The 65,432-nt window shown below is 40.3% G+C and overlaps 1 protein-coding gene across 1 annotated transcript; it reads right to left on the bottom strand.

Moving 5' to 3' along the window:
* Positions 1–38,785: 38,785 nt before the first annotated feature.
* On the bottom strand, positions 38,786–63,999 carry LOC106649929 (homeobox protein B-H2-like). The gene is made up of 3 exons (XM_014367659.2): positions 62,876–63,999; positions 50,317–50,530; positions 38,786–41,563 (listed from the first exon to the last, which is right to left on the bottom strand). Exons 1-3 carry the CDS (start codon positions 63,426–63,428, stop codon positions 41,014–41,016), a joined length of 1,317 nt encoding a protein of 438 aa, XP_014223145.1. The 5' UTR covers positions 63,429–63,999; the 3' UTR covers positions 38,786–41,013.
* Positions 64,000–65,432: the final 1,433 nt, after the last annotated feature.

Genomic DNA, 65,432 nt, shown 5'->3' with positions numbered 1-65,432 from the left:
GGAAGCTAAATGGAGTAATTGTTGCCATTACTCGTTAGACTACTACGCTATTCTGCATGAGAATTCAGTCAATTATATTATGGCCTCTCTCTCTCCTCGCTCTCTAGCTCTGCGGCGCTCAGCTGCCGTTGCACTCGACGAGTTATATATACATAGTTCGCGTATGTTCCCTCACGCTGAATCTCGCGTGTGCAAATTAATTTCGATGTCTTAATTGCCATCGGTTAATTGTTCTGGAACGAGCGAAACAGCAATTGTGTATTGTTGTGCAAAAACCACACCGGCGCAGGTGGCTTAGGCTGTAACTCTCCGTACACGATCGCGAGGATCATGCGCTCGTATACTTAGCGGGCGAGCTTTCACCACGTGATCGAGCTGCATCAATTTTATATCTATCTTTCCTGCGCGCTTGATTGTATTTGCAATGATGCTGTGGTTTTTTGCTATTGCTGCAAGCGTAGTCAACTCAGAGTCTTTTAATATTCTAATTTTATTTATGAATAGAGTATGTGAATTCATAATTAGGGAAAAATTATGCGTTTTATTTCACATATTTTTACACAAACTTGAAAAGGAATTTGAATTGCATTGAATTTAGATGCTTATCTAATAGTATATTTTTCACTCCCTAGATGCAAAATATATACTATTAATGTATAGAGAAATTTGTTTACGAAATCAACAATATAATTCATCTCTTGTTGTTGAGTATTTACAATAGACCAAGCACGAATATTACTTCCTACTACGCTCGCGATGAATGCATATCACAGTAAACAAGATCTAAAATTGTACATGTAGCATAATATGTATCTAATAGTTGCGTTTTTCACGCTTCTTTCTCTAAGACTCTTACTTTTTGCAAAACTTTCTCTTTGTTGGACAAGCAAATTGTAAAAGAGATAAAAACGAAAGAGAGAGAGGCAATATCAATTGATTGATGAATACTTCAACGGGAGCAAATACTTAAATTAGAAGACTCTGAAACGATGAGAAAGAAAATCTCATGAGCACTTCGAATTGATTACTACGCATTAATCAGTTCCACTTGTAAAAAAAATGGAAAAATAATCGTTTTTAAACTTTTCAGTGTTTTTGTAAATGGCTTCTGTAATATAATTTTCATGTAACAAATATAAAGTTAAAAAAGCTTTCAGTTAAAAGAAAACTTTCATAATGATTACAATTAAATTCATTTTAACTATTTATCAATTACGTAACTATTGTAAGTTTCCATGGTAAGTTTCCACATTTAATTGATATTAATGTTTCTTTAATTAGAGTAAATATTTTTATACATTTGTTCATCCATTATTAAATAAGCCATGAGATTATTTGAAGGGGTAAATTTGAAATTTCGTTGCTCATATTACTTTCATCATTATTAACGTTTTCCAAATAAATTGTATCGAAGTATCAGTGATAGAAAACAAACGCATCGTTGATTGCATTTAAATGAGCATGCGCATGGCTTGGTAAAATTATTCCGATGCGATGATGATAAAACTCATCCCAACGTTTCTTACCCTACCATAACGCGCTCGTCAAAGAAGCCAATTTAAAAAAGTCCTCTTATCCAACATTACGAACTTTGTAGGCGCATAAAAAAAAGAAATGGAAAAAAGAGTAGCAGCTCGAATTGGTAAACTTCTCTCTCTCTCTCTCTCACTCGGTAATTTGTCCCCACGACTTTGAACTGCTACTCTTTTAACCACTCATCTCGCTCTCTCTCTCCGATACTTGCGTAAAGGAAGGCAAGCAGGAAGCAAAAAAAGAAAAAAAAATTAGACTCTTTTGCGTTCTCGCCCTCGATATGAATATATTCGCGCCCGTAAAGGGACTTTTATAAAAATGAACGGTATTTTAGTCACAGATGAGTCTCTGCTCTGATACGTTGCTGGAGAAAAAAAGAAGAAAAAATTATATGACCTGTTAAACCGTTAATTCTCGATTCTATGAATATAAGTAATAGGACATACATACAGACTATACATACAGACGAGATTGGAAAAGTTGCCTTGAGCATTATTAGACGTGCGCGTTGGAAATTATTGCGCCGGAATCAAATGTAAGTATTTTGTTGTATTCGGTCGTAAACAGGCCCGCGGTACGTTTGAAAAAAACCTCGATCTCGAGCAATCCTGTCTTTTCAGCTCCTTTTTTTATACAACCGCGCGCAATTTTCGACATCGAGTCTCCGGCCCGAGCCGTGGGCATTTTCGACGTCACGGTATACGTGCGCGCACATTCAAGGTGTAAAAAGGTACAATAAGACTGTTGGGCTGCCGTAAACGCATTTCCTCCCCGCGCACTGCGTATTGCAGGGCTTCCTATAGAGAGAGAGCAATTAAACAATTTTCGCGAGCTCGTGCGCAAGCGCGGCATCGTATATTCGAAAACAAACGCGCACATTATACTTTCTTCTGCTGTGCGCGCTAAGTACGGCTGTAAACGAATTGCACACATGCACCCGGTCAAGGAGAAAAGAGACTGCCGTCGTGCCGAGAGTTATTATCAAACATGTATGCGTTCGCGCGCGGCTTTTAAACATTCGGACATATAATAGAATCGAGAACCTTCGGTATACTGCGATTAAAATGACCTATTTGTCGCATAAAACAAACCGACTTATCTAAAAATATACTAGCAGCGTATGGGTATTAATTTAAGTGAGAAAAAAAAGTCGCGCACGCGTCTATATATTGATATTCATATGTAAAGCTTGGCTTTTGCAAGCAAGAGTTAACCCAATGTCAAGATGAATTAAATCAAAAACTGCAGGCCGCTTAAGCCACATTATATGTATCCGATAACTCTTCTCATCATCTGTATAAGCGATATATAATATGGTTTCTCTCGCGGCTTCTTTCTTTCTCTCTCTCTCTTGCTTGGCACACACATACACCTATGCGTATTAACATACATGCACGGGGAGCTCACGCGATGAAAAATAACAAAATTCCTGTATAATGCCACAAAGCTGCGCGAGACGTATCGTGGCTGGACTCTTGCTCGCTTGTGCGGACCCCCCGAGAAAGAAAAACCTCAAGACACTTTAGCGCAGCGTTTAATATCGGGCTGCTCTTGGGATACACGTACGTTTCTCCTTGACGATCGGCCGGTTGTTGCTGTGGTAGGCTAAAGCCTCACCTGGTGCAATGTTATATATAAATATTTTTCCCGCGAGACCTTACGCGAGTGTATGTAAGTGTGCAGTGCAATGCACCAACTGCGTAAGTCGATCTTACGAGAGACTATTTTCAGTCAATAATCGTGTGTAATTGCATATCTTTCTTATGGCAACTCGTTGAAATGGTTTCTGGCTCGATATAACATGCGAATGATATATTACAGTACGTGTGTGTCACGTCGTCGACTCGATCATCGACAAAATCGGATAGCTTTAGATTTTGCACGATTGAGTGATCCGCGTTTTGGATTATATCACGCGCCAACCTGTTATAATAATTGAACCTACTGTACTGAATATTATCGGTGCAGTCGAAGGTAGCGGATCGGGTATCGTCACACACTGATTAGCCCAACGTTTTTTCTCAGCGTTTTCTCATTCAATTTGCGGATTTTGTATATTAATTACATATTCCAAGTACAATAATCATTGAGCAATGGGAGCAAGTGAAAGGGTTCCAAACCTTGCTCCTATCGTAATACACGTTTATTTCGTTGTTTCGTAAAAAAAATTTACTGTACAATAAAAATGTAAAATTCCGGGCATAAAGAATTTCGTAAAAATCTCTCATTGGCTGCGGCTACGAAATCTTCTCTCTCACACTGCCGATTTCCTTGCTCTCAATTGATGATGATAAAACTCGTAACTCGTATAATGCATACCCCCGCGGAGTACACGGCTCTGCGGCGTAAATGTTATTCCGAAACAATACATCAATTTGAAGAAAAAGTTGGCTGATTAGGTAAGAAATGAATGTGTATACGCGCGCATCGCAACTTCCTCGTCGTTCGACATCTCGCACGAAAATCTTTGTGCGCGCGTGAAAGAAAAAGAAATTTTCCCTCTTGCTCCAATTTCTTGCCGTAATCCATACATTTTGTTTATTTTTTCCTAGTTTTTGCTACTCGTTGCTCGCGCGCGACACAATATTCCGGCATGATACGTCGGCTAACGTAAGAGAGGAGCAATCGACTGCGCACAGTCAATTATACATAGCGCGGGTATAGTCGCGCAATTTGCTGGCTGAAAACGCAGTGCGCGGCACGCCATTCCCTCGTTACACGTGGCGATGTGCCATACATGAAACGTGCACATCGAGAGTCCAGCTTTAATACGTGTGAACGCTCTTTTATTATTCGCGAGCGCGTGACCGATGAATACTCCGATGTCATTAATCAAATGTCTAACACGTATAGCCGTGTGCATGTGTGCGCGCATGTACGTCTGTGCGAGTATGCGTGTGTGTTTGCCAATTTAATGTAGCACCCTATACATGTATATAAACTCCAAGAGAGAGAATCAGAGAACGAGCGATTCCAGCGTGTGCAAGCGAGTCGCGCCACAACATAATGAGTGTGAAGTAGCGTAATTTAGAAAATGCTTGAGTCATTTTCGAATTTTCCTGCCTATCTGAAAACGATCGCTAAGTACTTCCTCTCTCTCGCTCTATAATATGTGGATAACAATCTTGTCACACTGTGCGCGATGAAAAATTATTCTCTCGGACTTGGCCTTTCAAAATATTCGGACAAGATCGCGACATCGTTTAGATGATTTTCTTAAAAACAAAGAAACGATACATTAACGATGCAATCATTGATGCAACTTTTTACGACTCGTCGATCAATCTGACGCAATTATTTGCATCCATACACTACCTCGTGGGTATGATAAAAAATTCCATTCAATACCTGGCTTGGCTTATAATTTTTTTGTTATTTTGTACATTCTCGAAAGCGATTGAAAAAATTACTCTCGAATAGACATCTTGACTATCGATTCGCCAAGTGCCCTCGGAAAATTACCATGCTGAGACCTCAATGATGTATCTCACGAAAAACTTGCAAAAACGCAGATGCCATGAGATTATTATATCGTAATAGCTCCATGGAAGTTGGCATTCTCATAAGTTACGCGAACGCATATACATACAAACAATGTGAGATCGAGATGCATTATAATATCGATGCGATTGCTACTGGATGATTTTTCAAGCGCGAGTATCGTACCGACAAAGCAGACACGTCGGTCGATCGAGGCAAACTTTTTGTTTGCTCTGAGCGCGCGCGTACATTTGTATACATGTACAATGTATGTATGTATAGAGAAGAAATTGCGGCTCGCGCGAAATTGGTAGAGCAAAGATTGCATTGCGGCTGCTGGAGCTATATCAGCATTTGTTTCTTTCTTTGTGCGTCGTCGTTGCGTTGGTGTGTATCGATCATGTACTTTCGCATTTATTTCTCTTATATTATGCAGAGTTATTCGTGCGATGACTGATCTTTTTAGTTTAGTGAGTGCATCGGGAAAATGCGTTTGTAAATATCAAAAGTATTTAAACGTGAGCACTGAACATATACAACTTATGAAACTATTGTATCAATTATTTATTACACTGAATTATTATTTAAATGGTATACCAATGTCAGTGTTAAAGGTATTAAGATTTTAAATTTAGGATTTTTAATTTTTTTTTTGCTTTGAAATCATTTTAAAAAATAAATTTTTAAAACGTAAATGAGAAATGAAATGGAGAATGCAGTTTACTTTGTAACAAAATTATTATTATAATTGTTCGCATACTTTCACCAGTTTCGGTTTCTTGGGTCACATTATTGAGTAGCGTTTTCAAATTTCCCTACGTGTTTATGATAGGGTAAATGTACCCATTACCGTGGATTTATTTTCAACCCGCGTTAGCGAAGCCATAAATTAAAAAAAAACGACTTTCTTATAGGTTTTTTACTTTTCACTTGAAGAATAAACATTTCTTTATGCAATGATGCATTCAAATTTCATTTATTAATGTACAATAATAACTAAAACTCAATTTATAAAAAAAAGGTAAATGTGGGCATTTCCGTGGGCCTGCACCTATTATCGTGCGTGTGTTATCGCGGATGTGCATATTACCGTGTGTGAATTATCGTGGGTATCGAAAAGGCGTTTACAGCCTCTTCGAGTGCTTCCAGGACATAGTTTTTTCGTAATACTTTATTCTCTTTATTCCCAGTTGCCTTTTTTGACATGTTATCGACTTGTTACATCTTTTAATCAGTCAATAAATAGGTAGGCTAGAATCACATCAGTCAAAGCTAACGCCGCGGTAATCTTTAAAAAAAGGTTATGTTTACACTGCATTTGACCCACGGTAATGGGCGCTTGCTCATAAAGTCATGTGTGCATTACCGTGACCGCATTTAAAATTATTTCCAGTAGGATATTTGATTTTTGACAAATGTAATGTAATATTTCAAGTATCTACTACCTGCTAGTACTATTATGCGATAGCTTTTCTGTCAAAAATAGTTAAAATAAGGTCTAAACGTAAAGTCATATTTTACAACTTTTTGCACTTTTTCGGCTGAAATCCGACCGAACATTTTTGAATTAATTAAAGATAGAAAAGTCTTTCGAAAAACCCAAATTTTTTTTGATCATTCAATAGATTTACATCAAAAGAGCAAACAGGAATATTTTGGGAATAATTTATCGTTAAAAATTGATTAAACGCGATAATTTAATATATCCGCGATAATAGGCACACCCACGGTAATGGGTACATTTACCCTATATTACTTGGTACATTGGTTATTATTTATTTTATCATCGTTATTATGAGGATGCAAAACTACATATGTCTCGTATATACCTCAATAATTTGGCTCTGATGAAATGCCGTAATAATGAATATACAAATCAAAATAGTTGTAAGTTTACCAATAGCAAAATCGAATATGATTTTTCAAATTCATTTATTTAAATGATAAATAACTTTAAATGACGAAGGCATTAAAAATATTGTAAATATGCTTATTAACATCACGATAAACTGACACTCTTACAAGATAGACAACCTCCTACCCCAGTTAGGTAAGGAACTACTCCTGCCGAGGTTAGCAGAAGGAAATAAATTGTACATGTGTGCATTGCGACTCATACAAACAGTTTCAGATATATCATTTTAATTTATTTCCTGATCTTGCGCAGCAAATATTGTTGGGAATGGATTTTTTTCTTGTCTTCCATTCTTCATTGTGTAGGCCTTCTGATACAAAGTTTCAAAACTCGAAAACAGTTGAGCACTGAACTCAAACTGAGAAAAGTTGAAGAAAAACTTGACTCAATTGAGTCAAATTTTTCCGATTGCTCGCAACCCCTATATTACACTAGTAATCGACTATGCTATGACACACATTTTTTCAGATTTTACACTGGAAAACTTATACGATCATTAATAATTATTGCCTGTGCGTCAACTATTGCGTTCCACAATTATTGCGTTAATTTTTTTTTAATCAACGCTGTGTATGCGAGAATTGATCGATTTCAAAGCCGATTTTTACGTAACAGTCCGTATTATCGACGATTGTCAGCTTTTGTGCGTCGCGATTTTGCGGATCGCATCGATGATTGTATAAACGCATGCATAATACACATAATAAACAGCGATTTGTGTGTCACGCAACGAGCAGCGGCCCATGGCACATGTTGTACTTTATTATAGGCAGGCAGTTAGCCAGACTCGGCTATACGGCACGTCGACTTTGATCATTGTCATTTATACTCTCGAGCTTATAATACACTCTCACGTAAGTACGGCGATAAGGTAAGCGTTCGTTAATGAGCTTAGAGATATAGCTGAACGAATTTTTAGGGTGTAGAATTTCGCAATTTCATTCTAAAACCATTCTCAGCGTAGCAAGTAAACTTTGCAAATGAAAGAAAAAAAAAACAAACGTAATTTTTTGACCTAACGTCGCAAATATAAACGTCCATGAAACATCGGAGCTAATGATGGATTTGTTTAATTATTACTTACGGTGAGTAATTGCAATAGCGATGAATATTTCGAGAATATACCATTACAACTGTCCATTGCGCGCATTCGTTTGAAAAATTCATTCATCACGATCATCTATTTTTCTTGCTTCATTCGCATAATCTGATCGTTAAGGATCGCTTTTAACCGATTGTCGAGAAAAAAAGTATAAGTAGCGTTGGTAATTATGTACGTCGATTAGGTCGCGGTGCAGCGACTATTACACCGATGGCAATGGGACGAAACGTTGAAATACATTGGACTATGATCATGCTCATTTCTTGCCAAGAACAATTCCAACGAATTTGGATTCAACATTTACATTAATATATTTACAAATCATGCTGTGAAATTTTGAAGTCAATCATGATCAATTTAAACGAAGCAAAACTAAGTTGTACTAATTGTATCATTGAAGAAATGACAGTGTATCTCGTGTCTATAATGAATAGAAAACATTTTTCTGTCAATGATTCATTACTACGAGAAAATGAGATTTTGAAAAATGATTTTACGTTACGCGAAGCGCATTGAGAAATATCGAGCTTCATAAAAATTATCTGTAGTAATTTTTTTTAAGATATTTCTATCAATTTATAGTGTTTATAGTCTTTCAAAAGATACGTGTAAAAAATTTTGAAAAGTTTTTGGGAACATTTTGGATCAATAAAACCGCTGCCAATTCATTGGCAACGAGCTTCCTCATAAAAAATTATCGTTCCTATTTTGTTTATAAATGCTAATAAAGCAATAACTCAAAATTACACCATGTGAAAAAAAAAGAACTAAAATTTCTTCACGATGTAATTTTTAAAATAATCGATGAATCCTAACGTTTTTGATCTTAAGTTATAGATTGGCTGCTCATCTTTCAAAATTAATGCTCAAAAATGCTATAAAGACACTTCTACCATTAAAATAACCGGGAAAAAAATTTTTCAAAAAAATTTAGTAAAAAAAAAATATGAAAATTCGTTACAACTTTTGAAATATTAAACAGATCGATGTACAAATTCAATAACAAATATGGTAGAATGTCAGAGCGAAGGAAGCGTGGAGAGAGCTCCAAAAAAATGTAAAATTAACATATGCTATTAGTAAGGTTCCATTTTATTTTGATGTTATTTAATGTTGGCACATTTTCTATGTAATTTAAATGAAATTTTTTTTGTTAAATAAAACTTGTTGATTCCTAAAATAATTGTTAAAATGATTACACAAACACAAAAAAAGGCCGGGAAACAAACATACATACAGACATTTGTTGGTAATTCAATGTAGTTTCCAAATATGTAACCCAAATTTTCCTACGACGTCTGGTTCCAAATCTCATTTTCAAGCCTATCACATAACTTCCTCTATGAGGAAGCAAAAATCGAGTGTATTTCTCAAGTTCCTAGGGATAATATTTTGTATTCGCTCGTACGTAACGTTCATTACATTTGTCAAGTGACAAAAGTTCCAATCGCAATTTCAGCCTTGAATAATTGTAATGATTTTTTTACAGAGTTTCTCATATATAGCTCGCTCGTGCATTACGCGCTCTTATATTCTCGCTGCGTCTACATTGTCTCTCATGGTAGAAACGGTGCGTGGGACACGATGCGATTTCAATCGATCCCTGTGACGATAATTCGCACACGCACCAGACGCACATATTATAAAATGAACTGCCTTGTGAACGCTCACAGCTCAGCAGTGCAGCATACGCGTAGCCTACAGCGTCTATTGAATTACGTCAATATCGATCAAGAATCGTCATTACATCGTTCTGCGGATCGATTGCATCCGCGCACTCGCTGCAAATACACATTACATGCACATTGTGTGTTTCACTTGCCGTGTAGGTGTATACAGTGTCGATTTTACATGGCTACTCGAGCGATATAGATACATACGGTGTCCATGTGTAAGAAGGACGCGAGAACTCGAGTTATGGTTAGTTTTTAAGTGTCGTGATTAGCGAGAACCGATATGTAGCTTAACCTGTTCACAATATTCCCTGTCACGATGCACAAAGTAACTTTGTTGATGCGATTTTGGTTTTCTTTAATAATCTTATTTAGAAGTTGGTCATGACAAAGAAGCTCCTGGTTTGATTCAGATGAGTCCGCACGTGCACCTCATGTACATAACATGGATATGTCTTGAGCAGCAAAAAGTTTTACCATCGAGACGGTCAATGTAAGAAAATTCGATATCCCGCGAGAAACGTTGGATCGATCGCGATCGTCGAGTCCTCGCCGGCCGTCAACTGGAGCGAACGATCCAGATCGATTCGATTAATGGCCATTGAATTTTCCTCATAAAATGTTTTTACGCGGACGCAGAGAGATTCGCAGTCACCCGCACGTACGCAACGAGCGCAGCGAGTCGCGCAGGACGCGCGCGGTCGCCGCGTAACATATGATACATATGAGAACGTTAGCCGTCTGTGGTCAGAAGCCCGTGTGTCCGTGTGTGCGCGCACGAGAGAAGCCGAATAGCCTCTCGCGCCTATGTGTGTGCGACTGCACCATGCGTATAAAATAAAGGATATGCATATCGAGAAGCGACCATTGTACAAAAATTTCACGCACTTAAAAAGAAGCTCGGCTCGATGCGATATTATTATTGCAGGCGATTCGCGAAGCATCGATTAAAATCAATTCTCACGCGCTTAACCGTCAGCCTGTAACCTCCGGCCTCTTCTCCGCGCACGGCTAACGATTCTTCGGAAAATTTTACTCAAATCGTCTAGCGATACACACGAGCATTCGTTTTATTTTCGCTTTCGAAATTAATAGCGTATTCGCACCTGCACAAGCTATAGCGATAGTCGCGTACGTACAAAGAGTAATCAATCAGTCACAGTGTCTGCGCGTGTATGGGTGCACACACACACACACACATACGCACACGGGCATCGGAGCTCGGTCTCGTTCGAGTCGCCAACAAAGACAAAAAAATCACGCATTATATATACGTACGGAGCTCGAACGCGACGCGTTTTCGCACCAAAAAGCCATGAAGCTTTGCCTATCGGCAAAATTAATGATTCGAGCTGGCTCGCTCGAACTTCACACACGCACACAAGTGCAGGCCAACACTTTTCCACTTGGCGCGCGGTAATTACGCGTGCGCGCGCAGAAGCGGCAGCAGCTACCTATTCGCTGTTTCAGGGGCGTCGGAGAAATCCTTCGAGTAGAAGACGAGAAAAAAAAGGTGAAAAAAAGGAAAAAGAAAAACGCGAGCACTCTACTTTGGTTCATCCTGTATAATTGCTTCTTCTCTTTCTCTCGCTCTCTCGGTCTCGCGTGTGCAGCATGAAAGAACAATATTCCGCATACGTATTCGCGACACACCCGCAACTGGACTCGTTGTTTTTTGTAGCAGCAGCGTACATCCTTCTCCTTGCGCGATTAATCATCCTCGTAAAAATCGCGCGCGCCTTATATATTCGGGGGTGCGCGCACTCACACATCCACTCGCAGCATATAAGCGTGTAAGGATGATGGATATTCGCGCGATCATCAAGAATTCAGAAGGTTTGCTTCCTCCGTAATATACTTGATACGTAGAGAGAGGCGTCGTATAGTAGCCCTCGTCGTCGTCGTCGTCGTCGTATCTGCGCGGCTGCAGCGAATCGTTCGGCGCAAAAAGCGGCTAATTTTTCATTTCCCCTTTTTGGCTACGTTCGAGTACAACAGCCGGACGATCGCTTCTTTGCTGTTCTATTTGTGTGTAACATCTCGCAGCGCACATATATGCCGCCTGACGCTTACTTATCGACACCGTGCACAAGTAAAGCATAAATCATTAATTTTCAGCGGTGGCGGCTGCAGCGGCGGTGGCAAAAGTGCTCAGAGAAAAACTCGATTATCTTCATTAAGCGACTGTAGCTGCCGAGCAGGCGCGTGCTGCAGTACATAGTAGTACATAGTAGTACATAGTAGTAGATACAATATTATATATCGGAGCTCGTTTCACGCTGAATGGAAAGTCTGAGCAGCGGAAAATAATCGAAGGAATGCCGTATATCGCTAAGCGGACTATTTAGCATTTTTATCCTAGGGGAATTATGCGTTGAGGCGCGCATCGCGATCATCGGCTGCCAGCAAGCCGCAGCTTGTCCATTGCACGCGTGAGCGAGAGCCCATTCGCACAGTATAGGAGGCAGCAATATCAATCACGCGAAACTGCGCGAGCGCACCGCACAGCCCATGTACAATATATGTAGATAAAACATGAAAGCCGCTCGATTGGCAAACAAATTACGCTCGTGAACATCTATACGCAACTGGGATGCATACGCATTGTAATAATCATCAACGACCAACAAAGCATGTACGTACGTAATGCGTTTTGTGTATATTATTCTTTCACGTATCGATCGGAAGGTGCATGCCTACAAACACATGGCAGAGATGCACAAAACTGCATTATATGCACCGTGGCTGCTGCCTCTAGATATGCCTATATATAATGGTACGTGCGCGAAAGAATCGAGGCAGCTGAAAAGGGCATCGAAATCATTTATATTAGCGATGCAAAGTGCGCTTTCGGTGCCGCGCAATCAGAGGCAATTATAAATTTCATCGTTGCACAATGAGCTGCTACATAGCAGCTGTGTACATTATAATAGCCGAGTCGCAGCGCGAGAAAGACCGAGAGAATTGCAGTTTTGTGTGCGCGAGAGCCCCGCCAAGAGTTTGATGCACCCGCGACGCCGAGGCGCGCAAAGATAACTCGTTAGAGGCGTAAGTACTCGAGCGATATTAAGCTTCCGACGATGACGATCGCAGCTCTCGTGCACTGCCCAAATCTGCCGAATCATTCGCCGCTACAGGCCGCCTCGCTCGTTTGTGCGCGCTTCGCTCTTATGTAGCTATTATGTGTGTATACAACGCCGGGTCAATGCACTTTGGCTGCGAGACACTACTGGGATCATAATAAGCAAAAAATCGGCAAGCTGAAATTTAGAACGAAAATCTGAGACGAATAGTGCGACGCGCGATGATAAATATTCAACGTATTTCTTTAAATGCTTCGCTCGTATTATTATATTATTATATTTTATACAAAAAAAGTCAAAAGAACATTTTGAAGCTTCTTCCTTTTCTCCTTTTTCTCTCACACATCTCGCAGATATTGCGAGAGATTTGAGAAGAAATTTTTCTCACAAACACCTGCAAGCAGTTGTAATCCCATAAGCTGTGCACGCTCGAAAAAATATAAGACGCGCGCGAATCAAAATGGTCAAATCAGCCATTAGCGTAAAAAGCACGAGGACGACGTCGCAGCTTGATCGCGTGCCCCGCACGAGAAAAGCGTTTTTTGAAGTCGACGTCGCGCAGCTTCGCATATAAATACATAACATCAAGTTGATGCATATATGCACTGTTGGCGCGATCGGTCCGCATCAAATGAGAAACTTCACGCCGCTTACGTTAATCTCTCTCTCTCTTTTGCACGCACGAGGATCCCGTCGACGGTGCCGGCCGTGTGCGCGGGCTACGAGAAAAAAGAAAGAAAAAAAATTAAATAGAGGGAAAATCTCGTGTCTCTTGGGTGCAAAAAGAAAGAAGGACGTGAAACTGTACGGACGTATATGTGCGTGGCTGTCGAGGACTGGCAGATCAGCTGCATGCAACAACGTATATGGGCGCGAGCGCGCGTGGCCTGGCATGCAGCGCGCGATTCATCGCGTCATCAGTCCGTGTCAAAATGTAAATGCTCTGCTGCGCGCGCGTGTCTGTGTCCGCAGCACACCAACACACACACATACGTATGCACAGTTTGTACGTGTATATAAGCCACCCGCCGAGCGCGGATCTCTTTGGCGGCTTTGGCAAACGCCCTCATTAGGCCTCGCTGGACGAGGCAATAATACCATTATTCTGCGCGTGTGTGTATGTGTGTGTGCAAGCCGTCGTGCACGCGCGTTCGAGCCGTACCAGCTTGATCGACACTTCTCGTCTCTCTCCATCTCTCTCGGGCACTCGACGAGCTCAATCTGCCGTGCGATGACAGACCTTCGATATTGCCGAGCTCCGCTGCGCCTTCAATAATCCAGTCAATTCGCGTATTTTGCACTCGACGCTGTGACAACGCAAATAGCTTCTATTGGCCATTTTCACCGTTTGTCTTCCTACTTTTCATAATTTATAAACTCTGAATTTCCGACATTTATTTCCATTATAATTTTAAATAAAATCAAAATATAAAAAAGTGATTTCACAACGAAGCTATTTTGAAAGTTCTCGTGGTTAAAAAATTGCTTGGATCGATGGACTACCGATATGTGTGTCATCTCGTCTCTCATGCCCTCGTCCCTATACGTGTTTAATAATATTTTGAATATTAAGGCTCGTGTTACGCCGGTTATAATATGCACACTCGCTACCTCCATCTTTTACACTATACAAGCTCGAGTGAGAAAGAAAGAGAGAGAGAAAGAGAGAGATTTTGCGCCTGGTTGCGTCTCAATTCAAGCGGAATATGTGATCGTCGTCAGCAATGCAGATTTCGGCGACACTTTCAACATCGAGCTCATTTTATAATATCTCCGCGGGTATACACGTACGACTTTAAGCTCGCATTATGGCGATACATTAAAGTATCCGTTGTCTTCTCCATCTCTTCTGGCGTAATCCCCTTTTTTTCTTATTTTGCTGCTAACTCGAATCAACGGCGAAAGCCCAAAAATAAGAAAAAAACAAGCATCCACGCATAATTTGCAAAATGCTCACTCAAAATTAACATCGAATCGTCGTGCTCGACGCTGAAGGATAGATAGCGCACAGATCGCAGTTTGGCCGTAACATTAAACGCGCCCAATGGCATCGGTAGCTTGACGCGCGGCGTAGAGAGCAGCTCAAGCCCTGCTTTTATTTAACCCGATTGATCCGCTATAGTCTTGGTTTCCTTCGATATAAACAACACGCAGAGGGCCGTTAACGTTTCATTTATTCCGGCTCGACGGCATAAATACGTGGCATGTACATCGCGGGCTCGCTCGGGAAACCCGACAAAATTTCTTTTCCTCTTCTCATTCACTTTCTGTCATTAATACCTATTCGCGGTAGGTGATGACAGTAGCAGCTGACGATAACAAGCGCACCCGATAGGCTCCGCTATCTATGCACTGCTTTAATCCATCGATTATAGCCACAAGCCCGATGTATAGGTGCACTGAGGTCTTTTGTCGACTTCTTCGCTCTAGGCAGCGATCCTATATTCTGTTCACGCGCGAACATGTCGCATGTGCAGAGATGCGGTCATTTGATTCGAGCATCGGCTATTGTCATCAACTAATTCCATTTGGTTTTCTCGCGCCAAATGACAAAAGTCGCGATCAGTATTGATCGACGAGCTACGTATAAAACGGAGTTGTTTCGCGTGCTGCTCGTATACTGCTCCGACTTTGCTATATAGTTTACGCGTATCAAACGCCGCATTATACTCGTTGAGAAAAAATAAGACGCGCTGCATCATCCCGCGCGAGGAGCGATAATGTAGGCACCGCAGAATGTATACATGTATGCATACATAACAACGGATGACCAGTAGCCCAGGTGTGGAGATATTATTTGAATATCTCATCACAGCTACGAGATACTCCGCAAAGCTTCTCTCGCTCACTGGTGGCAATCAGCAAGGAATTACTCGACTGATTGGATCGTTTATTCCATACGCACACATTCGCCTCGTGCGCGCAGCACTGAAATGTTTACTTTTTTTAAGATACACATTTCTCGCGCGCCTACCTATACAGCTATGGAATTTACGCATCATCAGCACCTCTCGGCGCGTAATGCGCTGCGTTTCCCTGCGGTCAGGGACAATCACATCTACTGCCTCTCCTACGAGCCCGAGAGCGAATTACCGATATGATTGCTACTGAATAATATTTCGCTCTTCTGCCGACAAAGGAGCTGCAGACTCGATTTTTCGCCGCGCACCCAAACCGAACTGCGTTTGCGTACGCTGCAAAAAGTACGCGTGTGAACATTTGCTCGAGCGGCGTGCACGCGCGTACTTTGACCAGTGCTGCAGTGCGAAAATTGAATTCCTTCGTGCTCGCGCGATCGATATATTATGCCTGGCAAGCAGCTCTATACTCTTTGTTCGCTCGCGAGGACTTTTCGAGCGATATATAATGCCTTGAATTCCGGAAGGAAGGATACTTTAGACATCGTGTCCTCCGCATATTATATAGAAGCTGTATCATCTCTCTTAGAGCACACGCTTAATTAGCCATTGTGATCGCAGAAATCTGCAGCCTCTTGGACCTCTTGACGTGGGAGGTCCGACGAATCGTTTCCACTAGATTGAACCCAAGGAACTCGGCCGTAAGAGGCTTCCATTAGTTCTCTCTTTATGACCGCGCCTTCACCTTCGCGCTTCGTCTGTTCAACACATTATAATACGTATCGTTGCTTATGAGGCAAAACCACTTAACTCTCAATTTTTAATAATCAAGTTTTCTGTTTCAGTAGATTTGGATTTTTCCAATTCGTAGCTTGTGACTATATTTTTCAATATTACAACTAAATCTTTCTAAATATTTTTACAAACAAAAAAATGTATGTAAATGAACAAATAAATTATCGGTTGCTAGATATTATTAAATTTATAACAGTAGTATTAATCCAATAGTCGACAATTTTTATGAACTTAAGAATTGCTTAACACTTTATTATAATGAAAAATAATATAATTATTAAAAAATAATTATTCACTAATCATTTAAAAAATGATCAAATTCAACAAGGTAAATTTTTTCGATTCTTAAATATTTTCAGTTCTAATATCAGTCAATAACGAAATAAATCAAAATTCGTAGAGCATTTTTTTGATAAATTATTTTCTTGATAATTCGAACTGAAAATGTTATTTTACAATTTTGTTAGAATTCATCAAGTCAATTTTCATAACGAGCATGCTAATTATTTGACTTCTTATTATCATATAACTAAAATAAACTGTAATAATCTGGATAATTTCATGAAAATTACGTTAAAATAATCAGGCTTCATAATATGAAATTTGCATTGGTTCCATTTCAGTCTAGTCACGAAATTGAACGTTCATGATAAACATTTCCAGCTAATAAATGTGACCGTTGAACTGCTCAAAATGTGGTACATTTTTGCGGATTCATGATAATAATATGTATTAAAATAAAATTCAATAAAAAACATTCGAATAATTACTTACAAGGAGACCACTCCAGCTCCCGGTCATGGATTTGCTCCAAAATTTTTTGCGGTCTCTTGGTACCCAATACTGAAGCTCCCTGTGCTTAGTTTGATCTCATGGGCCTTAGGGCCCATTTTTTAGAGGATTTTCCACATTATAAAGAAATCTTTGTTATTTTACGGCGCTGCCACCAGAAACTTCTCTCGGTGTAATAGCTGGGCCGAAAAGTGTCCCTAATGTACGAGTACCGTACAAAATTTTATAGCACTGTACTAAGTTCGTATTTATGCCCCCTTTTCCGATGCATAAGTCGCACTTACTGGTATCGCGAAGTGGGGTTAGCGCACGAGCGTATGCGAGTGTGTTGCGAACGCTGCGATGCCAGATCTGGCATCCTACTAGGCCACATTCATGTGGGACTTATGCCACCAAAAAGCGTGTCATAAATGTGAACTTATGCCACGCAGTGCTATAAATATGAATTTATGCCACGCAGTGCTATAAAAGTGCTAAAATGGACCTAGAAGAAAAATGTAACCTAACAATTTTTCAAGATTCCTCTTAAAATTCGTGCTTTTTTTTTTTTAAAGAGAAAGTTAAGTGAATCAAATAAAAAAAAACTATTTATTGTCGATAAAGTAGAAATCTCAGACAAAATCACCGTCTTTCCTCTTCCTTTCGCCTTGAATGTAATTCAGCCGTGTAGCTTCTTGAGTCGTTGTATATGTAGAAGTTTTTCACATGAATAAGTGAAGGGCCTGAAGTGGGTAAGTGGTTATGACGCTCGAGTTTCTATATGGTTCTGGCCAGACATATAGAGATTCGGGTTCAAATCCCACTCACGGGGCCCGGTGGCGTTCGTCGTTGGATCATCGTAGAAACGTAGTTGGATCTTCGCCAGAAAATCGAGGTAAGTGACTCGGGCCGTGAGAGATTTAATTAGTATACAAACCTTGACAAAATTAAAAAAAAAAATTGAAAAAAAACTGAAAGTTTTATAATAATAAGTAAAAATTTGAATAAATGTCGTAAATTGATGGTTTGAGATAATAAGCCTTAGGAGTTTTTGGATAATTTATCTTAAAAAGTAAAAATATTTTTATCTTCATTGCTACGGCTAGCCGAAGGTAGATCGAGATTTAATGAAACTTCAATTTTCAAATCCCTCAAAGAACAATTAGCACGAATTTTTCGCAACCCTCTATGTACTTTTCTTTTCTTTTTCGTTATTTGATTGATTGGTGAATTTTTACATTTTACAACATTTTCCAAGGTCTCATCTAAAAAAGTTGGCATTCGACAAAAGCGACAAATCGAGAAGCACGAAAACGCCCTCTTGAATCTTGATTGAAACGCAGGACAGTTAGCGCAGGCGCTGGTATCGAGCCAGCTTGCATCGGGCGTTGTCGTCAGTGTCAGCCAATCAGAGGTCATTTTACGCAGCTTCACTTTTCGGCCGTTCCCTTTTTTATAAGTATAAAGAGAAAGAGAATCGCTAAATTTATAACTCACTGAAAAAGTACCTGAACGCACTTAAAAAAATTAATGAATCCACCATTCCGATAGAAAATTGTCTCAGTTTTCCAATGGTATGGTCAAATTTTCATTTTTCCAGAGAAAGTCGCCGGGAAACCTTTAAAGTCGAATATCTCACAAAATAGGTCGACTCAAGTTCCAGCTTGCGAGCTGGACCAAAGCGACGCGGGAGTCTCCGTCTATCATCGCCGAACAGCCAGCGATTGAGCCAGGCAATCGTTCCGGCGATTGTTGTCCAAAAAAAAAAATTATAAAAATTGATAGATTTGTAGCTATTTTCGGGCGACTGACATATGCATCATACAAGTTTCTAGTGATAAAATTATTGTTCAAGTAAAAATCTGATTTTGTGTTATATCACAAAAAAATGGGTTTGGCGTGTGCTGTTGTGGGATGTACTAATGCTGCCCAAAACAAACCAGGTTTTTTTTTTCTTCAGATTTCCAAAGGTGAAAAATAGGGCCCATAAAAATTATGATAATTTAAGAAAACTATCTCTGAAGCGTCAAGAAACTTGGATTAGATACCTCAAACAAGGACCTTTATCAGAAAAGGAATTAAGTTATAAAAGAGTTTGCCAAGAGCACTTTATTTCAGGTATTTTATTGTGAAACATTTTAGTACTTTACGATACAAGTGCCATAAGTAACACTTTTTGGCACGGCGTAGTGTAGGGTCTTAATAGCTGGGCCGAAAAGTGTCCCCATGGCACGAGTATCGTACAACATTTTATAGCACTGTGCTAAGTTCACATTTATGCCCCCTTTTCCGAGTCATGAGTCGCACTTTCTGGTAGCGCAAGGTGAGTTAGTTACTTTTGGGTAAACCAGCTGCCCCCTTTGGACATAGAAGAGACGAGGAAATTGGCCAATGTAAGGATTCACTTAGAAAATAAATTTCAAAATTTTCGGATTTTTTATTTTTTTTTACATTTATTCAACTTATAATTATAAAGAAATGTATCTTACATTATTATTTCAATTGTATTGTGTCCACTTTACTGGCCTGTTGGGATCGTTTTCTCTCGTCAAATACTTTCCTATTATTTCTGGTACAATTACTTGATCGCGGTACTTAATAGATTAATTTAATAGATTTATTTCTAAAAACTCTCTATTAATTTCAATTTGAATGACAAAAAACTCTTTCTTTGACCAGATAACAAAATCACAATATTGCATATCCATACAATACATTTGAAATTGAATTTGATAGTAATACTTGTGCGATTTTTTCAAGTCATAATTGTCACCACATAATTCTAAGAAAGAGTCATTCATCTTCGCAAATTCCTTTATGCTTAGAGTCTTTAACTCGTACGGGCACTTGATCTCAACGCAACCACCTCCTCCACAACAATCACACGTTATCAAAAGGTCTGTGAAAGCTGCAAAGAAAGGGTGCCTTAAACAAATAACTAGGCCTGAATTATAAGTCTTGAAATTGTCATGATCTTCAGTATAGTACTGTATATACAAAGCTAGAGCTTTTTCTTTTCTTGAAAATTCGTAGCGCGCATTAGGTAGCTTCATGAAAGCTTTTGCAGGATAACTGATGGTCTTCACAAGAGTCAACGATGGCTTGTCTACAGAATCCTCATATGCCCACATGAAGGTAGAATTGGAGATTCTTCCAGCTACTTGCTCATATAAAATATTAAAATGAGACCTATCAATTGTAGCATCGTACACGTCATCAATCTGTTTTTTAGTCGTGTTAAAATTTATTTTAATTCGTCTCAAATCCTCGAGCGACATTTTCAACATATCTGGTTGACAAACCAAATTCCCCAAAGATTTCGGGAGTACAGCAGTTTTTTCCGCTTCAGCGAACTGTCTGGAAAATGGTTCGATGACGCGTAAAATAGCTGCTTTGGGAGTAACTTCTTGAACTTCATTTAAAAAAGCTTCCAAGCTGGGCCTCTTCAATCGAACTATATTCTTTCTGATACTGGCTGCACAGGAAAATGTTTCGATTAACATAAATTTTAATCAATAGTCAATATTTATAATAATAAATAAATTTTTAATAATTACCATCGTAGGAGACATAATTTTTGCTCCAATCCATGTCTCTGACACGTTTAAATTCCACTTTTTTAGAGGCCGTCTTTGGAGCTTTCCACGTGGATAATTTATCAGTGCACGAGACAGTATTATCCTTTTGGAAAATTAAATAAAATACTGTAGCCGCAATGTGACTACAAGCCCCTGACCCATCATCGAGTAAAATTACCCATGGGAGTAATTCTTTCTCATTAAATTTTTGAGAATGTTTTACCTGAAATAAAAAGTTTATTAATGAAAATATTCAATGAATAATTCCGATGAATTTAAATTGTGACATCTTACTTTAGCAAGAACAACAAAATGATTGTTGATTTTTACGTGCTTCACACTATGTACAAATCCGGCGGTATAATATTTATGCGATTCGAGAGATTTTAAAGCTTTTAATTGCTTTGTAGTATAAACACTGTGTGTAAATACAAAATAAGACATCATATCCAGAATTTGGACTTTTGGCAATGAGCTTTTCTCCTCACTAAACATATTTGGAGTAATCGTGTATGGATCAATGCCACCAATGCACTTCACTTTGTCACAATAACGTAATCTCATATCACTACTCAATTTTCGCGCGTACTCACTCATTTTCGCAAGATTTATATATCGCGGGTTTGGTTTGTGAGTTGCTCAGTTGCAAGAAAAAAGCTACAAATCTATCAATTTTTATAATTTTTTTTTTGGACAAAGCTTAAACAATTTCCGACAAAAAATTATATACGCGTAATCTTGAGGTTTTATACTACTCCCAGGTATTTTTTATTTTTTTTTTAACTGCAACGGTAAACTTTTTACAAGAACTTTTGTCAAGACGCTTTAACATGTAAAGTATAGGACCAATCAGTTTGTTTTGCCTCCAGCCAAATCAGCTGATCGATTATGACCGTTACTGACGACTTCGAAAAAGCCCTATATTACTAATCACATAAACTTTCAATTTCAGAAGGATTTCATGCCATAGATATGCTTCAAAATTTTGTAATAAATTTTGTTCCGTGTTATTTTGCTAAGTAACAGGCGGTTCTTGAGTTCACGTTTTGTCCGGTGGGGGCTCGACACGCATCGTTTAATCCCCAAAAAATGCAATTTGCATTAAAAATTCATCCGCCTAGTCTGCAAAATTTCTGAAATTTTCATAATAATCAGTCAACCCGTTTTTAAAAAATCGTTGACACAAAAAACGGTAAAAAACACTGAGCTGAAAGGAAGACCGCTTCGCTTCGCTTTCGACAAATCGTCGTAAGCGAGAGAGTAAGCGAAGTATGGAGTACGACAAAGTTAGAAAATAGCATCGATCTCTTTTTCTCTCTTTCGCATTTGCAATAAACCTCGAAAAAATTTATTAGGAGTTAACAAACGTGTTACTATAAGTAATTTATGTTAGATGCGACATGCTTGCGCACTAACAGAAAAAATAATCAACTGGTTTCATTTTCTGAAATTGTTGAATTTTACATAAATTTGAGTTGTCTCATTATTGTATTTTAACCAAGATATTTTAGAAATCAATATTATGCCGATGCATAATATTTACATTCACGTTTTCCAGATAATTGTTCGCATATGTTGTTCCGTAAATCGAAAACTAACAAACTATCATTGATACATGAGAATAAGATAAAATTGTATAAACCTGGATTAATCGATAATCGATAACTATATGTTATAATTCTGCCTATCTTGGCTAATGATCCATGAGAATAAGCATTGGATTCAGTTACTATCATTCTAATACAACGAATAGTCCTACATTCTTTTGTAATAATCGGTACAACTTTAATGTGCCAAAATAAAAGTAATGTACGCGTCGATATATCTCGATCCTTACGTTCTCACGTGAATTTCTTCGCAAATACACCCTCGGCGAGGCATTTCTTGAGCTGTTCAAAAGAGAGAACGATGTATAACGCGTATGCGCGAGCGCACGCACGGGGCAATGTCTATTATTGTCAATGATCTCGCTTTAAAGAAAAAAATCGGAAGACCTCGAAACGATCGCGCTGCAGCTCGCAATTCGTTTCATTTCTCGTAATAGATAGGCCAATCGCGCAATGATTATATTCTTTGCTCTTTTCGATCAAGCGCAAAGATTAGTGCGAAATTACAGAGGTTTGAAAAAAAATATACACGTGAGCGAGCCCGGGCACCGTTCCATTCGCCAACAGAGACGAATTACCAGAGAGAAAGAGATATACTATTTATTTTCATTCATTCGTTCGCTCTTTCTTTCTTTCTTTCTTTCTCTCTCTGTATTTCATGCGATGTATTATATGTATATAAGAATCCTTGGCCTTATACAGCAAAGCATGTTTATATGGAATTGACTTAATAATTTCACGAAACGAGTACCGTTTCGATGGAAGAGCCCAGCACAAATGCATGGCTCGGGTGCAGTTGTTGCTCACATCGTTTTTCAATACTTTGCTTCGTCCAATGAGCTCTGAGAGAAGAGGCCACCAAGTTGTGATATTCAGTTACATGCTTCGAAAAACGATTTTTTACTCATTGGCACATTTATTAATGTAATATCGCAGCAACAGCCTCGATTGCCACAAATAACCAACATAGTCACCACAGAGTCACGCTCACTCATAATCGAGTCGGTTAATAGTGTGTATAGAGGCAGTATTTAGGCGCACAATATACGCGAGTTTCTGTGTATGTGTATAGGCAAACACGCGACCCAGCTTGACGTTGAATTACACTTTCCGGGGCAACTGAAACGAAAAGCAATTCATTACGATGCTCGTACGTGAGTCAAGTCCTTCGTATAATTATGTCACACTGTGTGTGAGCTATTGTGACCAGCTGTTTTGTCAGTCCACTCGGGCTAGTGGACATTTTCTGGCAGCGATGTGTGTGCAGATCACACTGAAAAGTGCCGAGCTCTATTATAACACGTACTTTATAGTAATGACAGATGTTGCTTAAAATTGAAATAGCTTGTTATGCGCCATCAAAACATTTTTATCTTGACTCTATATTGCCTACTCGACTGTCGCGCGCAATATTGTATAAGAAAGGAATCATTAGCTGTATTGATATTGGAAATTTATGCACATATAATTTTTTCAATTATTGTTTTTTGATTTTGAACATCTTCTTTACAAAAGTCTCGTTCATAATTGTCTTACCTCGAGAATATTTTACAGCAAGGAAAAATGTTTTCATTGATAATTGAGAAAATATTTTTTTTGAGCGATAACAGTGTATATGAATACGCAAGTTGTGCATATTTGCGCGCGCGTGTGTATAAGTAATAACGCGCCAATGAGAGAAAGTTAATGACTCGACGGCAAAACTTTTGCTTATATTATGTACACTTGCATACTGTATTTCGTGTGATTTATGCCTGCATCAAGATTCTAAGTCGATATTACGTGTAGACGCGCGCATGGACCCGCAAGCGCGCTAATGACTCTGCATCGAGAATTAATTGCCTTACAGCTATGAATGCGAAATTTGTCGTCTACTTATATACATTCGTGCATTGAGCTGACAAATTTTAATATTAGTGCTGCTGAAAATATAGCAAAAAATCATCTTGAAGGCGTATTGCTGTGGGTCTTGTATCGATCGCCCATCCATACGTACAATCGCATGCATTATCTCGCTTTTAAATAAAATTATAGCGTTTTGAACAGTGATATCTCGAATGATGTATCTCTTTCTCTCTATCTATTTGTATCGAAAACAGTATTCAAAATCCATACTCGCCGTACATATGCACATAAGTAACAATCAAAATTCGACGTATTTGAATTTACGCTTATTATACGAATTATACAAGCTGCTTGTGTAGGTAAGAAACCATTTGTGCAGCCGAACAGCCGCAAAAGAGAAGGAGAGTTAATTAATCGTGAGCTACAACATATCGAGGAACGTTGAGTGGTGCAATGATTGTCGATCGCAGTTCATATTTAATAACGATATATACTGACGAGCTGGTCATTTAATTTTGCAGCCACATCAGGGGGAGAGATAGAAAGAGAGAATGAGAGGCTATATCAAAAGCTGGTTCTCGACGGTCACGTACGGGCAATATCATACGTTAGACGAGGGAGTCTCGGCATTATACGTTATAAATGAAAAGAAGAACTTTTCGAAATGACACGGTAATGCACACGAGTATATTTTCAGCATGGGACAGCACGTGTATATGGCATACACTGGCGATTGCAGCTCTATTATGTGTCTGTAAGCACGCCAAAGCGTTCCCTCGCAAGGGTTATATTTATTTCGTAAGATTCTCGTTGCAGATGCTCCTTTCACTTCCTCGGAAAACGATGCACTCTGCTTTTCGAGCGATTGAACAAAGCAAAACCGAACTCGAGGTTTTGCTCCGTTCATTTGTTTTACTCGTATCTTTTGATGCTTGAATTCATGATTGCTTTACTGAAAGTTATGAGACTCGGTTTAACTTTTTCATTTTTCAAATTAGTTCAGCTACAGTGCACCAAAAATCGATTTTTAAATAGAAACGAAGAAAGAAAATTTTACGTTTGAGTGTACATCTTATGTTTTTTTCCAGGTTATTTAAAATATGCAACAGTTCTAATTTTAGTTTTAATTTTTGGTCTGAAAAGGATTTTTCTCACCTTTCTGACAGCTTTTTCAGGATCCTTGAAAAATTGAAAAAAAATGTAAGTAAAAATAAGGGCTTTTTTGTGACAGTTCCAACTTTAAAATGACCTTGAAAGATAGGCATGTTCGAACGTAAAATTTTCCGCTCTTCAAATTCGAATCTGCAATAAAAAATGGAGTTTTTATTTAATAAATCACCGTAGCTTTCGGGTTATGTTATGAGTTAAATCGAAGGTCGCTATTGGTTTCTTCATCAAAAAATAAATAAGATAAAGTAAATAAATAAAAGAGTGTTTAATATTTACTTTTAAGTTTAATTTCGTTTGAAGCAAACATCGAGAATACTTTAGTCTATTTCATTTGATAATTTATTCAAGTATGCTTATTTATCAAAATGAGCAGTTTTTGAAAGTCTTGATTCGACCTAAATGGCAAGCCATACATAACAAATGAGCTGCCGTCCCTACTAAACAAAGACTTGGTGAATTACGGAGGCGTGGCAAACTATGAAAGGTATTAGTGTCTGTTTTGCACAAGGCGGGAGCAGTAAAGTTAATTGGATTTGACTCGAATTGTCTGTCCAGCCCCCTTTTCTAGCAGGCCAAGTTGTCTCACATTACAGACCACGATGGCCAGTGAAAACGTTAAGTAATTGTACTCGAGTCTAATATACTTAATATGATTTAGAGATGAAAAGAGATGAATCGAAGAGTTACTCTGTATGGACATAGATAAGGGGGTTCAGGGTCACTGTTGTGCGAGAAAAGTTTCCTTTTTCTCTAAAGAAAGGGTTGCTCACGTATTACTACCAACATTATTCCCTAGAGTTTTGAAGTTGTTTTTGAATCGGTATACTGATATTGAAACTTTTTTTAAACGTAACAGTTTTAAAAAAAAATTGTTTAAGCAATAGCAGGATCTTTTGAAAATGAAAATTCCATATCGAAAGTATTTATGATCGAAGGTAATGTTTTTATTATTACTTTCGAATGGGAATTTTTTGTAAAAAACTTTAAAGGCATTCTAGACTCCACAATCTTATCGACCGAGATATCCGAAATTTCTTTTATTTACAAATTGTTTGTTAATCGAATTTTGACAAATGGTTCGATGGTAACCTTCATTTTATTGCTAAGAACCATGAGCTAAAATTTCAGCTTATTCCACAGGGGGTAGATTTCCCCGTGTAACTTATCATCCGAGGCGAAGCCGAGGTTGATAATCGCGTGCTCTGAGACTTTCTTTTATCGCTACATAGGTGCAAATACAATTTTTTTGTGAATCCCCCAGCCTAAAGTAACATTTTGGTTTTGTTTAGCGGGAGTGAAATGTTACTTTAGGTTGGGGTGGCACAAAAAATAAATATGGCTCATAATTACCTTGGTAGAAATCGAACATTTTTCTAACAAACGAAAAGTTTCTTTGACCATTTATTGGCCAACTCGCCTTATTGGTCACTTAATGTCCAATAAATGGTCAAAAAACGTTTCATCGATGCTCTGAAAGGTTAAATTTCTACTAAGGTATTGATCCATAGTTTTCCGAAAAATTAATTCGGTGGTTTAGGCTGAAATTTTAACTACTGATTTTTAGCCACAAAATGAAGGTTGTCATAGAGCAGTTTGTCGAAATTCGATTTATTATAAACTTTACCAATAAAAGAAATTTGTTGGCTCGGCTTTGCCTCAGTCGCTTATTTCACGCGCCCTGGGACTTTTCTGCTTTTCCCGGCCTAGGGCAGTAACATACTATTCAGCTATCTCGATCGTTAAAAATGGAGTACACTTGCAGCGGTTGGCCTATGCAACCTTAAATCACCTCATTATATCTGCTAATCTATAATTGTTGAGCATTTGCAATAAAAACTTATTTTTACATCAATCTATCGTATTAACTGTGCTGTTTGACTATTTCATTAATATGTCATATTTTCACGAATAATTGCAAAAACCGATCAATCAGCGTTCAGCGCTCAGTAGAAGACAAACAGGAAGCGACGCTATCCAAAGAAATTATTCGAATTACACCTGTACAATTCTGATACCAAGAGCGAGTAAAATGTTTTTTGCTAAAACTTGAAGGCTGTTCGCGAATGAATTCCTAACTTTGTCTTGTAATTAAAATCAAACGTAAGCACTAGCTGCAAATAATATTGTAATCGTTTCGTCGCCACTGCCAAATTAGTCCTCTAATCTTTTCATGTTCGCGTATAATATACCGACTATGCGCGGTGAAGCACAAGCTTACATAAAATAATGCCTTTTACTCCGTGAACATCATTAATAAGTGTCATGGATGCGATATTGGCGGACGCGTCTTATAATGCGTCGCTATCCTTACCTTTTTCACGCGTGCAAAATTTACTTTAATTAATTATCGTTCGAGACTTTTTTACCTCTGGCTGCAACATGTTGTACGTTTTTGCTTTTTAGATTGTAAAAATTCATTTTTTTGAAATCAATATATAAATATTATTATAGTTTTAGACAAAATGATAACTGATGAAGGTTAGGATTGTTACTTTTAGGTACAACTTGAACGCCTTCATACCATTATTAATTTTCCATTTTAACTTGAATGGTAATTAGTAATAAATTGAAACAATTAGCAACCAAAATAAGAAAAAAGGAATTGTTCTCGCTTGCAACATAACAATTTTTTAGTTGAAAATATGTACATACACAGCAGCTCACTGATTCGGCCATGTAGATATTGTAAAGCGAAATGGCTTTCAAAGCGGAAATGAGTGATTTCGCACTTTAGCGATTATTAATGGCAGCTAATGCCTTTAGAAAGGACTTGCGTCGAGCAGCCTCGCATACGCGCAAGCGTTTGTTAAGCACAAATAATCACTAACGAAATCAGTTTTAATGTTCGTACAATTTTCGTTTCACGTATATAGCCATTTAAATTTTTGGTTAAATGAAACGCTTTTCTGAAAGATTTTATAGCTTGATTATCTCAGCGCGTGCTCGCCATATAGAATTTTACTCAACTTAAAAATAGTAAATTATAGAAAATTCCATGGCACCTGATTTATACAAAACGAAGTTATCTGAATTAGAAATTTCAAACTTCCGATTTTTTATCATTGAAAGCTGCGTATTTTTAGTAATTCTATTTATTTTAGACAATTAGAATTTTGGATTTTTACTATTCTGAAGTGAGCTACAAATTAATATTGCGTTAACGATCACAATTAATTAATGTAAATTTTAGAATGAAAATATCTACACTGCTAGAAATGTATCTCTTTTAAATTTATCGATAGTCTAGTAAAAAATCATTCATTGAGCATATATTTCACGCTACTGAACCTGAAGAGCATCGAAACTATTTTCACCTTTAAAAAAAATTATTTTAAATGTATAATTTTTGATTTGTAAACGATAGTTCGGTTGATTGAGTTATTCCAAATGTGAAGCCGCTCGTTACTATTGAATTTTTTTTTAATTGATAGTTTTCAAAATATGTGTATATTCATATACCGCTGAAAATTATCAATAAAAACATCCAATTTGAGAAGAGCCTTTGCAAGCGTGAAAATTTAGGTCAAAGTACTCGCTAACTATTTTTTTGCAAGTTGGATAAGATAACACTCTGATCATGACCATCCTATATAGTCGATCAATGCATGTATCCAAATGGGCTTGACAAAAATCATCTTTAAAAAGCAAATAACGTGTGTTTACGTGTATGCATCACTCGGCCATTATAATCAGGTAAAATCCAATAAGTAAATCACAAGAATAAAATCACAGCATGGGGTACGCTAAACAAGGTTTTTGCACGCAATAACAGCTACTCCGAGGACATACATATCGCCACGTACACTCGACGGGATGTCTGTCGCGTTTTACCAATTCTCGAGTGCTGCTACCGATCGGTGACTCCAAGCCCCGTTGATATTTTATTTGCCCCTGCTGGGTGCGACAAACCACTTCTTACGCGTTAAAACCAGACTATATCATACTTGGTGCTGACGTATCAAGCGCTTATCTGCGCCGTATTCTTGTACGAAAAATTATCTTGAATGAAAGTCCTTCGATGAAATATTTGAAAACAGTTATTTTTACAACTCTCAAAAAATTTATCAATACGTCGCTCAAGTTTTATGAAGTCACTTCATACCCACATTTGAGAAGAAAAAGTTAATTACTTCTTTTAATAGATAAAATTATAGACAATTGCTAGTAATTCATATTTATCTTCTACTCATTTCCTTATCTTAAATTCGATGAAGGTTGATATTTTTGTATTTATTTAGTTGATGACTGCAAGTCAAAGAATCAACTTTACTATGGGGACAAACCAGTATTAAATCTTGTGAATTAAAAAACATGAAAATAAAATGTTAAAATTGAATTTGTTTTTGATGTAAAATTTTGTTTTTTCAAACCTTTTTTTATCAAAAACTTGTTTCTTGTACCTTTTATTATCTAAATTAGTGCAAGATTCATCTATAATAATTTATGATTCCCAAACCCTATATCGGATTTATTTATAAAGGCAGTATTTGATCAATCTTGATATTAGAAGTCTTAAAATTTTTTTAAAAACATTCTCCTCCACTCAAGAACAGAATATCAAGAAAAGGTTGGGACATTTTTTTTAAAATACAAAAAATTTCAAAAATTGCTTTTTTCAACGCTTATTAACAGTTTTTGAGAGTAGATTGAATAAATAATTTATTCCATAATCTGCTACAATTAAATAAAGAAGAATGTTATTATAAATTTTTTGAGACTTCTAGGATCAAGATTAGTCAAATAATGCAGTCAAATTCATGTGGCACAGAGCTTGTAATCATAAATCATTATAGATGAATCCTGGACTAATTTAGATAATAAAAGGTTCTAGTGACATTTTCTCTGATGTAAGACGAATTGAAAAAACATAATTTCACATCAAAAACAAAAAATTCAATTTTAATATTTGTGATGCAGTAAGTGCATCAGATGCTGGGCTGCCCGGCGAGCCCCTGTGTGATCGTTGTCGTCGGCCAATGATAATTTGAATTGAAGGGAAGAATCTGATTGTCGTATTTATGTTTTTCATGCGAGCGCGACGATCGAAGGAAAGAAGACCGTTGGCTGCTTATCAACACATCGTGTAAGAAAGGACAAGTCAGTTGCCTACGAATCGGCAAGATCTCACGATCGTACATTGTAAGCGGTTACATCGACTTTGTGTAAGTCGTGAGTGTGAATAAGTCGTGTGTGTGAATACGCAGTGTGTGTGAGCGCGACATCCAGGGTAATCCTCTGGATGTTTAAGTCGACTCTTGGTCGAGCTCCACGGTGAGATCACCCTAAGCCCTCTTCGTGAGGATTGTGGCCGGCTCGACGAGAGCTCGAGTGCGCAGAGAGAGAGAGAGAGAGTGTGTGTTTCGGCGGTCGAACGAGGGAGCGAGTCATCACCACGCCAAGAGCGGACGACGAGGCATCCGGGCTCACCGATCATTATTGTGTTACAGGAGGAGGAGCACCCAGTCAGACGACCATCAATCCCGATAGTGAAGATTTCGACATCGTGTGGTGAGTCGGGCTACGAGCTTGCTGTTACGTGGTGTCTTTCCTCCTCTAGGCCTCGCGCTCGATGTGTCACTGCGCGAGAGCGCCAACGACAAGTCCTCGGGCCACTGTGGCCGTGTAACGGTCGTGTTACAATAAATCGTTATAGTGTTATAACCACGTTGTTACTAATTATTGTATGAATGAGCCCGAGTCCCCAATTATTATTAACTGAATAAATACAAAAAATAGAAAAATATCTAAAAATATAGATTTAACTCTGGTGTGTCCCCTTAAAACGTCCATAAAAAGTAAAGCAAAAGTATTTGACAGTCCAGTAAGGTAAGAAACAAGGAGTTATTACTTAACATATGATATATTTTTTTTAAATAGGTAAATATTTTAACTTTTAAAAATGTATCTTAAATTGATGAAAGATTCTACTCTAAGTATCCGATTTGAGAGAACACTCCCACTCAATAAAACTTACATATTAAACGTTTTGTTTCTCATTTTTCATCATAAAATGTCCGTTATGAAAATAAAATATTTGTATAAATTATCAATTTTAACACAAGTGTCAGTGAACCCAACATTTTATTTTACTGACTATAATAAGAACTATCGTAGTTACTTTTATTTCGTTGGGGAACAGGGGAATAAATCCAACATCAACGTACTGATGAAAAAAATGTTATAATTTTGTAAGAATTTTTTGTCCAATAGGATTTCTAATATAGATAAATGTGTTATGATAAAACCAGTAGACTAGTAACTATTGAGTTTTATTTTCACATTTATCCATTTATTTTTGTATAGCATTATATTAAATTTGAAGTATGTTATATTGCATAATATGATGATGTATCTTTAATATTAAATGTATCATCCATAAAATTTATTATTGAAAAATCCATAGTCTGAGTAAGAGAAGAAGAAGAAGGCGGCGCAACGAGTATGCAAATCAGGTAATGATATTGGTATATCAGCGAGACAGTTAAATCGAAGACATGAGCATTGAAAAAAAGAAAGCGGGCTCAGCAAGTGCTATTACCTCGCTTTTTCTCATTATCAGGTTTATACGAGTTTGCATTTATTATGTGCGGTGCATGCTCGATGAGTGAGACACCTCGTTTTTCAGCGACTCGACTCACTGCACAGCGCTGCCTACTTATGCTTATCAACCACGACGTTATTCGCTACCGTGTATCACGCGCACGCATGATTTTTAATATTCTCGATAAATTATGAGCAATTTTTTCAATCGATAAATTTGTCAATTAAAAAATCGTAAACATGAAGTTAAAATTAATAATTTGATGTTTCAGGAGACACCAACGAGGATAAATGGCTATCACTACATCAAACGTTCTAATTTTCATCATCATCATCAATATCTTCGTCATCATCATAATTAGTATCACCTTATTATCATCATAATGAGGTATGTTACATCCGATAAAGTGGGAAAATGCTTGTTTTTGAACATCTATAATAGTATATGCTTTCATAAATTTATGCTCAAGTTTACTCACAAAAAGATCCATGGAAAATAAATTTTTTCATTCCAAAATTTTTTTATTCCGTAATTTTGTTTTTCCGAATTTTCCATGTTCCACGTTTTCAATATTCCGAATTTTACGAATTCCAAATATTCATAATTCCTAATATTTATCATTCTGAAATGTGAACGTGGCTCAGATTTTTTGAGTGCTTCAGGCCTTCAGATAAAATCATTAAAAATTTTGAAAATTCATATACGACGCTACGATGCAATACAAAGATCGATCTTGTTTTCACTTATTTTTGGCATCAAAATACATGACCTCAAATTTATTCAGATTTTTTCAAAGAGGACTTTGGCGTCTAGAGCCGAAAAACATCCTTTATTAACGAAAATAATTTTTTTAGGGCGATACGAAGCCTTGAAAAAGCTGGAAAAATTGTTCAAGACTTCGAAAAAAAATTATTTTCGTTAAAAAAGGCTGTTACGTTTGTACAACCAAACATATGCATTAATAATAATTTTCTTCATATACGCTTGCAAATACTTTATAACGTACGAGAAAAAAATAGTCAAACGCAACAGTCATCGGTTTTCGCTCGTGACAAATTTCTCCAGCGCACATTTATAATATAATCGACGCAGGGTGGCTCAATAATAATTACCTTGCGTAAGTTGCGTGCAGTCGCGCGTGCCTCTATACACACGTACACGCACACGTCGGACAGCGGTTATAAGCTTTTTAGTTAAAACGTCGAGCCGAGCGCGTATAAACGGCGATTTATGGCACGAACCGCGCGGCACGAAATCGATTTTATTTATGTAGAATATACATATCGCGAGCTGTTACGCACACAAACGATTATTCATGTTTTCTGATTTTACATTCAGCTTGATAAAGCTCGCAACTGATATTTCGTGCAGATACATCGACGTACTCCTGTATCGATAATCGAGTCCACCCCGCGAAATGTGCCGTTTTATTATCATTTTTAATTTTTTTCAATCATTTTCAAAGATCCTTGAAAGTAATCCATGTGTTGGTGTAGAGAGATCAACACTGGGAGCTGATATCTCTCTCCCTCTGTTTTTATCGCGTTCTTTCTCGACACTGGTAGTCGCCATGTAGGGTAACGCCTTATAATCGCGCCCATATATACGAATACATACGTGAGCAAAAAAATAAAACTTGTAAAAAATTGAAAGATGAACGATTGCGCGCTACTGTGTACACCTATAGGCATATATCCATAAAGCAGGAACCACTGGACTACGCATTCCTCTGGCGCCTACATCGAGCATTTGTACTTACGAGATATTTATTATATATTTTCAATTCACACTAATTTTATCTCGCCATTAATCACGAGCGTATTTTAACGAGATATTCATCGGGCACATGCGTCCTTAGTTGCGGATTGAAATTATTCATCTTCGAGAGGCACGTCACCAAGTGCAGCACTGGCCGCGCGCATACGTGTGTGAGTATGTGCATGTGCGCACATTCATATGCTTACAGCACGCAGCTCGCACACGTAATTCTTGCGTGCGGCATATTTAATATATTAAGTTAATATATACATCGGAGACGCGATCTTGAAATAACATAATTTTTTCGTGTACACTCGGCGTTAAATAAGAGCTCTCCGCAGCGCTGTAATTAAAAATACATTTTTTACAACTTTTTAAGCAATTATGCTTAGTTCTCTCGTTTGATAAGCATCATCCGGTGTGCGGTTGTGCTTATATACATACAGATATGTGGATACGCATTTCTCGGGCTTGGACATATATCGGACATCATTTATGAGAAAAAAAAAAGAAGGCACGTTATACGGCACACACATGCTCGCGCGCATTATACGAAAGAATAAGCATGAACTTTCGAGGCAGATTATAATGAACTCGTCATATTACACATTATGCGCACACGAGCTTATACACACATGTACGCGAATATAATAATAAAACGAGACTTTATAAGCGAGCGATTGCGAGGACTTTCTATAATTAGCGCGCGAGCGGACCGAAAATTTCGTACGAGCAAGCCTTTGTTACCGCGCCTCGCGTGCAATATCCTTGTGTTCCAATGCACTCATCGGCTTCGTATATAGTTGTTATATATCTTCCACGCGTAATTAGGTGAGAAAAATCCGTGAAAGCTCGTGGCAGCTGTGGGTGCATCCGAGTCCTAATATGCGTGCGTGGATGCTCTTTTCCCCCAGCCCCGCATATAATATTCTCGAGTAATCGTAACAAACATCATCGCGCGAGTTTCCTAATTTTTACTCAAGCCTATTCAAGGCGCTAGTCCTGGTGAGCTGGTGGGGCATTCGTGATGGATGTTGAGGTAAATTTAATTTTCTCAAGTAAATGTGTGAGTTACGCTCCTGCAGCTATAGTGCAGTAGTGCAATGACTTTGAGAACTGCAATGAGATTATATAAGTTTTGTAATTTAAGCGAAATTAAAAACTCATCGCGCGCACTGCCAGTGCATTGGTTTAATTATTATGATTTTTTGTTGGTTTTTCCTACATATATACGAGGAAAATTAAACGGAAAGCGCTGCAGTTTCGCAGTACGCTCCTAACGGAAGTTTCTAATTAAGAAAAAAAGAACCTATGGTTCTTTTGAAAAATTGACTCTAGCAAAAGTTCATAGATATCATCTCACGCAGTTTTCCCTTTTGCAATTTTCGATGGTCAAAGATGCACACGGTATTTAGTTGTATGTACGGTGCAGCGAGTGTGTATATGTGTGTGCGTGTATAAAGCCTATAGGAACGGAAGTCAGAGCAATTAACTATATAAGTGGTGTCCGCGTGCGATGACTCTTCTCTCCTTTATTTGCGATTAGCATCGAGGCGATGAGCACACGTACACACATACACAAGCAACACGTAACCCCATGCTTCTCTTGCTCTCTCGTAGAGGTATACATATAAGTATAGGTGTGTATCGAAGCGACGATTTTAAGCTGGCATCAAGATAGTGCAAGGACAGGTGGCTTTTTTGACATCGACGCGCATTATACGCTCGAAATAACCGCGCCCGTGTCTGTGTTTCACGTACATATTATATAGATCCTAACTTTTGCTCGTTTTTGTGGTTCTCGTTTTCGCTTGTTTGCTCTCGGCGCGCGCTTAGCTAGCCGATCGTCCGTCTTGTTTTGGCGACTTGTTTTTTTCTTCTTTCGTGTTCGCGCTTTATTTGAAATATTTGTCAGAGGAAGTGTGTCGAGGAAAAAAGTGAAAGAAAATATACCGGGACACGAGAAACGTAGATCGAGGAGATTGATTTTCGTCCGTTCAAAAGTATAACAGACATGCGAAAGAGTCAAATCCGTTTTTTTTTTTGTACTCTCAATCGGCGCGCAGGAGATTGGGACGCATAAAAATGCACGAGTCAAGTTGTGTAAGGATAATTTTTCGAGTCTTTTGACTGCTTGCCTGTTACATCATATGCCTCGCATTGTGTCGTTCGCACGATCGGTGTCTTTAACCCCGAAAACGACGACCGAAGACGACGGTGGTAGCAGCGAGGAAGGAAGTTTTAGCTTGTGTGTGTGTATACAACTGCAAGAGTTGCTTGCGCGTATTATATGATCCTGCGCTTCCTTGTGGCGCTGTACACGTAACAATTCGCGCAACCAAACCGGTGATTGACAGATGTTTCTTTTGCGCGATCGTTCACATCGGCCAAAGAAGTACATCCACGTACTGCGACGATGATGCCCGGTGGTGGTGGCGGCAGATTTTGACGTTTATAAGGGCGCGAGTGCAGTGTGTGGCATAATATGCCTTTGCGTGCGCGTGCGCGCTCGAAAGGAGACGCGAAGAATGGACGGAAAAAAGTAGCATCGCCCTCCGCGGGCGCCCAAGAGAGGCACAGCCAGCAGGTGTGACACATTAAATGACTGACTTCTGTTTGCTTTAAATAGTTTCACTCGGGCTGCGGCCTTTATTCCGACTCATGTTTAATAACTGTACGGGTGCGAGTGCTTTATGCAGACTCCCTCTGGCTAAAACTACCTTCTTATTATTTTTATATTTTGCTCCTTCGGATTTAACGGATTACAATGTCGAATGGTGGACAATTTTAAGTATAACGGAGTTTTACGAACATTTTAAAAAATTATATTATTCTCGATTCGTAACCTTGGAGAAGAAAGTTTCGGAAGGAGTAAATTTTTACAAGAAATCAAATTATCGATTCAAAGAGTTGACTGACATTCAATAACGAAAGAGAAAAAGAAACTTGACGGCCGCAAAGTACGCATATTATATTCGTGTAGTGGCTTTGATCCAGGAAACGATTACAAATGTCGGAACAAGAGTAATAATAATTATGAAAAAAAAAAAAAAAAAAACGAAAGAAGGAAGACACCCCACTCGGAGTCGAATAAAAGGAAGTAACCCCATCAACCGCGGTGCAGTAGCAACAATAACGAACAGCGGTCGAGTACGCGCGCGCGAGCGAGCGGTCAAAAGCCGAAAACAAATCCAAGCAAGTCGTAAGTTATACAGGATGCGTGGGCAGCGCGTGCAACGCACAGCAGCCACAGCCACTGACGGTCCCCCCCTTTTAACGCTTCTGTTCCCGCGCCGCCGGCAAATACTTTTGGCCTTTTGTTATTTATATACGTGTCTGTCTGTCTGTGTAAGTGTGCGCGCTACGTGCGATATATTATACCGTGCTTTACAGTCGGTAAGCTGGGCGCGCGTGCAGCCTACCCCCGACGTATCGTCGTCGTCATCATCATAACGTGTGTACGCGCACAGGACGATCGGCCGAGGAGATATACTCGAGCTCGCGTCAGAAGCCATAGGCGAAAACTCACCTTTTTTCTCGGCCGCTCGCAGACTCGTCCACGAGCTGCACTCCACCCGGGGTTAACCACATCCTATACGTAAGTATCTTCTGGCAGTGCGTATAATGTACGCGTTTGGCGAACGCGTCGCGCGCTACTTCGATTTCCAAAGTGTCGTCCTTATAATACGTAATACCTGTGCCCATATAACCGGATGATCGCGATGAATATTACTCGCTACGCGTGCGAATATTACTCGCGTGGGCTTTGAGAAATTGAAATTCTGCACTTTTCTGTTTGACGCGGTGCAGGTGATGCCGCTGCCAAGCTTCACTCGCTGAAACAGAGGAAAAAAAGCGCGCACGGGCAATTTCCGTAATGAACTCGTAAACGAACCTGACAATGAATCGAGCACTTTTCTCTTCCTTCCTTCTTTCTTTTATGTGAAGGTATTCGAGAAAAAAATCTTTACGAGCCTTCAAAGCCTTACGCACGTACGTACTTTTACCGTTAATTCGAGAAGCTCTTGAATTAATATTTCGTAATTGGAAGTGACTTTAACGTTGCGCGCGTATATATAGTAGGGCCGCGCGAACACATGCGAGAGGGGCTCCTCGTTTTACCCTAATAGCAATGAAATAACCCCGCACACACAGCTCGCAGGCTTTTGGACGGTAATTGCGCGCGGAACCGGCCACGAACGAGCTGATGTATGGGCCACGGAATAGTTTGCTTCGTACACTGCGAGTTAAGGACGAGGAGGAGGAGGAGGAGGACGAGGCCGTCGACGAAGACGAAGAACGAGCAAACACGATTAAGCCTCAACTTGCCTTGTCACGCTTCGCATTCACATGTATAAAACGTAGCCGACGACAACGACGGAGCTCAGGCTTGTGCTGCTTTTTCAAAAGCCTGCACGATTACATCTATTGCTTTTGATTTTGCGCGCCTGTGTGAAAAACGATTCGCACGCGCTAGATTAACGTCCATTCGAGTCACTCCTTTCTTTTTATTTTCTTCGTCCTCGATTATGCTTCAGCGCGATTTTCGCTCCGAAAGCTCTTACTTTTTCAGTAAAAATTCAATCAAAATCGTATCATTTTTGCTGCCACAATTTACTACGTGCACGTACTCAAAGATTTTAACCACAATTCGTGTCGCGTAATAGTCAATTAACGAACACAAACTTATGAATTAAAGGGGGGGGGGGGGNGGGGGGGGGGGGGGAGGGATTAAATCGACTGTTTCGACATTGTATAAAACTCGCGGCGCCTAATTATAATGAGTTCGTGAAAAATTGAGAAAGCGAGACGGAGCACGTGTTCGAAGTGGATTTTTAATACGCGCGGCAATCGATTGTAAGTCTCGATTTCAATAATTAAGGAGCAAGCATTGCGCCGTTTATCGATCATTTTCATCTGTCCGAATTTTTAATACACATGCGAACTTGTCAAAAACGATGTTAGGTTCCATTTCTTGTGGCAGGTGTAACACATATTGTATAGGTAAAATGAGTAAAGAGAGTCAAGATAATTTAAATTCAGTATAATATATTTTTCCATATATTCTTTGCTATACAGACATATATTACAAAGCATGATTCACTATAAGATAATTATAATTTTTTTTCCTGACGCGCGCTTATGCCTGTGACGGCGAAGATAAAGACAGAACTCGATCAGCTTTTTGATTTGGTTTCTTTAATTTTGTTTCTTTTCTCCATTTCTTTTTATTTTTGCCAATTTCACGCAAAACAATTTCGGCTCGGTGGTCTATATAAAATTCCCGTCGTTGTCACATTATACACCTCGTCGGGACAAATTTCGTTTCGCCGATCGATCGATCAAAAATCCATCCTCTCGTAGTCGTCGCCGTCGCCGTCGTGGTTGATCGTCCTCGTCGCCTTTCGACGCGCATTATTACATATTATATTATAATACCTCGCAGGGATCGATCGTATATTAATAATATATAACCTGTGTGTGTCACATATTATGCATAATTAATAACTACCTATCTATACGCATTTTTGCTCACACACCGGATACACACTCTCTGCTTTTTGCGCGCGTTTAGATACGTATCTTTTTCTTTTTTTCTTTATATAAAGTCTAGGTAATATAATCCATTCATAATACTGGTACTCCACAAAATCTATTCGATGCTCGACTATACACACACACATTTATTTATCTTGTTATATTTTTCATAAGTATGATGTTTTTGGTTGGAAAACAGTACCGAAAATTTTGTAATTTACTTTTTATTAATTTTTTTTTGCTTGTCTTCCTCATTGCAATTGCAAGTTTCATAATTCATAATTTCGCAACTTTCACTTAATAAGTAAGTTTGAGATTCATTTTCACTGATGTATCGTACTCTAAATAGCGTTGTGTGTGTATACTTTTTTTAAATGTATCATTAAAACATACGGCGACAACTACTGAATTGTGTGATCGTTCTAGAAGGCTAAGTTTTAACTATTCACTTAAATACCATATCAACTATAAATACTTATTTATTCATACGTTCATTCGATAGCGTTGAATTCGAGAAAGAATAATTAGCCATCGAATAATAACTTTTCTTTTTCTAATCTACACTCGATAGATTTGAATGTACGAAATCAGGGTACAAACACATTATTAAAATTTATATAATACAAGTTGTGAATGTTTCCTTGATAAAAATAATGATAAACGGCTGTTCACATCGTATACACAAGGTACTTAGTACTATTATTATTTACATCATATCATATATCCCTGATAGCAGTTTTATAACGTTCTCAGATTTTTGAAGTTCATTATAATCGTCACGGACTTTTCACTATTGCACAAAGAAGTGTTCTTTCATCGAAACGATCAATCCGATTTGTTTTGGCGGAGGAAAAATAAAAGCACACCACACACTGGTAATTCATGAAAATTTGGCTTTATTTACAATTATTATCGATGGATTACTCACAATTCAAGACTCAAAAGGACTCTGAGTAATGCGTTCGGTACATACCTCAACAAAGAGAGAACGCAAACCGAAAGAAAAAAATAACAATTTCCAACGATATATATATCCTCCGTCCATTGCAGTTCCGTAATCGATATTATTTGTCCGGAAAAAGAGCTAGGGCCCGGAGCGGTCAACGATCATACACACACAGAGTTCAACGTCTCGGCAATCCCGATCGACGACGACAATAAAAGAGAGAAAAAATATCCGAGCGGCGTACGAAATCAAAATTCTTCATGGTCAGGGTTAACCCCATCCGCCTTTCTCTCTCGTTCTCTTTCTCTTGCACTATCTGTTTCGCTCATGCGATGTATATGCAGCACTTATAATACGCGTCGGGCCAAACGTCACGCACGCATGTGTATGTATTTGCGCCGTCGTTCGATTTCATCGCGTAGCGCATATATATAGTATTTGTTCGCAGGACCGGTTAACCGCAGGACATCCTGAGCGTACGTCATGCTTCCGGCATTGTTCGCGATTTTCCACGCGTTAACTTCCGCCATTTCTCTTAAATGACTGCGTCCACGCTACGCGTGCATTGAAAGTTGCAGACTCGCGCGGCTGCAGAGAGCAGCCAGCGGCAGGTGTCAAGGTACTTTGCTGCTGCACACAGCCGCTCGAGCCTCGCCATCCTCCTGGATCTCGCGCGTCCCAGTAAATGCATGCATTTATCATTTGGCACCCCCGTCGGCCGTGCACGAATTCTCGACATCCAGTTGTTAAATGTATTTCTATATAATTTTCACTATTCAACGTAAAATTTGCTATATTGCTAACAATCGCTCATCACTGATTAAACGTCGTGTATGCTCTCGTCGTCGCTGTCGTCTCGCCTCGGGCTCGTCGGCGTGTCGCTGGACTCTCTCTGCTGTTGCTGCTGCTGGGACGAGGAGGAGGAGGGCGGGGGCGGCGTCCTCTCCAGACTCTTACTTCGCTCCCGCTCGCTGTGCTCCCTCTGCAAGAGCTCGGCCGCGGCCCTCTGCTCCAGGTGCGCGGCTGCCTCGCTGCTCGTCGGACTGGCCCTCTGGGACGCCGAGCTGTAGTAATTGTTGAGGTGGGCCGCTGTCGAGCCGGCCGCCGTCAAGCCACCCAGCGAACTGCTCGGGCCCGCCAGCATCAGCGCGTTCGGATAGAGCCGATAGGGCAGGGGCTTCTGCAGCGTCACCGCCGCCGCTTGACGGTACAGCAGGTCGTTCTGGGCCTGATGGGCCACCGCGGCGGCCGCACCCGGATACGGCCAGTAAGGACTCGCCGTCGGAGTGTAGAGACGCTGGAAGGCGGCAAAGTTGCCCGCCTCGGCCATTATCTCGTAGCCGACGATCGTTTGGCGCTTCCATTTCGTCCTGCAATCAGAACATACAGAGACATTTGATAAAGTTATTTACAAATAAAGTTTATAAGTCATATTATAATATGGGACTGTAATTGACTTGGCACCGATCGTCCTTTACATATATCTCATTTATTCGTACACGCAGGCAGACACACACACACACATACACGCAATCGGAAAGCTGTCCTTGTAACAAACAAGTCTACATCCGATACATCTTTCTCAGCGCAGCGAAATGCATATATTGTGATATTTACTCGTGTAAGTCGATACGAGTATAAGCCGGGTGATGGCGGCAGCGACGGTGGCGTATATCTCGACGTATATAGCATATATGTATATAGAGATATAGTATAGCAAATATATGTAAGGCTGCAGAGCCACACACGACTGCCGAGCGATACCGTGTATACACATAGGCACACTAGTAGTGCACGTAAGACAGGTGAAAATCCTTGCGCGCAATGTATATATAAGAGGGCATGCAAATCAACGGACAATTACGCGCGCGACCCGTGCAGGCAGTGGCGTGCCGACGGGCGGTTAAACTCCCATATATATATAAAAGCCTCAGCCTCAGCTCGCATGCATATACATGCATCGGCGATGGCCACTCCGCTGGCTTGGCTCTTATTATACTAACAAATGGCCCGTGCACCAGCGCCACTGCCTGCCCCGCTCTAATCATCGCCTATCATGCCATGTGTGTACGTGTGTCCCTACAGCGAGCTCGTGTGCGTTTTGCCTTACTCCAGTGGATAAGGGGAGAGGGCGGAAAATTGTAACTGCTCGCGGAGGTGCGAGTTACGCCGATTTCCAACTACGATAGACACGCGCATTTTCGAGGCTTTTATAAACGTGTACTCGATGTGTGTCTCGGCGAGCGAGCGACCTTTATAAATTCGCGTTTTCGGCCTCATGCGGCTGATAAAGATATACACGGACTGCGCACGCGTTGATATACACGCTGCTGCAGTGCAGTGGCACGAGGCGAAGTTGTGCATTTTCATGAACGAACCAAGTCGGGGCAAGGGTGTGATATCTATTTTTACCTCGGTGCGAGTGTTGCGCGCAACACTTTCTTTCTTCCAGCGATTATTGTGCCAAAAAGTCTCCTCGAGGCGAAAGCCTTTGCCGAGAAATGTATATCCTCTTAAGACAGTCGACCAATCATTATTATCCACGCTTCCGTAGTCGCGAACAATGTAAAGTTTATGAAATGGGGATGCTTTTTTTCGTACCCGCTTTTCTTCGCGGAGAGACGTCACGACACCGGATATACACGTACACGCACACTCGCACTCGAGAAGTAACGGGGTGAAAGTGGTCGAGTCGAGCGCGTTCGATTTATATTATTTTTTCAATATGACACATATACACGCATAAAGAGAAAGTCACCCCTCGTGCTGTTAATGCATGCCAAGCGAGCTCGATGAGAAAAAAGAGCGAAAAAACGGGTAATTGATAATGGGCTGGCTTTTTTTTCATTCGGAAGCGTAATAATTACCATACTGCAGCTATGGTACCGCTATGGTACACGTGTGCGCACACTTATCTTCTTCAATTCAACGGGAAAATTCATTTTTAATTCCAAGCTCGCATAATATTAACATAACAATCGTCGCAACGGAGCAGCAGTAGCAGCAGCAGCAGCAGCAGCAGCAGCACAGAGGACACACACAGTGGAACTCTTTTTTTTGACTAATGTACTTTTCGACTACGCTCTGAACCCTCGCCGTTATGAATCTTAACATCATCATCATCCAACGAATCATTAAACATTAAATATAGATAAATGTATAATGCAGGCACATAAGTGTGCATACGCGAATAATCGCTGCCGATGCTGCTGCTGCTGCAGACGCACACGTAGACGCGCTTGCCAACATGTAATACATTTGAATGAAATTCGCATTTAAACTGGTTATTATTGTGCGTATGCATGCGCAGGCCTCGAATATACGAATGTTCTAAAAGCCAATACGATCATTTCTCATCTAAGTGTATTTGGCGCGACATTTAGCGCCGCTTTCTCTCTTTCTCTCTCTCTCTCTCACTCTCGCAGCTCGTCGCCACTTCTCTCTTTGGCCCATTGTGTATTGCGATTATGTGATGAGTAATGCTTTTTAATACCCTTGACGCGCGCATAAGTATGCAGCGGCAGCCACTCTAAAACACCCTTAATTGCCGTGTTCGAGCTTTTGTGGTTTATAGTAGCAGCATCATTGATTTATGACACCGCAAAGGGTTGGTTCTACTCGCCTGAGAGAGAGAGAGAGAGAGAGAGAGAGAGAGAGAGAAAGAGAGGCTGGAGCTTGTATACCATGTGCGTCTGCGTTTGTGTCCGTGTGGCTGCGTGTGCGAGTGCAGTTAAAAGTTTGACTCCGGTGAAAGGAATCGCTCGCGATTATTATTGTATCCTTCGAGTACGTCATCGTCGTTTTATGTATATTTCGCGCGCGAAGAATTGAAAATCATTGCGAGCTGCGAATATCGTTATATTACCGCCCGCCGCATGAGAATTTTCGTAGCTGCCGATTACGATGGGGTATTGGAATGCCGCACGTACACGAGCTTTGGCGAATTATAATGACGATACTCAATGGTAGCTCGGCACCTATTCCATCCTCGTCGATTGCAGCACATATACCTTACCACGCGAGTTTGCCCATTAATATTTTTCCCGCATTACGTCGACTGAATCTCGAAACGTTTCCTTATGCTATGTAAATAACCAATACCGAAATGACTCGAACAAGCGTGTTTATTTGATCGCGTCTGTACGTGCGTGTGTACCTATGCGTTATATTATTGAGCAGGTGCCGAGGCACTCGAATGGGGTGTACAATTCCAACCCGAAGTGGATAATCGATCTCTTTCTTTCATTCCTGCTTTCTTCCTCTTTTTTCACCCTTCGGCTTTTTTCCCTATAATTCATATACGAAATGACCTGTCGAGGCACCCAAGAATCTTCCGGACAATTGCCACGCTACGTTTCCCAACTTTCTTTTTTTCGCTGTCGTGTCAATGCAACGCGCTAACAAACAAGTAATATCGATAAAAAAAATCATCAGAATGAATTTAAAGACCTCGATCATGCCAAGACAAATATATTACACAGGCTCATGGATCATTTAAATAGCTTAAAAATTTAAGAGCTACTAAGAGTATATCATATGCTTCGATAATCGAGCGAAAAATCGGTCGAACGTAAAAAAGTCAAGCGTTCGACTAAATTCTGGCTCTCGTGTACGTTTCGCTCATCGGTTAACGCGAAAAAATATGAAAAACGTCGAGACACTTTTTCTTCGTCAAATCGATCATCTCACGTCTGTCGTAACTGTGCTAAGTACCTATACAAGCTGTACACGAAGGCGCGTAAACGCGTCAGTGCACGTCTATTTATTAGAGCAACAATTTACGGTACACAAGCTCGGGGGAGACGGCTCTAACTGTACATGTTATGGCGAATCTTCCTCCGAGCGTTTTTATCGGACACGTATAACGCGCGAATAAAGACAAAATTTCGATGGGAATATTCGCTCGGCGTCGGCGATGTCGGCGCGTTAATGCATTTATAATGTGCTGTTGTTGTGCACACTGTATTATATACACACACGCACACGTATACAGTTCGGCTTCGCATATAAACACGACCGTAGTTATACACGTGTGTGTGCGCGCACGCGTGTGATCGCGTAACCGTCGAGCGCGACATATTTTTCGAATTATTAAATGCCTCGCTGAGCACCGAGCTTCTGTGGTTTTTTCTTTGTTTTTATTACACGTATGTATAATGCGACGGCGCAGACCATGTAGGCAGCGTGAAGGGTGAAATTATGAAAGAGGTGAAAGGACATGTGCGCCGCCGCTCACAGAAAGAGAGAGAGAGAGAGAGAAAGAAAGAGGAAGTTTGTGTGGCACACGGCAGAGGTGTACAAAAATGGATTCCTCATTATACAATGATATTTTTTTAATAATTGTCACGTTAAAGCGCGGCGCATTATAAACATAAAAGGCAAGAACAATGGAAAACGCGCGCAGCCGCGAGTATATAATTGCAACTTTTCTCAGCTATATGCTTGCGAGCTCGCGCGCATCAACGGGTAATTCGAAAAAACACGAACGCGAGTCCGCGAAAAACGCTCCTCGTGAGCACGCTACACATAATAAGCAAATGTACACAAATGTGTCATCGAGCAATATACACGTTCATGCTACAATAACGATACTTGAAAAAAAAAAAAAAATAACAACAACAACAACGAAAGAATAGCGAATTATAATCACGCGCGAAAATATCGCGCACTCATCCAGCTATACAATGGAGCACATCTTCCAATTAGCCTCTTTTCTCTTTCGCGCACGCGCGCGAAAATATTCATATCGCGTGAATATTTCGTGTTTATACGCATATGTGCATGCATTAATGCATGCGCACACAAACGCGAAATCGAAAGAAAATCGCAGTTGCGATTAATTCGATATATGAGTGCAGCTAGAGATATTATATATTTCGAAGAAGCAACACCTGCGCATGCTCGTGCAACGAGCGATATGATTCATTAGCTCGGGTCGAGTTTAATGCGCATTAATTAAGGCTCTTGGAAAAGTATATAACGCCAAGAGTATGCGTATACGCACTCTATGCATGTATGTGTGAATAATATTTAATAACGCGTGAAAATCCCCTGATAAGCATCTCATTTTGTCGTCAATTATCTTCGAGCACCAATATGACGAGTAAAAAAAAAAAAGAAATAAAACGACCGTTCCGAAAAGAAACGCACAAACGAGTCACGTTTAACACTTGATCTTCGAAAATCGCTACCAGTCTCTCGAGGATATACTCACAAAAAAAGCTCAGCCTCAGCGCCGAGGTATACGCACGCGCAATAAGTGTGTCTAATGCAGCCGTTATACACACGAGGTGCGCTGACAAACGCGTACACGCAATGCAGCATGCACTCGGCGTGGGAAGCGCAGAGCGACGGAGACGCGACGATATGTCGAGAGCGAGAGAGAGAAGCACCTTCTTCCGCAGCGCATCGTGCGCACCCGAGCTCTCACGGTTATAATGTCGCGCGCGATGTAGCGTTCAGCTGCTGCAGTTGCATCGGACGCACTGCAAACGGCAGCGAAACCTACTCGGCCGCGCGAATTTATCCTTTTTCGATTAAATTCATATGGTTAGATTTCCCTTTGGCCGCAGAAACAGCAGCTGCGCGTCTCGTATCGTACCTACGTAGCGATGAAGTACTTGGGTGCCATCGAGAAATTATGATGAATCGATCGTGGGTGCGGTTGCTGCCTCGTGGTACCGTTAAAACCCGGTAATCTGTCACTTGTCCGAGCAATTATTGCGCTATGCTGCACACGACTCGTAGCAGCAATATCGCGCGGATATACACCTCTCGACTTTTAATTATGCATGGAAGAACTCGATGATATCTTATACACAACTCACCGTCCATATATAACGAAACGAGATCGAGCAAAGTGTTACTTTATAAGAGTAAGTCATTTGTTGCGATTTGATATGATTATTTTAAGGAAGCTCCACGTGACCATCATCTACTTCGTATTATAAACTTGTGCATTACTCGAGTATACCTCGCGCTTGATATGGACATTGTGTAATCATCAGCTAGCACTGCTCTATGATTTATAACTCAATCTTCACGCATCGCTTGACTACTGATCAATCGAGTACTTCGTTATAAAATGTTGCCATTAACATAAAACAAGCTTGAGAAATATATACATACGCATTACTTGCGACAGATCGTCGGATAAGTGTATGTGGTTTTTTCGGGCGAAAAAATGTGTACTTGTCAGTCGGTTTCTTACGAATTTTTGAAAAACTCGATCGTCCGCTTGTCAATTCTATGACATTTCAATAATACAAAGCGCGTAATTTTATACGTCCGAATACGTGTATGATACTTGCCGCGGTACCTCAAAGCGCGACGACAATTTATTATGCTATATAGCGCGATAATCTTTATGGAAGACTTATCTAACTTTTTTTCTCTCCTTACGCTCCCGCAACTTGCGTCGCTGAATAGATCGCGATTTTAATCGCACCATATTCTCGAGTAGTTTTAAGAAACTATTTCATAAAGAGAACACATTAAACGAGCTTATAGTTGCAACAACGTCACTTTATGTAATTTGTATGACATATGAACGGATTTCGAGCGCGTTGCAATTTAGAAAACTTTATGTTCCCACGATGGTTTTAGCTGCATTTTTAAACTTTGCTAATGCTCTTATAATATTCAATCTCTTATCGATAACAAAGCTGATGACTCTCTGAATATATTTTTAGAACTATCAAGTCATTGAGCTTTCTGAAAACCTCGATATTATTCTGAAAATTAAGAAACATTGAATTTAGAATAGTTTTATTATAAGAAATTGAGGCAATGATTAGTAAATAAATCAATTAGTAAATAAAACAAAAAACACATAAAAATAAAAATAGATAATAATTTTTTACAATTTTTAGGTCTTAGTTGAAGTTTAAAAGTTTGAAGGAGATGACAATCACAATTACAAAAAAAAAAAAAAATAAAAAAATGGTACCTAATCAAAATGCACCACGGCCTTGGCGCACACAAACTAGCTCGAAGTCACGGCTCTCCTTAATTATGAGTTTGCACGCGGGAACAATCGATATTTTCAGCTCTTGTGTAGAATCACCACATCACCACCTTTTTTTCGGGAGACAAACGATGTAGCCCGTGGTATACTTTCGCGCTCGACCGTGAACCTTATAAATATCTATTCTGTAAGGGATCGAAAAAAAAGTAAACAAAAAAAAACAAGAAATTCAGGAGAAAAATTTGTCGTACTCTGAAATTGGTAAAAAAAAAAATATTAGTATTAGACACTGGATACTGCTCATAAAAACAAGGCGTATAGCATATATCGCACCCTTACAGCACAAGTAATCTTATACGCGGGCTATTTATTTATGTAATATTGCAGCGCGAGAAAGGAAAACAAGCAAGTCGATTTTCTAATTATCTCGGGTAGGCGTAACACCGGGCGTTGAATGTGTGTGTATATGTGGACTGGAGTTTTTGCTCTGGCGGCAATTGATCGCGGCGCGCAGCGGCATCCTTTTTAGCCCGAGTGTAGCTGCTACCGCTGCAGCATGTCTCTCTCTCTCTCTCTCTCTCTCTCTCTCTTCCTCTAGCTTATCCCGGGATTTACAGCGTCATCTCGTGGCGCCTGCGATTCGCCACTGCGCGCCGTGCCACTTCGATTTTCTCTCTCTCACTTGCTCTTATATGTATGTATATTCGCGTGAGAGAGTGTGTATGTACATGCAGCTACTCCGCCTATTCCTGAGGCTGGAGGGAGGAAATTTTGCAATGCTATAATGCATATACCCGCGCACGTGTGCTTTCAGCTCGTTCGTATTGCAGCAGACGCGCTTGCCCATTTCATCGCATTGATTTTTTGTAAAGACGAGTCTCCGAAGAGATGAGCGTTTGCATTAAACGAGAGGAGCTTGGTATGATGTCGTACCCACGAGAGAGGCGCTGCTTTGCGGTAAAACAGACCTAAGAGTATTAGCGGTTTCGTCTATTGCCGAGGCTGAAACAGCTAGCACGATCGCGAGGGGAGCTCTCTCAACGACTTAGACGGCTCGTATTATCCTATAGCCTGTAGCGTTTAACTTTCAACTCATTCGGCTAATTGATTCCGACGTGTTTGTCCCGATGCATATTTAGTAAATTATCCTCTGCTGAGCGTAAACACGACATCTGGCTCAAAAGCGTGGAAAGCGATTCTCGCATGAGAGCCACCCTTGGGAAATACCGATGTGCGCTTACCGCGCGCGAGCTACACCGAAGAGAGTCTAACGTTACACAACTGAGTACTATTTTTTTCGGAGATTCCAACGAGTCGATAAGAAACCGTTTTGTCCTCGCTCCTTGTTTGGTTGTACTTATTTATTTTAAGGCTCATCTGTTTGGCTTTCTAACGAGTTAAAAAACGATAATTGAATATCACGGCCGTTTGTTCGCTACTGCTGAAGAGCTGCAAAACATAATGCTTCAATAAAATAGCGTCGCGTATATTTGAACGAGCCTCTTTTTACCCTTTCTTCGCGCTTCCTTGTTGTTGCTTCTTCGTTTTCTTACTCATCAAATAAACACTCTCGTAAAAAGCAATCTTCTCTCTCGTTCGAGCACGAGGCAAAAAATTTTCACTTAGCAAACATCAAACTTTTTAATTTTTTCTCTCTGTCTCTGTCTCTCGCTCTCTTTTGGGTGCACGTTTAAAAACAGTAGTGCAGTAACAGCGATGTAACGGAATAAAAACGAAAAAAAATTGCTCGCACGAGTTTGCAGCGTTTAAACGCGTAAACAAGGGGCTTTGTTGGTCGGCACCGATTTCCATTTACTGATTCGACACGCGCCGTACATAAAAGTTATCCTCTATAACGCACACACTCATACTCTCATGGACGTGCACACGATCGAGTGCCGCTGCTTCTGCACGATGATGCGTGAAAGTATATGTATAACTTTTTATCGAGTGTCAAACCTGTTCCGTTTGTATAACCGAGCGTTCCGCAAGTCGATCGATCGATATTTTCGAACGAATACGCGTTAATACGAGTCGTTTTTTCTTTTTTTTTTTCATTCCTTCATTCCCATGAGCGCGGTTGATACTTAAAAAATATGCATATCATAAAAATTAAGGAGCAGGAAGCTCCGACAGTCTGAAATCAACGTATCTCACCTTCGGTTCTGATACCACGTTTTGACTTGCGTATCAGTGAGCTGCAGCTTGGCCGCAAGCTCCATCCGATCCTGAACGCTGAGGTACTTTTGCCTCTCGAAGCTCTTCTCTAGAGTCTGCAGCTGGTGATCCGTGAACGCCGTTCGTGCCTTGCGCTGCTTTTTGCTTTGCGACGAGTTCAAGCTCGAAGGTACCTTTGGGTCGTCGTCTTTACCTAAGCAAAAACGATATATTTATTAAAGTTGAGCTTTGTAGAGGTGGATTTTAGAACGTAAGAATATTAAATGCTTTCTATAATTTTTGTAATATAAAGTTCGATTACGTGAAATTAGGTATCGAATAAATTTCTACAGCAGTTGTACTGCTATTTAATTTTAAGATAAAATCGTAAAAGCCAGGTTATGAAAACTGAAAATTCCCACAAGCTAGCAATTTTTCGTAAGCTGGCGATAAATCTTTAACAAATGCACGAAAAAGGATTTAAGTAAGCTTCTATGACATATATACATACAGAAGCGATCGAGGTTCTCGTCGAGTCGGCTGTATATACGGTTGAAACTCTGTGTGTGTGTTAAAAGAGGGGGGCAATCGATGTCGTTCTCTTTGCGCAGTCGAGCGAACGTCACGCTCCTTTTGTGCGTTGGGTTGGGGAAGGCGACGACGAGGACGACGACGACGACGGCTACGACGAAAACGACGTCGCTTCGCGATTGGTCGCGCCGCCCGATTGGAGCTCGCTCGTTCGCTACTCTCTCTCTCTGTCTCTCGACGGTGTCTCCTCACTCCATAGCACGCGAGCATGAGGCTTGCGCGCGCGCGGGGCAAATTGTCTCTATTCCCGCCAGACTTTCCGCCTGTGCAGCCGGAGCAGCGCGTATACAGCAGCTACTATAGCAGAGTGAGAGTGGGATATAATCCCCCCAGGACGACGTCGATTAAAGTGCCAACGAGATGTATGCATATATATAAAGCTGTGTATGCACGCGGAGAGGTGGCTGTAGTGCGCACACACGCACAGCCTCCGTACACGTATTCTCGTCCGGGTAACTTTACTCGGGTGCAGGCTCGTTTTGTCTTCTTCTTCTTCTTTTTTAATAGCCAAGGCTTTGTTGTCATCGTGGCAATCCATCAAATGACAATGCGAAATTTCACCGACGATGGCCAAGAAAACGTTTCAATTTTACATCGATTATATACGAATTAGCTACGACTCTTGTGAAATTCGCTACGATAGATACATCACATTGTCTATGCAGCTTATGGCTCATTTATATATCCATATCGATTGGCCTTTCGCAAAAGATAATGGATCAATGCGGAAAATAAAGTCTTCGAGGAGAAGAGAAAAAAGTGGCTAATACGTCGTCTTCCTTTCAGTGCTTGTCTTTCGTTCAGAAACAGAGATATAAAATTTTCTGCCGCGTCTATAAACGCGAGAGCGATAAAATCGATCGGCGAAAAAGACGTGCACACGCATACACACGTATACACGATGCACGGATGGCCGACTCCATCCGCACTCCCGCGGGGTTATACACACAAACACACTCGCACGCGAAAAGATATATACATAAGTTAAGCCGGGCGAAAGCTCAGCTCTTAGCGACCGTTTGATCAGTATACACACACGTATACATATATGCTATAACTGCACCCACCCAAACACACACACACACACACACAAACATAATATACAGACCGTCAATTCGCCATCTTTCTCTTGGCAACATGGCGCCGTAGTCTCTCTATCTTGGAAAACTTAATTTACTATGTGATACACTTAGAGAGACTACTGGCAGAAGTTTACTTCTCTCTCTCTCTCCTCTTTTTCGCTGTGCTTTTTTCCCTCCTCTACTTTCTTTCTCTCTCTCGTCGGGTCTTTTGAGACACATCCAAGACGTTTGTGTGCTGCACGGCCAACTTTTTCCTTAAACCTCATACTCTATCTCTCTGGCCGGTACGATATCTATATATATGGGTGTTCCTTCTTGCTCTTTTCGTTCGCGTATTTTTCTTCTAGCGAAAAAAAGTTTGCCCCTTTTTTCTTTTTTCTACCCACGAGGAAGTGGCTTTTCGCAAGCTTTGCCATGTTATATGTAAGCTTGTATACATACATACATATACAGACACGAAGTAAAAGAAGTCAAAAGAACTTAAGACATTGTAGTCTCGTTAGGTATATAAATGTAGCTCAACGAAAACGAGCCAACGTCGCGATGATTACCACTTTATTCTACGCTCGCCTCTGCTCTTTATTGTTATATATACATTTTTTTACTAACCACAGCCCCACGAGAGAGTGAGAGAGAAAATTTGCTACTTAAGATTCCTCGAAGCGAATCGTCCCTGTCAACTGAGTGTCTAAGTGACGGTTGCACTGACTTGCATTATATTACGTCAGGACAGTGCAAGTACGTCACATCCACACTTGTATACATTTTATAATAAGGTAATGAGTGCTCTCGTTGAATCGTCGTTTAGTACTATGTATGCACGAGCCGCGTATTCATTCGGCTCGAGAGGGCGACAAAATGGTTTGCATTGGCGCTTTTCCCTCCACATTTTTCATAAAACTAAAAATTTTAATTTTGATGGTAGTCGAATATTACTCCTTTTTCACTCTATCACTATAGCGCTCCGAAACACAAGTTTACGGAGAATCCATTTTTCATCACGGTTAGGATGTTTACATCGCTACATTATACACACTAACCGAGCGATATTCATTCATTCTAAATATTAAACAAAATTGAAACATTAGATGATGATTTTTCAAGCACTGTTATAATTCTCATCAATTGTGCACAGTTTGTGAAGTAGAATTGGTGCAGGGATCGGCTCATCTATAGCTTCCAATAGACGACGAAGAAGTAATTTCCAATAAGGCGTAGCGCAAATATCGCTTCATCACCTCTCGATTTGTCGGTCGGATATGCGCCTATATTATAAACTAAACGCCGGTGCATCGACTCGCGACTTATCTACATAGAGTAGATGTGCGCATGCACGGGCTCGCACACATATACACATATGTATATAAACATAAGTTGAGCGCTTGCCACGCGCAATTATTGCACTGCACATCGCTCGACTGTGCACATACAGGTATATATCATAAGCGGATGCGCGAAGCAGTTCTCTTGCGTGCGCCGTGCTATATGCTGCTGCTACTTCATAAACGCAGGATGTTCATCTGCGCGCCGCCGCTATACCTATGTGTGCGTGCGTGGCAATTAGCGTTGTCGTACACTACTAGCCGGCAATGGCCCTTTAACTCGGAAGAGGAATACCGAATCTTTTTCTATTACCCTCACGCCTATACATCGGTACGTTGGTTTATATCGCACTTGTATTTATGCCGTCTCTCTTTCTCTCTTTGTCGCTCGCTTTGTTAATAAAACTTGCGAGCTTGTAATCTGATACGAATATCTTTTCTCTCTTTCGTGTTTTTTTTTTAATAATCATCGCGTTTATATCGAGCTCCTCCGCGCGTGCAAGAACAGACTCGAGAGCTACAACGATGAGCTACACGTGCAATTTAAAAAACTACATAAAAATGCCTACTTATATTCCAAATGCGCGCGCTATATGAGCGTATAATAATTTTCTTCGTTTTTTTCCTTAATGATTCGAGTGGCTGTACGTATGTACGAATGTTGTGCAGTAGCTATCCGTAATGATACACCTCGGTCCCTGGCGCAATACGCGCAATTTAATTTAAAGCAGAAAGTTCATATACTTATGCGCGAGAGGCTCGAGTCACACATGCATGTACACGTGCAGCGAGAACTGCGAGCGAGAGGAAATTCATTCCTATATGTACATTTACGACGTTAACAAGAGCCGATCGCTTGCCTGGCGAAATGTCTGTGAGTGCGCAGCCGTTGCAAGTTCGATCGGTCGATTCGCGTCTGTAAAGCAAACTTTTTCTATGCATCGAAAATTTTCTAAACGAACGCATATCAATCGATATGTGCCGACAGAAAAAGAAGGAAAAAAAAAGGAAAAGCGTACGTATAGCCAGAGACGATGAAATGTGCGCTCGAACGAAGCGAAAAAGTGAGGGCGGTGGCTGTTGCTGTCAAACATATATACGAGCATGTACGGCGCGCGTACACACACGCGTAGCCCGGGAGGAGGGCGTGTCTTTCACTCTATATAGATAGGACGCGCGGGCAGACATACTTATATAGGTATATCTGTGCGGGAGTCGCGGCGCAGCATCACTTTGCGCATCCGCGATTTCGCGCAAAAAACACTTCTCTGCTTGCAGCTTTTTATATCACGAAATCGCACGAAACAAAATTGTGAGTTTTTTTCCATTAATTTGGTTTTTTCACTTCATCGAGCTGAGGATTTTTGATTTTATGTTTATGAAATTTGAAGTACCCACACTATTATTTTCAAGAACAATTTAAAACGTCTAGTATTCTTCAAATAATCTTCGATTGACAAGTGCATTGAATTTAAAGAACGTTTTGAAAAATGATCATTGGTACTCCGTCCTATCTTACCCGCAAGTCATCGATTCCCATGAACGAGTCAATTCCTTTGACTTGTTAATACTGGTTGACAAGCATAAGTACTTGAGATACAATCGCAGGCGCTTCTCACCGATCGCTTCCAAATCCTCTACGGGCATGGAGAATGAGATTTAAAACGCATGCAAAACGTACATATACCAGGCCTGCATATCGATAAACTTTTACATCGGAAATAAATGGACTTGTCGCGCGCCCGAGCTTTTGTACAAATAGTACCCGATTATGGCAAACACATCCAGGTATGTACAATGGAATTGTGCACTCGAAAAAGATCACGAAACGATAATTCGGTTGGTATATACAGTAGCTCTCACGGAAATGTCCCTATCGCAGCTCTAACATATGCATCAAACGCTCGCTGCTCGGCAAATTCGTGCATACACGCCACGCACGTACCGCTGCGCAGTGTACATAGCGAGGTCCCCTTCTCTCGATCCAAAAATCACGCGCCTATACACATACATACACATAGGCGTGCATGACTCCCCTATATACACATAGCCGCTCTGGTGCGGCTTTCCCTCTCGTTTTTGGATCCGAGTATACCTGCAGCAGGAGCACGAAAACCCACCGTCGGATTCCGTTCGCTCGCGCCTCCCCGTGTGTATCGCATGAAACCTGTACAGCGCAGGATCGCGAGAAAGAGACGCGAGGAAAGGTCGTCCAGGTAATTTTATCAGTGATTGCAATGCAATTCTCTAATTGACTACTTTGTCCGGTCCACGTAGACGCGATTTATGTACGTGCGCGATCGGCATGGCCTGTCATCATGTGTCCGTGTATGTGTGAGCAAGCATGCTGCAATTATTTTGTACGCGACTGCGGACGCATTGCCAGTGCCTATTGCGCGCGCTATGGTATGTGTGTCTGCTTTTTTCTTTCCATGGATTATTATCACTTGACTCGAAATAGTCGCTTACTTTTTCTCATTCTGACCTGTCTCCTTCTTCTCAAACGAAATCAGTTTTCAGGGTCGTTGCCGCGTTATAATCTCACATAAATATTTTCACATGCATTTTTCATTCGACTAACGAGCTAAGTACGTAACACATGAAGCATAAGTTAAAAGTGCGCGTCTATTTTTAGAACTGTTTAGATTCAGATAAATGAGACGTTTGCATTTTCAAGCTGCTCTCATTACACAAGTGAGCGTCTTACCCTAGCATAAGAAATGAATAGAATTTACCGTTAATAAGCTGATTTCATCTCATAACTCAAACTAAGGAATTTAGACATCACTCTAAAATAGCATGTGATACAACTTGACCGATTAGAAACACTTTTATTTTTATATTTAAGCTTATACAATAATGGCTTTCTCTATTTAAATCAAAGACGAAAATAGCATTTGCCTCCATAAGATAAAGAGTACATTTTTTGACGTTTTTTTCTCATTCTTTTATGGGAAAAAACAAGTCCAATAATGTAGCCGTAATGACGGTTAAAGAGCAGAATCTAACGTTACATATGTCGGATACATAATACGCGATTAAATTCATAAGCGCGCATACTCGCGTGTGTCTATGTAGCAGTATTTCCCGCGAAGCCGCATACGTATTATATGCATATGGAGAGGAAGATCGTGGCTGCAGTCGAAAAACCGCAGCAATCGAGACGAAAAATATTCATAAACTGTCTCATCGAATTAGACAAGCTAAGCGTTCATTTATTCGAATTTCATATCGCATATAATACTGTTGCGACAGATCGATGCGAAGGCACGCAACGTCTATGCTACGCGATAGACGAGAATAACGACAAACAGACACAGTATATTTATATTCGAAATCATTGTCGCGTGAAATTGATAGCTGTGGGTAACGTGCATTGTTTGCCGCGATCGGCGTATATACATATGACTCGAGTTGTCTCCTAATAGCTCGCGATTACTCTTTTTCAATTTTGCTCGTTTCGCACATACTTTGAGGATAGATGTATGTAATAAATGCATATATACGAGCGAAGGACGCTCACGTACCGATGCGAGTGCGATGATCGTCGTCGGAGTCGTTAAATAAAAAGAGAACTACCAATTATAAATAATAATTCGCCGACCTTTATAGAAATTTAATATTATCATTACAACGGACTGCGAGTGTGTACAGGCTCGAAACGAGTTTTTTCTTTTCTATCGAATCATTATTAAAGCCGCACTACGACATCTACGCAACAATTGTAATGTAATAACATTGTATTTATGTTATTTTTATACTGACACGTTTGACATTTGAGTTAGAGAAAATAATATTTACGTGTGACCACCAATCGGTTGAATCGGTCAATTAAGAATTAAAAAGCTCGTGATATAAGTGAGATAAGAAATCATTATATTTTTCGAATACGGCTATTCAATAGAAAATTGATAATTAGTCAAATGGTTCTGATTTATTTATCGAGGTCAGTCACTCTTAATGGTTCTGATCCCTCAATTTATATGGAGAATTGTGTAGCAATCTTGTGTCTATAAGCACGCGGTATACTAATGGCATTCAAAATGAAAATCACACTCTTACTCACTCGCTTTCCAAAACAAATATTTGAAAGATATAAGTTTACAGACCTCTTTGAAGTGTGTTTTTTTTCGACTTTGCGCTGAAACGAGTGAGCGAGAAAAGGTCTATAACGCACGCGAAACTCGTGTTAGTGGCCGATGCAGTTCGCTCGCGATCCGCACGTGATATATACTGAAGTCGCGTGTTAAAAAGTCGGCGGAAAGCGAAGCGAGCGAGAGGCGTATACGAGTGTATATAGGTAGGTATATATACAACAAATTGTTTTGCACTCTTGCGTATTATGGCCGAAAGGCAGCGCGAGCGCAGATCGCGTGGTCGATGATGTTAAAGCCTTCCATACACAGACACACGCGCGCTTCTTTTTTTTTCAGCTCACACGTACATACACACAAGCGTGTAAGGATTTGCTTAGTATAAAGCTGCAACCGCACAATAGGTGCAAAGTTTGCACAAATTGAGAAAAATCTGCAGCCAACGCGCGGGAATGGATGTATCTCTCAATTAGATTCACTACAGCGTGAGTATAAGATATTACTTAGCCGAGCGATCGGGTTCGATACGTACATAGAGCGAAACGAATCTAGAATTGATATTGCGCACCATTTGCCGAGGTCAAAGGCGCGCGTGTGTGTGCATGCGTGTACAGTCTGGGAAGCTCAGTGTCATTATATATGTCATAATCAGCTTTGTACATAATATAGGCTTGACTTTCTTTCTCTAACTCAGAGCCTGTCAGGCTTTTTATCTCGTTAAAGGGGCGTCGAAAGCCAAACAAGCAACCCTCTCTTTCTCTCACACTAGTAGAGACGGGCGCGCAACAGATTATCCGTACTTTTTGTTTGATCAGCTCAAGCTTCGAATCGCAAGCGCACTCAACGTACACACACATACACATATTCCGCCAGTGCTGCGTATATCGTTTCGTGCATGCTAGGATATATTGTAACTGCAACTGCCGCCGATGACAATGACGATTTTGACTCGCATCGCAAAAGTGGGACATGCTATACGTACGTAAATCGCGCACATTAGGCATGATTATCGTCGTTTTATGCTTGGGTGTTTCGCCTAATAAGCGCGCTATACAATCTGCTCGTGTCTGTGTGCGTGTGTCGCAGATACGCAGGAAAAAATCGATTCTCCTTTTTTATTTTATGAATTACGATGAGGCATAATAACTTTCATATTATGTATGTGAACGCACAAAGTATTATACGCGTGCGGCCTTAGAGAAAATAACAAGCGTCGATCGCGCATTATCTCGGCAAAAGAGGCGATCATTTAATTAGAGTTCAATACGGCGGCGCTGGTGACCACGGTACAGGTATTTATATGAATTATTGAAGATGTATATCGAAGGTTGGATAAATTACAGTGGCCCCGTATAACTTGGTTCTCGTAATATAGCTCAATTAACGACAGTGACTTATTGAATAGCTCTGATGTGTATACATAAATTATATACAGGCAGAGCTTCGAATCACGGAGCTGTCTACATAAAAGCTTTTACAAAGGAGTAGTGCGAGAGTACAAAAAGATACATCAAGCGCGCGCGCACACACACACACACACACAAACATATACACAAGCACGCCTGAGGATCGTCTTTATCATGGGAAATTATAAGCTCTCTTTCTGGAGCGTCGCGACGATCAAAAAGATTCCTTTACTTGATTTTTTTCCTCTTTATTTATTTGCGTCAAGGTCCCGAAAAGTCATCGCCTGCGTATAAACTTATACGACGTAACGTCATAATCTCTCTCTTGTGTGCCAGCGAGCGACTTTTTCTGAAGGCGCGAGCAAAAATTGTCTCGTCAGAAAGTGTTTGCGGCATTATATACACATATAAATGCTGTTACACGATGCAGCCCAGGCCAAGCCAGCCTGCAGGTACGTGTATACGACAGTCCCTTTACGTGCGTGTATACGCGGCCTGGCGGCATACAAATCTAATCCCCGAGATCTAAACGGTTGCCAATCATTTCCGGTTCTCTCGGATTAGCCGCCAGGGAGCCGCTCGCGAGCTGCGCAGAAATGTGCCTTGGTTTGTGTGCCTATGCTTATGTACATCTAAGCCGATTATGCTTTCGCGTACATGCATTCGAGTGAGAGAAAAATATGTGTACGCGCGTCTTCTTTGATTTGAATTTTCATGCTTTTTGACTTTTGTGTCTTTCTCTTTGACAGAATGCGCGTATATGTACACACCAAAGAATACCTATATATTGGATTTTTCGTTCGAGCGCCCACTGTACGTCTGATTTGATGAAAGCTAACGCCTTAATATGACCCCTAGTGACAATGAAATTTTCCACTTTGATCGCTTTCATTATATGAATATTTAACTTTGACGCTACGTCCGATGCTCAAACATCGCTCATTGTTGCGGATAATTATCCACGCCTTCATCCCAGAGCTCAAAATCTCCGCACAACATTTATACGAAACCTTGGTGTCATTAACTATTTAGTCTGAAAAGTAACACTTGATCGTAATACCTATCACTTAATGATCAACCATATCCATATTCATTAGACATCCGCAACACAACCAAATACAATTAAAAAATCGGGATTCATCCACGATTGTAGCAAGTGTAATACGAACTGAGTGGTGATTAATACGATATTTTTCTTTCAAGTATTCGTTCAATGATGTAGCGGTTTATACTTATCGCTATAAGTTTACAGACTAATTGAAGTGACACATCCAGTACTCGAATCAAGCAGTAGTGATGACGAAAATAAATGATTAGCCCGCAGGTTCGTGGTTTAATTATTTGAATGCTTATAATACGAGGCAAATGCTTTGCATCAAGCGGTATTGGCATTATAGCATGGACTGCTTCCGGCCGATTGATGAGCCTTGTACACCGGGCAAAAATGTATATCCAAAGGCCTAATGAAGACGATTGTTCGGGGCTCATAATGCGCTCGAGCTGTTGATGTTTTAGATCGTGCTAGTGATAATTTCATCGCCCTCGATGCGTGCGTGCAGTCGCTCGTCGGTGTTTCTTCTTTCGTTTTACACTGTTGCAAGTTCCTACGTTTCGCTTTATTTTCTTTTTTTTTCCATATCAGCTTTGGAGCAAGGTCATTAGCGACACATGCATACACTTACACATACACTCGGGCCGACGACAAGTACATAGTAATGGCTCGATGTGTATAATCATCGCATATATGCAGCAGCAGTGGCAGGTAGAGTGCGCGCCCCCGCTCGCGCGCGCGAGCGAGTACACACACGCACACATAGACATGCAGTGCAGCGCATGCACACCCACATACACACACATACGTACAGGACGGGCTGTCTTCGTTAAAACAGGAAAATTGCGGGTTACGCCGGCATGCGCACACACGTGGAAACGAGAAAATTCACGAGAACGCGACGCGACGCTGCAGCCGTCTATGTAATATAACAATGATTTCGTGATGTATGATTTATACCATTATCATTATTTTTTTGTTTCTGCAATAAACGAGCGCTTTTATATGCCCGCGCGACGTTCGTTCCTCGAGTCGCGTCCATGTCATTACGTCGTTAGAAAAGAGACGTTGTTTTTTCTACCACGTCTGCTCGTTTTGACGTACTGACTACGCTTCGATCATTACCGCGCTTATATACTGATTTTTATCAAGAGTCCTCCCCGAATATTGCGCAACGATTCGCAAAATGTATAAATGTACAATCCTTACCTGCCTATTGCCTGCGTAGCTATAATTATGAGTGTTGCCGAGCAACCGAGCAAAAGAAAAGGGAACAAGTTAAAAGTAGGAGGAAGAAGAAGAAAGATCCTTTACCGCGTTAAAAATTAGCGTCAAAAAGTTTAAGGACAATATTGTCTCGAGAGAAGTTCTCTTTGTGCGGTTCTTTGCATTTCTACGATTCTTATGTATAGCAGCTAGTGGTGATGCGCCTCGACACCCATTAACTCGTACTAATAAAAGCGCGCCTCGTGCCCGTTGTTATACACTCTTTAATCATCTCTTCGTATGCCGAAATGCGCTACGTGCTCTCGGCTCTTCGACCTCTCTCTCTCTCTCTATGTGGGTTTGTACGCAGCAGTACTTTTGGCGCCAGGTATATGTGATTGAGCAGAGAGAGAGAAGGACAGCGAGAAAGAGAGGCACCCCTGTAATTAAAGACGAGCATATAAATAAGAATCGTTTCAGGGAATTATTCAGTTCGCCGATTTCGTAGACTCGATGTTCCCTAAGTGTGGAATTAATATATTTATGAGCAGTTCCTCTGATCGCACATCCGGCATTCTAGGACTCAACGAGCAAATTCTACGCGTGCGCATGTGTGTGTGTGTGTGTGTGTATTTTTCAAACTGTGTGTCGTTGACACCCTGACGCGTGCAAGGCAATTCGACAATTATATTGTTCGAAATCCTCCGTCGGCACATTTAGGAGGACTTATTCTGACTCGCGCGATGGCCTTCTTTTTTTTCGATGCCTGCTGTACAAAGGCAACATCAATTTCTCAACTATTTTTCTATTCCGTTGTATGTGAGGGGTCAATGATTTCAATGCCTGGTCTTTACCCTTTCTATCAATTTTTCAATGGAAGTTATTTCTCAAAAATTTTATACGTACTATTTCAGAAATCAAATTCTACAAACAATTTTTAAGTCATAATCTATTTTTTCATTATCGACAATGATAGTACATATTCTCTATTCAAATTCAAATTACTTAAATCTTCCTCTAATAAATTTATAATTCTTGACTATAAACAAAAAACCAAAATAATAAAAAAAATATAACCATTTATGGGACAGCACTCAGAAGATTTTTTTCCTATATAATAAAAATAAAACTTAAAATTTGCTGGGCTGAATGGCTTCATGTACTAGCACACGCAATATTGTTTATTTCAAATTATTCAAGTCCTCAAAATTTATAATATAAGAGGTCAAAGTTTTAATAAAAACAAAAACGTTCAAACGAGCTTTTTATAAAATATATTTTTCTCAATCATTGTGTAGATATATCAAGCTAAACGAAGTGGCTATTCATAAACTTTCATGAGTTACATCCGTTATTAGACTAATTTTTCTGCACCGATTTATTTTTTAATATCTTTGTATACATTGAAGCAGGGTTGTGCGACTTATAGATAATGTTTACAATTTTTATAGTTCAATTTATAATACAAAACATTATAACTTGATCAAGTTACAGCTCATCCAGCCCATGAAATTCAGTTTTTATTCAGGAGTGCGCTTTTCATCCCACCCGGGTACATGTGACCGATTATTTCTAGTTTCTAGTCATTCATTGAATCCACTGTATATCCAAACATAATCCAATGAAAGTTGACGAATTCTTATGTTTTTTCAAAAGTCCTGCAGAGATAATTTTAAAAAAGGGGGTCTGTTTGTCGTGCAAAATAACCTTGGATATTATTGTGTTCGAATAGACATAAATGGGATATTTTGAACTGCAAATATAGAGGATATAGAGAGAAATGCAATAACCATGAAAATGTACTCACCGTTTGACGATACTGATACAGCGTCGTGATGACTCGCATCACTATCCTCGTCCATATTACTGCTGTTATTGTTAAGTGACAATCGGCTCTGATGTCTGACACTTAAATCTCTAGGCGTGGACGGCGGACTGCCCGGAGGGTCCTGACTCGACGGCGGACTCGACGCACCCGCGAGTATGTCCGTTATCATGAACTTGGATCTGTGCGGCATCGTGATCTGAGCCGATGATTCGCCAGCTACACTGGAGTTATTTATGCTGTTGCCGTTGTTAGTATTATTGTTATTGGGGCTGGACAAAACGACGCTGGGCCCGTGCAAGTTCAGACCGAGAACCTGAAGCTGGTTGGCGGCGCCGTTGCTCAAGTGATGATGCATGTGCATGTGATGATGCGGATGATGGGGATGGTGGGAATGGGGGTGCTGCTGGTGAAGCATGTGATGAGCCAGATGCGACTCGACGTTGACACGGGACAAGTTGAGGCCGTTGGGGCCGGCGGCGCTCAGGGCGGCAACCTCGTGCTGGCCCTGTCGCTGCTGGTGATGGACCGTCATGACTCGGCGCAGGTCCTCCTCGTCGTCCTCCTCGTCGGACGTATTGTTGGTGCCGACTGACAGGCTGGGAGCCGTGGCTGGGCCTCCTCGGCTTAATTGGCACTGCAGCCTCGGCGACAGAATGTTGATGGATTGCAGCTCGCGCGTGATAAGACACACTGCCTCTACGCACGCACACACGTTTCCGCCTTTACTAACACAAACTCATTCACAAATAGCACATCGACTTGATGATACGGTCTATTTATACCACTAGCAAATTAATCGCGAATGGCGTCCCCACCTTTTCGACAGTTTATGCATTTAACCATAAATCGATACTTTCTAAAAATTATCACCGATAAATTATCAGGTATCTGATACAATACAAGTCTTTCGTCGAACAGCACTAAAAATAAACAACATGTAATATGACACCTCGTCTTAATTACACACGTATAATCGACCAACAGTTCACACAGACTCTCAACTATGACACTAACATTTAAACATGCTGTTTATGGATGATAAAAAAAAGCGCTTGGGCTGCTGCGCGCACAATAGCACTGTGTATAGGAAGGATCGACGCTGGCACGAGGACTGCCTATCGCAGACTGACACGAGATCGCAGGAGCAAGGTTCGCGTTGGAGAGCTCGAGCGTCTGCGGCTTTGCCCCCTTTTTCGCGAGAGGCATTTTGCACGGACTTCCAGCGGGCTGCTGCCGAGTCCCCCCCACCTCGAGCGGTCGCGTCCAAGCCACGCCCACTGCTACCAATAGCCGCGTCGAGCAACGCCAATGGGCCTCCGCCTCGACACCACGCCTCGCTGCTGCTGCTGCTGCTCTCTATCTCGACATTCTCCGCACGCCAATTCTCTCTGTCTCTGCTGCTGCTCCGTGTATACGCGCAAGGGAAGGAGGTAATTCGATATAAAATTGCAGTTAATGCCTTTCATTAGACTGACTCTCTCGCCAAGCTCACTGTGTTCGTCTGCGTACGTGTGTGTGTGTGTGTGTGTGTGCGCGCGTGTAAGTACGAATGAAAAGAGGTGGAAATAAAAAGAAACTTTGTTCTGTATGGGTGGTAGAAGGGTGTACGTATACTATACACATAGCACACTCACGAGTCTTTATAACGAATGTGTGTGCGAGAGAAAGAGAGAGCGAAATTTCGAAGCTGTACTCGAGCTTTTATCGACGTTCACGTTAGAAAGAAAGAGCGAGCTGAGAGGATCGATCGATCTTGACTCTTGAGATTCTTTTTTGTTTTGATTCGATTTGAAGTCGACTTACCCCCGTTAAGAGCTATTGTACGTTTCTTCTTTTTTTCTCTCTTTCTTTTCCTTCTCTTTTTTTTCATCGACACTACCATATCGATAATGGATAATACACGGGAGTACGTGTTTGTGGTTTGTACTGCGAATGAATAGATATTGTGTAAAAGATGGTGCATAGCTTGTGGGTTTACGGGGCCGATTTCGACCATATGCGATGAATCGAGTCCACTACCGATGATAATGTAACATTGTTTCTGTTTCTTTTTTTTTACCCTTTTGATGCTGCTTCCAGATACAGCCGTGCATTGTCAAATAAAATAATATATAGTTACCAATTTTTCTCTTCCCCTCTCTTTGTTGCACAGACAATCGTGAGTTATCAACAAAATTGACTCGGCTAATAGTGCTGGCGCGTCGACAAGCACCATATGATATTATTTTTGTAAAAGCACCCCTAATTCGTAATTTTGTTTGTCGACTGTAAGTTAAATAATGATTATTTACAAGTGAATTATCGTACTTTTATTGACCATCGGTTGACGTCGTTATTCCATAAGCTTAACTATACATTCTATTCTGTTTCTTCGCAAAAAAAGAAATCAATTATACCGTCGACTGCGCGTCGACGTCAAAGTCAACGAACATTTTATGATAGACGTTATTAGCGCGTCGAAGAGCTCACCCGATACACATTTACAATCCGCGTCGTTATTATAATGTGCACATAGGCCGCGCGGCGTGCAGTCGTC

This window comes from Trichogramma pretiosum, unplaced genomic scaffold (genome assembly GCF_000599845.2).
Source record: "Trichogramma pretiosum strain Unisexual culture from Peru unplaced genomic scaffold, Tpre_2.0 scaffold15, whole genome shotgun sequence".
NCBI classification, from domain to species: domain Eukaryota; kingdom Metazoa; phylum Arthropoda; class Insecta; order Hymenoptera; family Trichogrammatidae; genus Trichogramma; species Trichogramma pretiosum.
This window is presented reverse-complemented; position numbering and strand designations above follow the sequence as displayed.

Coding starts and splice junctions, on each gene's coding strand:
- LOC106649929 (XM_014367659.2), bottom strand. CDS start 63,428: ATGACGGTCCATCACCAGCAGCGACAGGGCCAGCACGAGGTTGCCGCC. Junction 50,531..62,875: donor TGTATCAGTATCGTCAAACG/GTGAGTACATTT, acceptor GTTTTTGCTTAG/GTAAAGACGACGACCCAAAG. Junction 41,564..50,316: donor ACGTGGTATCAGAACCGAAG/GTGAGATACGTT, acceptor TTCTGATTGCAG/GACGAAATGGAAGCGCCAAA.